We start from the raw sequence: 72,089 nt of genomic DNA, 5'->3' as shown, positions 1-72,089 counted from the left end.
GTTAGAAGCCAACCAATTGTAGAGGATCACATAGTTGGGGTCATATAGTTTCTGCAGCCAATGGGACGTCGTACATTTAGTGACGTTCATAGTGGCCATTTTGAAGGAAGGTCTTAGTTGCCCCACCTGTTGTTGACTATCCAATTATTTCTCTCTTTTACTCTATACAGATATTACACCTATGCTTAATAGTTCACTTAGAGCCAATCCCGCTTCCAGGTAGGTTTTAGAAGTTTGCCACGTAGGATGATGTTGGTAATGACGCAGGTCTACAGGTCAGTAGTGACAGATTTGGTCTATAAATAGTTTTTTCTTAAATGATTTGAGAGTTGAGTATCGAGCGATTGCTGATGTTCGTTGTACTCCCTGTTTTTCTTACTTACATTAAAACAGACAAACCTTTTGCCAAGCTATTTGTGTCATCTGAATTATTGAGGTTTGATTAAAATCTGCATCCCCATCCATCTCAAGGGTATTGCTACTCATCTTAAAGGGCTGGAAGTCTCCAGTTCAATTGCTTTTTATTATTTATTTATTATTTATTTGTATTCCTCCGCTCAGCACTTTCCACTCCTCCCCCCTCCCATACACTTTCCCTTTCCCCCTCCCATGGACTTGTGCATTCTCAATGTCACTAGGCCTAGTTAGATCATTGTTTTGTTCTCCCTTGTTCACCCCCTTGCCTCTTGCGCTCTGAAACACTTGTGTATGAGCGCGATACTAATAAAATATCCATACAAATAGCAGGGCAGATAACTGTGCTACCCCCTCAGCATTCTGCAAGAATTATTATCTAGATGGCAGTGTCCGCTCAGACGCGGCCTTCGGGCAAGCAGTCCTGAGCAACCATTTCTCTTAAGGTCATCAGCATCTTATCTCGTTTGGGCTAGAATCAGTGGTAATCGCCCATGCACTAACGTTCTCCTAGTCCATAGTCCCCATTCCTCCATACGTCCCACCATCCTCCCCCTTAAAAAATGGAACGTAGTTATGCAGTTTAATCTAGACGCCACATCAAAAGGAGACTGAGGTGTGGTGCCAGAGGGCGGAGTCAGGGGAGTGCATGCTCCTGGGGCCACGCCCCGGCCCACAGCTACATTTAAAGGGATAGGAATTTCTTTGGTGCAAAAAGTTCTGTTCCCGTCCTTATCGAGGGGCGCCCGTGCAGTATGGAGGAAAGTGGACTATGGACTAGGAGTACGTTAGTCACTACAGTGAGTACCTTGTAATATTTTGGCCTGTACTACCACTCTTATGCTGATGACAGAGTGATTTACTTAAGTGTTAATAACTTCTCTGACACGCTACAAAACATTTTGTACGGCAAGAATGATATTAAATGATGGATGATCTTTAATAGACTGCAACTTAATTAATTGAAAACCAAGATTATCCTTATTATCTGTTTTTTGGTCCATTTTGGTAATAAGTATATACCTAATGACCAATCAAAATGTCCCCTGCCACCTCGACTTTTTGGACTATCCATAAGGTTTGCCTCAAAGGGTAAGAACTTTGGCGTGTGACAATCACATCTAGGTAACGAGGCACAAGTAAGGGAGTTAGTAAAATCATCTGATTGTAGACTTCATCTTTTACAGTCTCTCCTGCCTTATGTCGCATAAAAAACTCAGTGGGGACCCTATCCCGTTTTTTCTAATCTCTGAAGACCAAACACTATTTAAAGTCTTAATGTGTAAAAACGTTTTAGCAATTACCAGTTCCAACTCCTGTTGAGGAATAGTAAAAACTCACAATTTTATTCAAATACAATTAAATACATTATAATCGATACCTTCAATGTGATCCCAATACACTAATACAATTCATGAAAAAAGCTAATTAATACACCTTCTTAAAACACCTTAACAAGACATGCACAATTGACTTATTCTGTTTTCTAGCCACCCTTGGAAAACGGATCCAGGGTATGATGGGGGGACTTTAGATTATTCTCCCTCTTCCCATGCTCAACATGTTTCAGTTCTACAACCCATGGTGGTGAACTTTCTTCAGGAGCTTTTTCTTTTATTCACTTCTGACCAAGTTATAATGACTTGTTTTCATTGGGGGCGCCTCCTCATTAGCTATAAAACAAGGGAAAAAAACAGGATATTATTAGCACTGCATGCTAATCTAGTTTTAAAGAGTGACAGGGATCTATCCCTCCACTCTCTTTGCTTCCCTCGCTGGTGTGATTACCTGTGGGAGGTCTGTGGCAAGCAGTGGTGGGTTGGAGTTCCCTTCATACCAGTGTGTCTTCGCTTAGTTCAATCTTCAATTTTTAGGCTTACTCTGTCTGTCACCCAAAACGTACCTCAATCGGTTCGACGGCTGGCAGACATACTTCAGTTTAAGTTGGTCCTTCTCATTGTCTGTCGTGGTCCTTAAGTGTATTGTGTCTCATCTTGGCTATTCCTTCAGCCGCTCATTTAAACTAGGCACAGAGGACACGTGTCAATCAAGTGGCCTTCCATTCTTACAGAGCGTACGTTATGATATCTCATGCGGGCTCGATTCCTTACCTCTTGGTGTTGTGATGTTTAATACCGCTGCTTTTTCCTCTGCCTGCCCTGCTCCGTGTTCATTATCCTTACACTCCTATATGTTTGTAGAGGTGGTTGCAACAGCCGGAACCTTTTCAAACCATGTAGATTATCTATGATCTATGGCTATTGTTGCAGCCATCTTTGTGCAGGGTGGGCAGTTACGCCCCACATTGATGAATGGTGAGTTCTTAATGTCTGACACCCACGGGGTTCTGGCGGCTTTATTCGTTGCCATCTTGGCGCGGGTGTACATTGGCATCCCACATCATACAGTACTTGATGTGGTAGTAAATGGCAACACATTGCAGTCTTCTGCATGAAATTGCCAAACATTATCTTACCCTCTACTGTTGAAACCAAGTATTTTCTGAAATCGACCAAGCCATCTTAAATGGAGTCGACCCAACTGCCCATACGGGTAATTCATTTTGAAAGATGTGCAGTTATTCTTAAACACATCCATAAGATAGGTCAGGGAGCCCTAGTAACAACTCCCATCTCGTCGACCCTCACGATGTCCTGGTGTCGGTCACTACCTTCTTCTCCACTCCTCGGGGAAGAGCTTAGATTTTGTGCCACTCAACCTCCTCATTGAGGCATCTGCTATCACTTTTAGTCCTACAAATGTGTTCTTGCTCCCTTCAGATCAGCATCTTCTCTTTTACTCTTCTGTTTCCTCCATGGATTTGTTGCAGAATGGTCCACAAAAAGTCGTCCCACTTGTGTTTTTTCATCACAAAGTGTTTAACTAGGGGGGCCACCTCGATTTAATTTTTCAGACAACTTTGATGTTCCATGATTTGTACTTTGGTTTTTCTGTTGGTCTTGCCTATGTAATGGAGTCCACAGAACAGGTGATCATATACACCACGTGGTCAGAATTGCAATTCGTCAAACCATTCTGTTTCCAAGGTTGGGTCAGTCCAATCTCCACTGTTTTGGATTTTTTCATATGTTTGCATACCCCACATTTCCCACATGGAAAGTGTCCTTTAATTGGGTCCATACCCCACATCCTTTGTAAAGTGTTTCAATTTTCTTGAGTCTCAATAGACGAAAAGCGGTCGTTGCTCTTTCATTCCCTTTTTGTCAAACACTCAACAGTGTTTATACACTCTGTTCTGTATCTTAAAACTTAAGTTGGTATGTGTGGACAAATAAATCAATGTATTCTTCTGCCTTATGTCACACCTGCTTATCACTGTGCAGTAGTTGGACAACTTGTCAACTCCAAACTAGACTATGCTCATTCAGTTCTAGTGGGCATTCCGTAGTGACAGATCTCCCATCCTCAGGCAGTGCAAAAGAAGCAGATAGGCTAATTTTTCATTTGCCTAAACATGCTCCTACTTCTCAGTTGCATAGTTTGCTGTGCTGGTTGCCAGTGAAGCAACAAATAGCATTTAAAAACATGTGTTTGTATTTAAATTCATCCTTTGCAAGTCCCCCCTCTTGCCTCACAAAATGAATTCTGGTATATCGACCTTCACGCTGTCTTTGATCATGTCATTAACATCTCCCGACTAACCTGAGGTCACGCTGTATCACTCGAGGGGATAGTTGTTTCTATGTGTTGGGACCTTGTCTCTGGAATGCACTCCCCTACAATCACTGCAAAATCGATACTCACCTTTCCTTCCACCAAACTCTCAAGACTCATCTTTCCAATCACATTTTGGAATAGGTTCTCATTGTTTTGGTCCTTTCGTTCTCTGATGATTATTAAACATCTGTGCTCGATGCAGTTTATTCTGTCAAGTTCTTTGTGCAGTATGAATACAAATACACAGACACATACTGTACATTCTTTGTCCTGGTTTTTATCTCCTGCGAGTATGGAGTAAACCACTTTGTGGGGATCCTGTTAGATCTGATGATTTAAGTTTTAATAGGAAAAGGAGTCTCCTCAGTGTTAAGAGAGTTTGTCAGTGTAAGATGTGCAGGCATCCGAGGGATCCAAAATGCTTGTCATAAATTAGCCCATGTTTCTGTTTTTAGTCGGTTGCTATTACATTTCTTTTCTTTCAAAGTGGTTGGTGAGAAAGCTAAGTCTTGGGCTTTTTCCTGAAAGTTAAATGGTTCTCCTCCAGTTGGAGAGGTTTGAATAGGGTGTTCCATGGTTTCATGGCCAGAACTGAAAAAGAGGATCCTCCTTGCCATTTCCTGTTGATGTCAGGGACCAGTTCTAGTGCAGCATTGTTGGACCTAAGTGCTCCGTGAGAAGTGTAGAGTTGAAACTGACTTCTGAAGGAGGAAGGGCTCCCTCTTTGGTATGAATGATGTGCAATGCACAAGGTTTTGAAATAAACCCTTTTGTGATGCATAGTCAATGGACAGTTCATAATACTGACGTGATATGTTCTAATAGATTAATTCTGGGATGTAGTCTTGCTGCTGCATTTTGAACTCTTTGAACTTTCCTCATTAGCTAATCTGGAAGTCTGAGATAAAGGCTGTTTACATAGTCTAGATAGTATAGTACTAGTGAAATTATGGCCATGGCACTGTGGTTGAATGTTAAGTAAGATAAGATGTGGTGTGGCATGCTCAGCTGGGAGAAACAGCTTCTGACGATGGCTTTGACGTATGGATTAAGAGTGAGGGACCATTTTTGTTCCAAGATTTCTCACTATGGTTGATGGATTTGGGCAGTGCCCCATCTCGTCAGGCCATGGGATTGTGGTGGAGTTAGAACCCATAGGATTTCAGTACTTCAGCTCTGTTTTGTTAGGGATGAGTTTTAGTCTGTTTGCTGTCATCCATGTGTCCACCTAATGTTAGAAAGTGTTTAACGTCTGGGGCATTTGGCGATGGGCAGTTCACAAATGTGTAGATTATATGCGTGCCATCCATGTATTTGTAGCAGGAGATACCAGGTGTATTGATGATGTCAAGTAAGGGTGTCATGTAGATGTTGAAAAGTAGAGGTGAGAGTGTGGATCGTTGAAGTACTATGCAGATAAGTGGGCTAGGCCGGGAATTGTAGGGGCCCAAGATTGTGGTGTCTGTTCTACCCGTGTGGAAGGAGATAACTCAGTGCAGAGCTGATTCTTTTATACCAATATCTTCCAGTTTTTTCAGGAGGATCTTGTCACAGATGGAGTCAAAAGTGAATGAAATGTCTAGTAGGATGAGTGAGCTCTCTGAGTTTTAACCTGCATTGTTTGTGAGTGTATCCCACGTGGAGCACAGAGATGATTCTGTACTGCTTGAAGGTCCAAAACCATTCTGTGCCTTATTCAGGATTTGGTTGATGATATATGCATTTTTTCAGAAGTTTCCTGATGAAATGCCATGTTTGAGATAGGGAGACAACTGGCTGGGTCAAATGGACCTGCTCTGGGTTTTTTGAGCAAAGGTCTGGTGTATGTAGATTTCAACTGAGCTGGGACTCTCACGGTGCTGATGGAATCGTTGAGGAATGGACAGGAAGATTGGCGCTTAGTCTGGCAATTTCATGATTCATTCATAAAGATTAGGGGATGTGGCTCCTCAGGAGATCCTGATGGTATACATGAGTCAACGGTAGCTTGTAGGCCCTCTGCACACAGAAGGCGGACAATAGAGAGGTGGTAATGGGAGGTGTTGGTGGGATCTCGGTGTCATGCGGATGGGAGCGTCCTTTATTGTCAAGGTGATCCTGGATGTCTAGGATCTTTTGGTGAAATATGCACCAATCTGGTCACAGAGCTCCTGTGTAGGAATAGGGGTTGCGTTACAGGCTGTTGGGTTTTTGAATTCTCTGATGATCTCATACATTTCCCTTTCACTGTGATGTGCTGAATTAATGTGTTTCAGAGCAGTGTGCTTTCTTTGCTTTGAGTACTTGATCTGTGTAAAAGCATAACTGTTGATGGTATGCGAATTTGCTAGTGTGTAGATTGTTTTCCCATCCATTTTTCTCCAGTTTCTGATTTTTCTTTTTTAATTTTATTCTGGGGGGGTTGAGAGGGACCATGTGTCTTCTATTTTGAGAGTTTTGTGAAGGGTTTCTTAGGGGCAATGTAGTCCAATGCAGAAAGAATCCAGTTGTGAATGTGGTGGAGTTTTGCATCCAATGTTGTTGTTGGTCTATCTGTGGGTACGGTAGATCTGGTTGTTTCTAGTCTTTGCAGTAGGAAGTCAAAGTGTATTTCTTTCCCCAGCCTGGTCATTGTCGATGGTTCTTTTGAAGGTACTGAGAGCCATGGTGTCTCTGCAAATATTGTGAATGGAATAGAAAAGTGATCCCCTGGGAAAGTGAACAGGGGAGCAAAGGGTGATTATGTTTTCATTACAAAAATGCCATCCAGAGTGTGTCCAGCTATAAGGGTGGGAACCTTGGCCATCTGTTTGAGGTGTAATGCAGCAAGGTTCGCTCCAAGTGACTTTGTAATAGCGCTGTCTTCTTTCTCAAACAAGATGTTGAAATCTGCAAGTATATAAACTATACTATATGGTTGTACAGCCATGTTCACCCTCATCGATCTATCCACTCATAAAATCTTATTCACTCACTCCCACGAAAAAAAGCCAGTGGCATTGAAAATGCTTGTTTAAAAAAGGGACATGCTTTTCTTTGACCCTCTCTCAAAGAAGAGCTCAGAAACAGCAGAGATAAAGCTACAGAGTTTCTCAGTGAGTTTTCACCTAGTGGCAGAATGTAATATTTTTGATATTTAATACATTTCTTATTAAGGGCAAACACCGCTCCACCCAACCGAGTACCAGAGTGCTGCCCATAAAGATAATGCAGTACAGTTGAAAACGGACTCAATTAAAGTAAAGATTATTTGAAGCTGAGCTATTAAAGCTTTCTTAGAAAACAGAACGTCAAGGGATGTGTTCAATTGTATCAGAAATGTGTTGCAAAATGGAAGCCCAACTTCTGGAGCAACCATGCTTGAAGTTCTCGACTTCCTGAACATGGAAACTTGTTGCTGAACCGGGAAGGAGCCCCATCAGTTGTTTTGACGTGCTGTAGAAACTGAGAGCCAGTGTAATGCTTTAACAAATTCTGTGCAGGATACAAAGTGAATGTGCAGGCAAAGCAGGAAACACAATACAGTGAAAGAACGCAGTGCCTTTGTTTTGTGCAATGGCCCTGCACAGAGATGCACCATATCGCAAGCTATGGAGAGGGAAGCAGCTCATACAGAGACATTCAGTGTGATCGTAGGCTTTGCAAACAGAAGGAAAACAGTTCACACTGTGCAGGGAGATTTGTACTGCTTCTTTGTTTGGGGTTCTGCTCAGTTCCTTAATGGCACCCAAAGGAGGTCAATGCCAGAGGCAGATATAACACTCAGAGAAGGAACAAATGCCCAGAGGGCCTCCCTGCTCTGTATTTCTCACCTCAAAGTCAAACAGCCCTGGCTGCACAGGGCCTCCCACTGAGATCTTATCCTTTTTACGGGCTCAGCAAGCACACAGTTCACAACATGAGGTGATTGGTGATGTTACTATCAGGGGTGGACTGGGAACCAAAATCGACCCTGGAAATAATTTTCAAAGTGGCCCCATATTACACATTTTCTGAAAACCCAAACCTTTTCCTATGAGAAAATTTGGAAATAAAATAGGTTACCACACAAAAGAGGCCCATGATGCAGAGGCATAGCCGGAAATCTCCAGAGTTCCCTATAGGCCAGTCCAACCCTAGTTACAATACATGGAACATTTCTCCCTAAAGTTCATTAATGTCACACTTGTGACAGCCATTAACTCCTCCCACCCAAAACTCCTCCTACCCAGGCCCCTCTATCAATCTTAGGTACGGGGTCCTTTGTCTTCACTCTGTCACTGGTCAACACTATTGCAGGTCGAAAGAGGCCTGCGAGATGCAGCAGCCAAGTGAACCTTTTGTTACTTTCTGTGTGCCTTATGGATCTGCTGATGACTGATGTTGGTAATCCCTGAAATCCTGTTACTCGCCGGAGTACAACACCATGGACCTCATTACATTACCTGTAACTAACAGTCCAGAAACAACGGTGCCAGTGAGCTTACCAGCACTCTTGTTTCCGGACCGACAGGGTCCTAATGAGGCCCCATGTCTGCAATGCTGCTGCCTACAGGGTGTTGGATAAGGTTGCCTCTCACTGACTACCAGCGAACATGTCTTAATATTACCCAGGGATTCCTTTACACTCCGGCACAGTGGAATTTGGAAGGCCTTTTCCTATATGAATTGGGAATATGGAACAACTTTTAGATTTCCCATGGAAGGAAACACAATCCCGTGCATTTTCTGTGGGTTTCCACTTTTTTCATTTTAGAATAGCAGAGATGTTGTTTGGTAAGGCAATAGGGTCCATTATGCTGGAAAGAAATCTAGAGGCCACCGCTGATATTTACATGATATCGTACTAATGGATTTTATGTAGTGCAGCACTGACATTTGTATGGTCTCTTGGCGCTGGGAATGAATATCTTTAATTCATTACTTATATAGGTCCATGTCTGTTGTGCCAACATTCATTACTGATGCATACTTGTCAAGGGTTTGGACCCATGTTGAATCAATAGACTGGGTATTTGTGGGGATGAGCTGTCGCTGCCCATTATTCTATCCCAGAACAAACTAAATCAATAGACTGGGTGGATGTGGGGATGAGCTATCGCCGCCCACATTCATGCCAGAATAGGAGAACTGCGCAATTGGCACGAGACCACTTCAAAGACACAACCTTCTTGTGGGGGGTTCCACATCACCACTCTACTGTAAAGATGCCATCAAAACAATGTTAAGCAAGGGCCCTATACTATCAAGCAAAAGACCACTCTATTGAAATGCAGTAATTCAAGACAACTCAAAAATGGATGCAGTACCCACAAATTCCCCAAGGTGGCGGTACCGGTCTAAACTCTGACAGGGAAACTGTATTTAGGAGTTGCAAGAGGGGCAGGGACTTCAAAGCTTGTTGGTTAATTGGAAATCTTAGCCACCTGCTGTTCCCAGAGGCCAAGAGGCTGGGAAACCTTAACACCTCAGAGATTCCTACACCAGGAGGCAGGATATCACATGACCATGTTGATTGATTGAGGAGAGACTTCCAGGCAGCCTGCTGGAGCCCACACAAAAGGCTCTTTCTGTTGAATGGGGTATGTTAATTTTGAGTGTTTCCTGTCAACAGCCCTCTGCCAGCAAGGAGAGACATGTGATCACTGACCCACCCAGACTCCTGGAGGCGGACCCAAACACTTTGGGGAGTTGAATTGCAACAAATATATATTTTATAGAAACAGTGATAATTTATTGTAACCAAATGACAGGAATGTACAACTTTGAGAGTCTTAGTATGGAAAATGCCCTCACGATTTGAGTCCAAACTCCGATTTGTACCATGTTCTGGGGCAAAACCCTGCTAATTATGATTATTGTAGACAATGTATTTAAGCTAGAGACATGGAAAGTTACTGGGATATATGTGGAAGGGAAATGTACCTTTGTATAATTTATGATGAAAATCCCATGTTGCAAAACCCACTAAAATCGAAAATAAGTTGCCATTTTTGAATGCAAGCTCCTAGAAACGCCAGAGTCGGGACAGGGACTATCTTTAGTAATATATGATGTGTGTATGTGATGTCAAACAACTGTGTACCTTGGAAATATGTATTTGGATCAGGAATAGGTTTGTGTGCACATTGAACAGGGGAGTGTCATTTCTGCAGGTCATAAAAATGATATCACTCTGACACACTATCCCTTCCCAAAATAAGGGACCAAAGAATCTATTAACCTATCAAATCAAGAGAGGGGCAGGCTCAGTTATGCCACGCACACACCCACTTCCAAAACACATAAAAAGAGACTGCTGGGACAGGTAGAGAGAGGCAATTCCATTTTCTGCGGGACGCTCTGCCGGGAGACTCCAGACTTCACATCCATCAATCTCCAAAGACCAGAACTTTACTTCAGAACTTAAAGCAAGGGCCTAAACCCACAAACTGAGAACTCTTCTCAGCAGGCCTCAGCATCCTTAAAATCATCTGCAAACTATTCCACAGCCGGGCGAGCTGTCTGAATTCTGTGCCAAGAACTTTTGCCAGTACCCAGAAAGCAGTGTTACATCCAGAATCCACTTGATCCGGACTGGAAGCAGACCAGAGATCCAGAGAACCACAGGCCGCTGTGTCCAGAGAGCTGACCCAGATCGCTGTGAAGTGCCGAGACCAGAACCGGAGTCCAGTCCAAAACCTGACCAGATCCGTGGCGAGGCCCATTCCTGCCCAAAATATATTGTGAGTACCGCCAGAACTGTGCAGAACCCAATCTCTTAGTTAAAATAATCTAATTCAAGCTATTTTAACCTAATTAGAACAGCCTCCTAGAAATTGTGTCATCTGTCATTTTTAAAGCTGCACAACTGTCACCTGTCAATTCTGCAGCTACAAGCTGTCACCTGTCATTTTGAGTTTTACTATTAAATCAGAAAATCTACCTTTATTAAATCATCCGTATCTCGGGAACCGTTTGTGCTAGGAACGAGATTTAACTTTCATCTGAAAGCTTAGAATCTAGGCTTTCCAACGAACCTAGAACCCTATACTTTTCCCGTAATCGCGAGACACGCACTTGCGAAATTTACCGCGATTTGCGATTTGGCCCGATTTCTCCATCTGTAGAAATCAGCAGCTGTTTGCTTCTCTTTGCTAAAATTCGTTTGCAATCTGCTAATCATGCATAGAGTATTGTTAAAGTGAGCCTGAACTAATATAAAGTAGCCATAACCTACCCTGAACCTCTAGAGGGAATTAAAAGCAATTTTAGCACCTTTTCACTTCCTTGCAAACCACATTAAAGTAATTCGCCTGTGTTTAAAACTCATCCCTGTTTTCTCTAAGCTTGCTGGGGGAACTGGAACTGTGTATTGCATTATAAAGTGTGATTTGTTGGGATTCTTGAAGACTGTGTGCTCTCCTTCCATTTCTTGAATTGCATAGGGGGGGATTGAATTGTCAAAAGAAAACGTGATCATATTACCTTTTGCTAAAATCATAACAAGTTATTTCTGTACTGCATTTTATTCCACCTTGCATTTCCTTGAAACCATCAAGCATTTTCAGCTACTTCATCCTCTACACTACTCCCAAGTAACCAAATCAGTGTACACCTGTAACATTATCCATTGTTGATCACGGTCATATTCTGAAGTGTGATATCAGTTATCAATTTATTTATAAAGTGTGATAGATATATATTGTTGAATTGTCCAAATAAACCTTTTAATTTGCAAAAAAAACCTACTTCTTGGCTCAGTGGGGTCAGGGGGATTCTAAGAGGGGGGTGTTATACAAGGGTTGTCATCCAGAGTACTGAACTGGATATAAAAATACATCAGTAAGGGTTTTCCTCAGCATCCCAGACTAGGCATTGACTTAGCTGTAGTGTTGATTGAATACCGCTTACAAAAGTGGGGGCTTGGAGCCGGGATATTCTGGGTTAGATTTACCACTTGTGCAGATTAATACAGTGTGCCAACTGACCAGATACACATATCCGGTTAGATCACCACACTGTTTTACACTGTGAAAGCATCCCTCAAAGGAACGCTCTAAGGAAACGGTCTGTTTTGCAAAATAAAATACAAACTTCTGTAAGTCAGGAAGGAACTCAAATTCCAGAATGACGACCTTGGTAGATATGAAAATAGCCAGAGAGCACTTCTTACATAAGCTATTCGTGAGAGGTGAGTGGACTCATCAGGACCAAACGGTCTGGTTGCAGGCAATCGCGCAACAGGTCACTGAAACAGGGTCAGATATATGGGGAGATCAGGGTCCCCTACATGTGGCCCTGAGTGAACTATATATGGCCCCTAAAGCCAAAGATGAACATAATAAGATTGCCAGGATAGCGGCATATTTGTATCTATATATGGGAGCCATGCAGGACAAATGTGCTGAAGGCCAAGATCTGGCAAATAGGCAACAGATGGCGTTAGAAAAGGCCCAATCTGACCTGGTCTCTTCTGAGCAGAGGCTGCAGAGGAGCCAGGAGTCAGAAAATGACAGTAGGCAGTATATCATTAAAATAAAAGAGGACATGGATATACTGCAACAGGAAAAGACAGACCAGGATACCAGAATTCTGGCTTTGCAGAATGAGCACCAAGACAGTTTGTACTCCTTACTGCAGAGCCAGAAAAAGCTGGAGCAACAGATCAATTTCAACAGGGCATGCTCAGAGCAGGTAGCCACCCTGCAAATCCAATTAGACAGAGAGAAAGAGGAAAGCAATACATTGACTTTGAAAGACCTGGATACCCAGGCAGAGTTTGATGAAGAACGTCAGAAAGCTCGTGCCTTTCAAAGGCAGAGGGACGACCTGGCGTCACAAATGCAGGCTCTTGGTCAGGAAAGGGATACCTTAGGCCAGGAAGTCTGCCATTTAAAAAGAAAAATTGAAGAAAATCACTTGGCCCTCCAGGGGCTGGGTGACCTCCAAAAAGAGCATCAGGGCTTTCTAGATCACACCAGGAGGGTGGAGGAGGCTCTGGCAAGAAAGGAGCAGGCCAGAAGGGATCGGACTGAGGAGGTAACCCTCCTGCAGCAGAGACTGGCCCAGTACTCCAGGACCAATCAGGAGGGACAGAGAGAGAATGACGCTCTCTGCCAGCACAATGATAGGCTCCAGCAACAGGTAGCGATGCAGGAGAGACTGATAGAGTCTAGTAAGGCCTTAACTGAGGAACTGAAAGCGCAGGCTCTTGCATTGCAACAGGAAGCAGGGGCGTATAGAGATGAGGTTCGCTGGGAAAGAGAAACTCCTGAGCATAACCTCAGGAGCCCTAATACCAGAGGCCTTCATCTCTCCCAGTCCCTGGACTCTGCCACCCCCATGTCCCCTTGCGCACATGAGCCCAGGGCCACGAGGATGGCAGATTACTATCCAGCTAGAAGTATGGGGCTCATAGGCCAGTACCTCCCAGGAATGGATGGGCTGGCATCCGGGTATGGGCACCGAAGCACAGTGAAATTTAGTGGGGAACCCCAGGAGAGTAGTCCCATTAAGGGCATCCTGAAAACCTCTGCACAGTTAGGTCAGTGGGGGGGATACCCAGCAAATCCTGGTAGCAAGGAGGGATCTGAAGACTCCTCTGAGCGTCACAGGACACAGGAGACCAGGTCCCCACATTCTGCCAGCCATTCCCAGGCTCGCAGAATCCGGGAAAACTTGGAAGATCAGACGGGCACCTCTGGGAGCAGCGCTTCTGAGTCGGAGGATGACTGGACCAGGGTTACCCGAACCAAAAAGGCCAATAAGGCAAAAAGGGCCTTGCTTAAGGACCCATTGAAACAAATAAAGGCAATAAGGAGTGTCATCACGCCTTATCATAAGAACACCAAGTATTCTGTTTGGGAACACTTGGAGCTCTATGAGCAAATGATGGAGACTTTCCATTTGAAGGACAGCTAAAGCTGTATTCAATATGTAAAGTGGACCTTCTCACCAGAATACTCCAGTTTCTTTGCGGGGCTGGAGGATCAAAACCATTCAAGTTGGTCCACATACAGGGCGGCCATCTTGAAACATTTTTCTGTGCACAGAAATCCTCAAGAGGCTCACAGACAGCCTACAATTTGCAATGTGGGGAGGATCAGGCCCCACAAGAGTTTGTGCAAGAATGAAAGCGTACTTTTGCGCAGACCACCAGAAGGGTGCGCACGGATAGCAGAGAATTTATCAATACGTTTTTCCATGCCTTACCCAAATACATAATGACACAGCTCGTGAGAGATTTTCATGAGAAAAGATCTTTAGACTGGGTCATTGAACAGGCTACCCGGATCTATGAGGTGCAGAAGCCCATCGAAAATAAAAATAATGCGCCGAAAAACCCCAAAACCAACAGCACCCCTGCTGCTGCCAAGGTGGCAGAGGTAAAGGTTGCCCCCGTTTTAGATTTGGAGATGGCAGGGCCTAAAAACCTGCCTGCACCAAATAATTCACAGCCCAGAGGCCCTCGGGCCAGTCACAGACAGGGAGTCGAGGAGGTAGTCCCACAAAAGGGGTCCCCCGCTCCCCTGACTATGTAAGTCCCTGCTATAAGGGAAACCGACCAATCCTGGGTTATGTGTGGACTCCTCCAGCCCAAGGGGGGGGATCCAGCCAAGCGCCTAACCCAGGGAACTTCCCTCCCAACTTCCCACAGGAGGGCAGAAATTCTCCAAATCCTGGGCAGAACTTTTTCCCCAGGTATCCACCCAATTTCCAGCCCCAAAATCATCCATCCTTCTTTCCCCATTTCCCTGAGCCCAGACAACCTAATCCGGGAGAGGGGAGGCCTAGGGTGGAGGGGTACCAAAATGTTCCCAACCAGTGGTACTACCAGAGAAGGGATAGCTACCCTTCCCGGGATCAGCCCAAGGGAGAAAATAGAGCCCCGTATCAGCCTGAGCGGGTTTCACAAGTTGAGCGCCAGGTCCAAAATATGGCACGTGATCTGGGTCACATACTGAGGGCCCAACAGAACCCTCAGATGAGCATGCCACCGCAGAATGCCCCAAACTCTGGACCTGGTGCTCCAGAACAATGACGGGGGCAGCACCCCGATAACCCACCGGTTCCCAGGGTGGAGGCACAACGGGAAGGGGGGTGCAAAGCCTTGGAGGAAGCTTCCTTCCCAACTTGTAAACAGCCCCTGGAAAACCAGGAACCGGAAACAAAATCTCCTGCCCCTGAAAGCCTGCCTCCCAAGGAGCAGAGGGGGGTAGGAGAAGCAAAGGACCCGAACAGACCCACTTTGTGGAGGAGGTACAGGTCTTCCAATTTGAGGGAGAGGGATCCTCAGAAGATCCTGGGAAAAGGATCTTCTCCTTCAGAGATGGGGGAACTCAAGGGATGTCTATTCAGACTGGGGAGATGTGGAGACTGAGCTACCGCCGCCCATCATCTCATCCCAGAACCGACAATACCAAAATCCCCTGGTTCAAACCCATCCTGGTGACTGCCTCCAAAAAGGGGGGGGGGGCGGCCCAGAACCGGAACCAGGTTAACCCACAATGGCTCTGATCTCCAGTTGCCAACTTTTTCTTTCAGATTCTCAAGGCTCTCCACAGAATTCTGCCCAAATATCTTCGCTAGCAATGTCCAAAACCAGAAAGTTAGCCCACCAGTTGTCCAAAAATGTGCATTATCTGTGCCCTCTTGAGGAAAAGGACGGAAGATATTATGCCCCGGTACAAGTACAGGGGCAGGGTACAATTTCGGCACTGGTGGACACTGGATCCCAAGCTACCCTTCTGTCTAAAAGGGCCTTTGATGAACTAAATGCAGGAGGGGGAGAGAATTACCGTATTCCTCTCACCTCTCTTCCTGGACAACTGCAGAACTTTGACGGGAAGGAAATTCCTGTCGAGGGGACTGCAGATTTGGACATCAAAATTGGGCGACACAAGGTGAAACACCCGGTCATAGTAGTGACTCCAGAGGGCACCCCTTGTCTACTAGGGAATGACCTCCTGAGAAGGTTGTCACCCCTAATAAATTGCGTAAACAAGGTCCTCTGGACCCAGACTAGCTGACCAATAAAACTAAAACAGAGTGTCAACCATGTTAGTTTAAACGGCACCTGCCACATGGTTGAACAAAAATCTGACCAAGTAGAATTTCACTTCCAGAACAACCAAATTCCAGACGTGACAGTAATAGCAGTAGGAAAACAGACTGGTGATGGGGGGTTCTCTCTATTTCTGAAAATCAACCTCCCTTCCAGTTTAAGGTGGTATTCCACACTGGAAGGAAACACCCTGGAATTCTTTACTAATCCACAATCAGAAAGTCCCACTCGGATAGTCCAGAAAGATGTGAAATCAGCTCAGAGCCTGGCTGATATTCAGCAAATTGGAGAGCAGTTGTCCATCCCTGTTCAGTTAAATGATGGGAAGGAATCTGTTCTCGCCCGAGTGTGTGTTAACAACGGTAAGAGCTTCATCAGCGAAGCCATGTTTCGCCAACTCCCAAAAGATCCAGCCATTCCCACATTCAAACTGATAGACAAATGGGAAATGGACCTGGAAGCACCCAATTCAAAACATCTCCTGCCAAGCAGGTGTATGCTCAAAATCTCCATTGGCAACAAGAGCATAGTCCATAATTGTTGGGTCCGTCGAGACGTCACTGCCGCCTTTTACTTAGGCAGTGACATTCTCAATCGCTTTGCCATTAGTTTGGACCTAATAAACTTCAAAGCTTGGTCCCGATTAGCGGATAATCCCATGGGCTTTGATGATCCAGAAAAAGCATTTAGGTCAGCTCAATTGCTACCTTATGCAGTTGAAATTCAGATCCAAGAGGAAGTCACCATCCCAGAAAGGACCCGACAATTCTCCCTGGAAGTGAAAGTTAAAAGAGGACAAAAATTGAAAAACCCTGATGCTTATATTCATCTAAATGCTTCTCTCCAACAACAAGGGTTAGGGGTAAACCCAACACCATTAGTCAACATAGAACATGACACCATTCCAATAGAGGTGGATAACAGCGACTTAAAGAGTATTACTCTAGCCGCAGGCACCATTATTGGAATGGCGGTTGATGACCGACATTTCTCCAATGATTTAGGAAATTAACTTTTAGGACCGATCCCCAAGGACTGTTTTGACAGTGACAGTGAGGACAATACAACACCAGACAGGATTTTCACCCGGCTTGGGGGGAACTTCCTGGTGTACACTTCTTGCCCTTATGGTAAGGAAGATGTGACTTGTGACTTCAGGAGGGATGAGGTGATTTTCCAGGTCCATGAGGGTTGCCTTTCCCACCTGAAGCCCCCAGTCCAAATCAGCACTCTGACCAGGGACTTCTCCACCCAGCTGGAGGAGGCTGCTGAGATAGCTAAACCAGAAGTCTTTCCAGGCTTCAGGCAGATGGTGGAAGAGAAAGTCAACCTAGCTGATGCCTGCGTGACTCTGGAACAGAAGCAAAAGTTGAAACAAGTTTTCTTGGATTTCCAAGATCTCTTTGCGGTAGACTCATATGACTGCGGTCGCGCCGACATCCACACCACAACAACTCCCACGGACCCTGGAATGACTCCAGTGTTTGTGAAGAAATATCGTTTGCCTCTCGCATCCATGGAGTCCCTTACTGAAATAATTAAGAACCTTGAGTCCCGGGGAATAATCCGTCCAGTACACAGCACCTTCAATAATCCGGTGCTGGGAATATTGAAGCCAAACGGCCACTGGAGACTCTGTGCCGACCTTAGGGAGCTCAACAAACGGGTCCATACTTCCCGATGGCCTCTGCCCTACATTGACCAAGGGCTGGCCCAGATTCAAGGGTCACAAGTATTCACTGCAATAGACCTGACCAATGGATACTGGACCGTGCCTGTCAGTAGGGAGGACCAATACAAACTGGCTTTTACCTTTGGGGGCCAGCAGTGCCCCTGGACCCGTACTCCCTTCGGATACCTCAACTCTGGCAATGAATTCAACATTTTCTTACATAAGGCCATGCCTGACCTGGGTGCGAGGGGTAACCTGGCTTATGTAGATGATGTCCTCATCAAAAGTTCATCTGTGGAGGAACACATAGCGGAGATCCGTTATGTTCTGACACAGTTGAGGGCCGCCGGAGCAAAACTTTCCTTTCAGAAAGCACAGTGGTGTAGAACCGTGTTAATTTCTTGGGGCATGAGATTACTCCTCAGGGTCTCTGTCCCCAGGAAAAGGAAGCACTTCAGAAACTGAAAGACCCCACAACTCTGCGGGAACTAAGGAGCCTCCTTGGACTGACTAATTACAGTAGAAAGTTCATTGAAGGCTACGCAGAGATCACTAGACCCCTGATTCATCTCTTGAAGGGGGGGTCAAGTGGGAATGGGATCCAGAACAATCCGAGGCAGTAAGACAACTCAAGAGAAGCCTCTCACAAGCGCCTTGCCTAGCTTACCCTGTCAGAAACAAGGAGTTCTTCCTGGAGACAGGGTTCTCTAATATGTGCTTGACGGCAGTATTATACCAAAAGCATGACAAGGACAATAAAGTAATCTCCTATGCGAGCAAAACTTTATCCTCTGTGGAGGAAAAATTCAACAATTGTGAGAGGCACTCCTGACAACGGTGTGGGCATTGAAGAATTACCGCCCGTTTATCCAGGGGGAACACATCATAGTGGAGACTCCACACCAGCCTCTGCAATATCTCCAAAGTGACAGAATCCGGGCCGGAAATGTGAGTAATTCCCGAATTACTTCCTGGATTCTGTCTATGCAAGGCTTTCCTGTAGAGGTCAGATATGGCCAAAACAAGAAGAGTCCTCTCGCACAAGGTCTGGCTGACTTGCATGATTGTGCCAGAGAAAACTGTCTCGAGGACGAAAGTCTAAAAATCAAGGACAACATGGAGGCATACCTCAATTCCCCACACAAAGTCTTTGAAGAAGACAAGTGTGAGGGAATGCCCACTGTCTGTGTGGATGGATGCTCTTACCATTTTGACAACAACGGGGAGAAAGAACTGGTGGCCGGCGTAGGGAATGCATGGGTGAAGGAGTTTCCAGAACCCTCCGATGGATACAAAATTGGTCCCCGAAGTAGTCAGGTGGCAGAATTGATGGCGGTGCATCAGGCCATCCTCACTGCTGTCCAACATCAACTCCACGAACTGGTCATAATCACAGATTCGGATTATGTATGGAACGGGTTCGTGGAGCACCTGGTTACCTGGAAAACCAGAGGCATGTTATGTGCTAATGACAAACCCCTGAAACATGGGAAGTTAATCCAAAATATTGATGATCTGGTCACATCGAATGGGATGACCATCTACTGGAAAAAGATCAAGGGTCATTCCAAAGTAGAGGGACCAGACAAAACTGGAAATGACTTAGCTGATCAGCTGGACAAAACCGGGGCCATCCAAGGGGATCTAATAGAAATAGAGTCCCTGTTGGGGGAAATCCAGGTCACTGCTATCACTAGGTCCCAGACCAATGTTCACAATGATCTTTCAACTGCACAATGGGGTAAGGAGACCCCTGATGCTGATTTGATTACAGCTCAGAAGGGGGATCCAATAATTGGTAAGTTTTACCAACACATTGAGGACCCTGAGAACTTTCCCCTGACGGATACCGATTACATTGGGAAAGAGGACCTAAGAGCGTTGATGAAATGTCCAAAAAGGTTCCGAATCCAAGACGGTTTGTTGGTAAGGAAATCCAAAGCTGGCCACGATCAGTGGGTGGTTCCTACCTCATTCCGAAGCCTGATGTTAAGTCACGCCCATGATGCGGCCACCGCCGGTCATAGGGGGTTTCACACAACCCTGGAAATCTTAAGAGAGGTTGCATACTGGCCACACATGGGGCAGGACCTCGACCAATACTTGAAGGGGTGTCTTGTGTGTGCACAATTTCAGCCATCATCCCTCACACACCGTGCGCCTCTCCAAAAGAGGGGGATGATACTGCCATGGTCAGATTTGCAAATCGACTTTGTAGGCCCTGTAATCCGCTCTTATAGAGGAAACAAGTACATGTTGACCGTTACATGCTTGTTTACCAAGTGGGTGGAATGTCTCCCAGCCCCAAATTGCAAGGCAGAAACAGCAGCTGCCCTGATGATTAACCACATCTTTTCCCGTTTTGGTCTACCTCAAAGGATTGAGGCAGACAGGGGTAGCCACTTCACCAGTGAAGTAATGACAAAGATGTGGGAGATAGTGGGGGTCAAAAGGAAGCTACATATTGCTTATAGGCCATCTTCTTCTGGAGCAGTGGAGAGATACAACCGAACCATTGTGAGCATATTAAAAAAGTTTGTGGCGGATTCTGGGACAAGTTGGGATATCCGATTACCTCTGGTCCTAATGGCCATCAGATCTACCCCTTCATCTTCAACTAAAATGTCACCATTTGAGTTGATGACTGGACGCAAGATGGTGCTTCCCCAGCATTTGCTCTACAGAACCCAAGAGCAAACGTTGATAAATGCCTCCACAACTTATGAGTATGTGGAGAATTTAAGGAAACACCTTCAGCATGCTTTTGCCTATGCTCAGCGGAATCTAGAAAGATCAGCCGAGAGCATGAAGACCCACTATGATGTAAAAACTACCCGAAAGGAATATAAGGTGGGTGATCGGGTCTATCTATACAATTTCCAAAGGAACCAGGCCAAACAGCGAAAATTCTTGCCTACATGGAAGGGACCGTTTGAAATTATAGACAAGATCTCCCCTGTTGCCTATAAGATCTGCATCCCCAAAGGCAGTTTGGCAGAGGGGGGAGATAAGTGGGTCCATATAAATCAGCTAAAGTGTTGCCATCCCAGGCACACTCTGCAACAACTGGAGGAGTCCTCTGCAATACCAGAGGGGACCGCTCCAGAGTAATTCAATTCCAACCCTAAAATATCCCACATATAGTCTCTAAAATAATATGATTTGGAAAAAAAATGTCTTATAATTGTATCTTGTTTTTTGTTAAAATAAGAACGCAAATGTTTTGACTATAAAATGTATATGCCACCCCACTATATCAATGGTCGGGAAGAAATGTCTACGAATAGGTATTGCCGCTTTCCTTTGTCGTCCTAGGAGAAAGAAAATCTGGAGAATGGCCAAGGAGGACGATCCGGGGACCGGGAGCAGAGACCCGAGGGGCCCGGGTACCGCCCAATATTCCCATCAGGACCGGTGAGGAGAACCGATCGATCCAACTGGGTGGAGGAAAAGATGCTGAACTGTGCCATCCACAGAATTGGAAGAAGATAATGGGGACATACCAGCGCAAGGGCTCAAAACCTCCTTTGCACCCGACTTCCCCTCGACTTGATTCAAAGCGCAGTCGGGCGGGGGGATTTGTCAAGGGTTTTGACCCATGTTGAATCAATAGACTGGGTAGATGTGGGGATGAGCTGTCCCCGCCCATTATTCTATCCCAGAACAAACTATATCAATAGACTGGGTGGATGTGGGGATGAGCTATCGCCGCCCACATTCACGCCAGAATAGGAGAACTGCGCAGTTGGCACGAGACCACTCCAAAGAGACAACCTTCTTGTGGGGGGTTCCACATCACCACTCTACTGTAAGGATGCCATCAAAACAATGTTAAGCAAGGGCCCTATACTATCAAGCAAAAGACCACTCTATTGAAATGCAGTAATTTAAGACAACTCAAAAATGGATGCAGTACAGACAAATTCCCCAAGGTGGCGCTAGCGGTCTAAACTCTGACAGGGAAACTGTATTTAGGAGTTGCAAGAGGGGCAGGGACTTCAAAGCTTGTTGGTTAATTGGAAATCTTAGCCACCTGCTGTTCCCAGAGGCCAAGAGGCTGGGAAACCTTAAGACCTCAGAGATTCCCACACCAGGAGGCAGGATATCACATGACCCTGTTGATTGAGGAGAGACTTCCAGGCAGCCTGCTGGAGCCCACACAAAAGGCTCTTTCTGTTGAATGGGGTATGTTAATTTTGAGTGTTTCCTGTCAACAGCCCTCTGCCAGCAAGGAGAGACATGTGATCACTGACCCACCCAGACTCCTGGAGACGGACCCAAACACTTTGGGGAGTTGAATTGCAACACATATATATTTTATAGAAACAGTGATAATTGTAACCAAATGACAGGAATGTACAACTTTGAGAGTCTTAGTATGGAAAATGCCCTCACGATTTGAGTCCAAACTCCGATTTGTACCATGTTCTGGGGCAAAACCCTGCTAATTATAATTATTGTAGACAATGTATTTAAGCTAGAGACATGGAAAGTTACTGGGATATATGTGGAAGGGAAATGTACCTTTGTATAATTTTTGATGAAAATCCCATGTTGCAAAACCCACTAAAATCGAAAATAAGTTGCCATTTTTGAATGCAAGCTCCTAGAAACGCCAGAGTCGGGACAGGGACTATCTTTAGTAATATATGATGTGTGTATGTGATGTCAAACAACTATATACCTGGGAAATATGTATTTGGATCAGTAATAGGTTTGTGTGCACATTGACCGGGGGAGTGTCATTTCTGCAGGTCATAAAAATGACATCACTCTGACACACTATCCCTTCCCAAATCAGGTTCCAAAGAATCTATTGACCTATCAAATCAAGAGAGGGGCAGGCTCAGTTATGCCACGCACACACCCACTTCCAAAACACATAAAAAGAGACTGCTGGGACAGGTAGAGAGAGGCAATTCCATTTTCTGCGGGACGCTCTGCCGGGAGACTCCAGACTTCACATCCATCAATCTCCAAAGACCAGAACTTTACTTCAGAACTTAAAGCAAGGGCCTAAACCCACAAACTGAGAACTCTTCTCAGCAGGCCTCAGCATCCTTAAAATCATCTGCAAACTATTCCACAGCCGGGCAAGCTGTCTGAATTCTGTGCCAAGAACTTTTGCCAGTACCCAGAAAGCAGTGTTACATCCAGAATCCACTTGATCCAGACTGGAAGCAGACCAGAGATCCAGAGAACCACAGGCCGCTGTGTCCAGAGAGCTGACCCAGATCGCTGTGAAGTGCCGAGACCAGAACCGGAGTCCAGTCCAAAACCTGACCAGATCCGTGGCGAGGCCCATTCAAGCCCAAAATATATTGTGAGTACCGCCAGAACTGTGCAGAACCCAATCTCTTAGTTAAAATAATCTAAATCAAGCTATTTTAACCTAATTAGAACAGCCTCCTAGAAATCTTGTCATCTGTCATTTTTAAAGCTGCACAACTATCACCTGTCAATTCTGCAGCTGCAAGCTGTCACCTGTCATTTTGAGTTTTACTATTAAATCAGAAAATCTACCTTTATTAAATCATCCGTATCTCCGGAACCGTTTGTGCTAGGAACGAGATTTAACTTTCATCTGAAAGCTTAGAATCTAGGCTTTCCAACGGACCTAGAACCCTATACTTTTCCCGTAATCGCGAGACACGCACTCGCGAAATTTACCGCAATTTGTGATTTGGCCCGATTTCTTAATCTGTAGAAATCAGCAGCTTTTTGCTTCTCTTTGCTAAAATTCGTTTGCAATCTGCTAATCATGCATAGAGTATTGTTAAAGTGAGCCTGAACTAATATAAAGTAGCCATCACCTACCCTGAACCTCTAGAGGGAATTAAAAGCAATTTTAGCACCTTTTCACTTCCTTGCAAACCACATTAAAGTAATTCCCCTGTGTTTAAAACTCATCCCTGTTTTCTCTAAGCTTGCTGGGGGAACTGGAACTGTGTATTGCATTATAAAGTGTGATTTGTTGGGATTCTTGAAGACTGTGTGCTCTCCTTCCATTTCTTGTATTGCATAGGGGGGGAGTGAATTGTCAAAAGAAAAAGTGATCATATTACCTTTTGCTAAAATCATAACAAGTTATTTCTGTACTGCATTTTATTCCACCTTGCATTTCCTTGAAACCATCAAGCATTTTCAGCTACCTCATCCTCTACGCTGCTCCTAAGTAACCAAATCAGTGTACTCTTGTAACATTATCCATTGTTGATCACGGTCATATTCTGAAGTGTGATATCAGTTATCAATTTATTTATAAAGTGTGATAGATATATACTGTTGAATTGTCCAAATAAACCTTTTAATTTGCAAAACAAACCTACTTCTTGGCTCAGTGGGGTCAGGGGGATTCTAAGAGGGGGGTGTTATACAAGGGTTGTCATCCAGAGTACTGAACTGGATGTAAAAATACATCAATGAGGGGTTTCCTCAGCATCCCAGACTAGGCATTGACTTAGCTGTAGTGTTGATTGAATACCGCTTACATATTACCATAAACCCCTGTAAACGCCAAGAGGAATTTATAATTTTACTATACGTCTTTGCAGTTGAACCTATACAAAACAAATTGGGTGAATCTCTATGGTGCTGTAGAAATGCCATTGCGCTTCCAAACCCAGATAATAACACTGACGTCACTTTCACACGTTAGCAATCTGGTCTGGCGCCGTATGAAATCGTGGTAGTCAATCGAAGCCATAAAAATGATTCTGGGATCTCAACCAAGACGCTGCACTTGGCGCGGGATCTCTGGAGTCCCCAGCGTGGATTCTGGATCCCTGGAACAGGGCCATTTTAAGCATTTTTGGGGCCCTGGGCATGGACATCTTTGGGGCCCCCTCCACCAAACCAAAGGAGTTAAGTGATCAAGAATATCTGGTGGCACCCCTCCCCCCATGCCCCCTACTGTGAGCATAAGCCATAGGTTAATATGCCACCTCGCAGCATTCAAAATAAGCATTTTTACTGCCTTTAATTCCCCTTAACCTCTTCATTGTTGCTCTAATCAGAATGATAAACAAGTAGCATTTGAAGGCCAACATTAGCAATCTACGAAGAGGTTACTTCTCTTCTAGTAAAGAAACAGAGTCCTTATTATCAATAGCATCCGGGAAGGTATGCAGCCTGTAGTATTAATGCAGGACTCTGTGTATAAGGTAAATGTAACCCGGAATAGGCAGATAACTCACATTAGCTGCCTCAGAAAATGCAAAAGTGCTCAAGCATAGATAGAGTAGACCAATTGTAAGGCAGGAGAAAGCTACACATAACATAGCATGGATAGTGTATGCAGATTAGAAGCTACCAGGAAGGTGTCTCTATCCAGACAGACTGAGATTAGAAGTGGGACATGGTTTTCAAATAGTGTTACCATTAGTGATCAATGGAACAAGTGCCTGTGGTGTGCAGTATATCAATGCTCACTATTATAGTGGAAGCAACCCTATAGCCAGTGAAACCGTGATTGAGGCTTTTATGAAGATCATACCCTTTGAAGGAAATCACTCTGAAGGGCTGCCAATTTTGAAAGGTTTAGCCAGGCAATTCTGAGAGGTTAGGCAATACACGATTAAATGAGATGCCCAGGATCACACATTGCTTAAGGGGTGAAGCTGGGATTTGTGCCAACTCTGCAATTTCTGTATTTTAACACTTTCTTTTCCAGCTCTTACCATGTACTAAAACAATCTCATTTTATAAAACTGACTTGCAAAGTACATAAAAGCCATTTGCAAACCTGACAATTTTTAAAACCAAAATATACAGGAGGATGTTACGCAAAATGGGAAGGATTCTAGCTTCATTCTCTCCATCATCAAGGGAATTATGCAAGTACCAACTTACCAATCGATGTGATTTAACAGATTTAATCTAGGTATGTCTTTTGTACTTTTAAACTTTAAATACTTCCAAAACAATGGTTTGTGGAATTGTCATTCATAAACATGCAGAAAATCCTTTGACTTGTATACAAAAAGCAAAACGTTTTTTGTGTCAAACAAGCAGACCTTAAAATAGGCATGTCCAAGGCCTAAAACATCTGGTCCGCTCTCTCCTGTCTACCACCCCTTCCACTCAAATGGCCTACATAAGAAGAAATATCAAGAAATTAGCTAAACAATGCCACCAGCATGCAAGAAGGCTAACCTAACAGAAGATAGCACACTAAGGCAAGAGATATTATATGATTTGTCCAGGATCACTGTATCATCTGCTGGCAAAGCCAGGATACACGCACGAACACTTTGGTTCCACAGCCTTTTATTCACCTCTTGGACTAATAGTTTATGCTCATCTTTGGAGGGGAGTGCCTAAGTTTTAGAACGCCCCATCTGAACAAACCAATTTCTAGACCATCATCATACGAATGACATGTTCGTTTTTATAGCAACCCCTATCTGGTCCAGGAACATTGCTGATAATAGCACCTCTTATGCCCAAAACCAAGTACATATGCAGGTAGGTTTATAAACTGTAGACAAGGGAAAGGTTCAGCCAGCCTTGCTGGAATGTGCTCTTCTAATCTTTCATATGTACACATATCTCTGCAATGAGTGCTTAACACACTGAGCTAACTTCTGAACAGCTGTGGCACTCAATGTATCAATATGGATTTCAACTTTGGCTATTGCACATGATCAACATAATTCCCACAGGAAGGAAAGAATGCTACAGAAGTTGTGCCGGAACACACAAACTATGTATACCACAGTGCACCCCAAAGCATTACATGAGTAATTGATCAAGGCAGAATTTACTTGTCAAAACAGACAGGCAATAGGATTAGAGCCTCAGCAGCATGCCATAAAATCTTCTGGTGTGTGCTCTTTAAGTCTGGTGAACAACGGATCTTACTTTAGATCAGGCAGCCTTGTGGGGGCCCCCCCTCCAAGGTGGGGCCCTGGGCAAGTGCCCCTTTTGCCCTCCCATACAACGTCTCTGCCCTGGAACCTCGGGAGACAGGAAAGAACTTTGGTGGAGATGCATTGTGCCTCCACGGGTCTATTCTTGAATCACGCTATCTGACTCCTACTCCAAAGGACCCTAATCCTAGCTCACCTGCTGAAATATTAGAACAAAAGCCTTTTGCATTTACCCTTCTACCAAGTAACCAGGAGATGGCAGCATAACATCGATATTTGAGAACTGCTGCTGTTGTAGGTTGGAACAGCCTGCTTGCTTCCCTGGGCTTGGAAGAACAGCAGAGGAGGCTGTGCAGTTGAGCGAGGTGTAATGCTCCTTCATCTTCTGCTCAGGGCGCCAGCTGGAAATTGAATGCAAATCCTCTGGGATCCTGCTATCGGAATGAGGTGTTGGGGTACGGTGCAATGAAGTGTTGGGTGCGGTCCCAAAGATAAACTGTGACGACTGCTCAACATTTCAAGTGGTGGAGTGTCTGTGACTAATTGACTTGAAGTTCTGCCCTCCAACGAGTACAAGAATGAGTAGAGGCTAATATGCCTACTCAGCCCTTACACTTCTACCAAACCAAGAGTGAACCCAATCAAAAAAGTTAAACAGGAATAGTTAAGAAATTTATAAGGGAGTATCCAGCATAACCGTGAAAAAAGTCCCGCTACTTTTCCCCTCAAATGCAGTGCGCACAATTTTATACGGTCCCATTCGTGCCACCAAACTGCCCCAACCTGCCCCAATCTACTAACATTAGTGGCAGATGGCATTTTAACACATGACAAAAAAATAAAACGGCAGGGTCATTACAGATGCAGGAAACTCATCTAGTAGAGCCCTGTCCGGGCTTTATGGGGCAAACTACATTCAAATCTCCTAATTTGCAAATGGATTGCCCCAACAGAAATAACTTTACAGAAAAGGACATTGCAAGGAGCATAATCAGTCTTTGATACTTGGAGGCGCCATGGACGTGACTTTACAATAAGTTGCCATAAGTAAGCCAAGTGGCAGATAACTTGGTGGTGCAAAATACCTAAATTGCACTATTATTATATATGGAGCAACTCTATAGTCATTAGGCTTTTTTAAATAATAGCATGATATATTAACATAGGTTATGAAGTGAATCAGAATCACTTACGGAGCCGCAGATAAAACACAGTGCGATTAAATGATCGCACACTTTGGTTAAATGGTCAACTGAGCACATCTGTCCACGTTTAGTTGATATAGATATTTTTTAAGGATTTGCTTTGCATTTCATGTGCTTAAATAATATTTTATTTATAGAAATGCATTGGAAACAAAGCACATTGCATAATAAACTAGCCTTTCATAGTAAAGTAATGACATACTATACACGTCGTCATAGAAATATGTTGAGCAATAAGAGTATGGCGTTCGTTGTATTCGAACCACCATGCATGCAAAATCCCAATAGCATCATGCAGATTAATGTGAGCCTAACAAATCCCTCTTGGGTGTTAAAACCATAGTCATTATTTCATAAAGCATTCAACATTATGCACCCTTCTCACTTCTGATCACTCTCTCTCATTCTAAAGGGACAAAACACCCTGCTAATGGTCCCCTCTTCCTCCCATCAGTGCCTAATGGCTCACATTGTAGTGTTATGTTGACATAGAGCAACACAAGAGCCCCTCTTCTGCCCGCAACTCCTTGGGACATTGTCCTGGCAGAGGGACACCTCTCCCGTTCGGAAAGGTTAAGGCGTCCTGCTGCCAGGACAATGAGCGTGCTGAGCAGGAATTGCTTGGCACACATTGCCCTGCCAGTAGGACCCCTTTCCCATTGGGCACCCTCATTGAGGTGCCGAACGGGAAAGGTATCCTAGTGACAGATTTCCCAGTTTGGCTTTTAAAAGAGCCACAGAGGGGGGAATCTTGCCCCCCCTGCCATCCCGCTCGGTACGCCACTGGAAATATACCCTCTTCACCTTTAGTGGTGGCGTGGGCTGAGGCAAGGCTACACTCTCAAGGGGGGTGTGAATGTGAAACAGTAGCAACCCAAATAGCGAACTATAGCAGTCCAAAATAAAGTAATGTCTAATCTAGGTTCTACACAAATATATATCCTTTAATTAAACACATTCTATGCAATAATAACTAAATAGTGAGCCCTACAAAAAACCCACCCCTGACGGAAGGACACAGAATATGCTCTGGATATAGCACTCTGGATAATGGGGAGAAAAGGCAATACAAACCACAGTGCTCAAAAAGGATTTGTTCTGCAGTTGCAAAAATGTGATTAATGTGACCTAGCAAGTCTATAGTGCCCAAATTAGACCAGGGGGCAGTTATCACGTGATAATACTGTTGCAGTTTCTTGGTGGTTCGACAATGACCCTTCTCGGTGCTGTTCAGCAGTTCAATTCTGTTTGAAATCCAGCAATCGCAGTAGTCCAGCAGCAAGCAGATGTTGAGGAGAGGTTGGACTGAAGAAGCCTACAGCCTGAAGGGATGTTCGAGTGATGCAGATTGTGGGTGTAATGCAGATAGGTTTGATGGCCGAGGTTCAACAGCATACGTGCTGATGACAGGAAGTGCAGGCAAATTGGTTAGATGCAGGGCGCAAAATATGCAGTTCCGAGAGAACACCATGGTAGGTTTGATCGTCGATTGGATGAAGAGACAGGTGTTTCGAACAGTGGTTAGAGCAATGCAAGTGCAGCAGTGCTTCTTTGTTCAATCCAAAGCAACATTGCGCTTCAGCTTTGTGTCTGATAACTGTTTCAAATGGGCAAACATGTGGTTTGAAAGTCGGTGAGTGCCAAAGGCAGCTCCAAAGGGATATGTTGGTTTTAAACAGTAACAAATGAGCTTGAACCACAAAATGCAGTGGTTTGACAGTGAAAGAGCAGGAATCTCACACCAGATTTGGAGGAGCAAGAGTAGTCATTATCTCATGCTCTCAAGCACAGGGCAGGCTGGCACAAACCTTCAGGGGTCCTTCAGTGCAATGAGGTCCTGGGCAGCAGTGTGGCTAGCAGAGGTACAGGTCTTCCTCCATCAGTAGATCACCCCAATCAGCCCTTTGGATGGCTAGGAGAGAGCGTGCCTCTTACTTGGATTACATACATGTATTCACCTCACAACTGGAAGACTTTGGAAAGGACTGCTTCGCTGAAAGGACCCAGCAAAACTGTTTTGAAGTTTTGAAGTCCAGAGGTGATTAAAAGGAGTAGGAGATCCCTTCTTTTAAAGGCAAATGTATACAGGTGATTGGACAAAAGCAAGCATGCTTTACAGGTCCATTCCCTGTTCTTGAAACAAGTGAACTATGCCTTGTGTTAAAGGAAGTGGAGGGGACAGGAATGAAGAGAGGTAAAGAGAGAAAACAAGATGCAGAACCTGCCCCCAGCTAACCTGAGCTCCCTCTGCCTACACTAACCCACCCCTTCCTTTGTCAATAGCCCTTTTGGTATGCAGCACCCTGCAAGACTAGTCCTTTTGTGAAGGGTGTGCCATTTGATTTGTGTTCTCAGGATAGCCTCATGTGGAATGGCTGTCTCTCTGGGGAGGGTGTCACCTGCCCTCGCAAAGAACCAAAGAGAAGCAATCTCCACGGATGCAGTCATGCTGGGAGCAACCCAGGCAACCTGGCTGGGAGGAATACACATAGCTCTTTCACATGGTTGACACAGGTGTGACATCAATTTGATGTGGCTTAGATAACTATGAGAAATTCCAGCTGTCATATTTCAAATTCAGGTATGGCTTATCTTTACAGTTTAATGTGCCACTGGGATAGCATTCACATGGTTATCTAGTTTTTGGAACAGAGCGTTAGTGTTGGGGTTAGACTTTGCCCCTCCGTGGTGGTAATTTCCCACTGCTCCCTGTATACCAGTCGGGCAATGGAAGACAGCACCAAACAAGTTGACCATTGATATGTCAATGTTATGGTTTTGAGCACAGTGTGGTAAAAACTCCAGCACAAGGACATCACTGGCAAATACATTTCAAAAGTAGTACGTTTTTTGGATAACGTATGGGTAAGGTTAGCCAGCACAGAGTAGTGGAATCTACAATTTGAGAGACTCACAAGGTATTTCAAGAAAATGATGGTGACATTCTGAAGTTAAGCCAACAATTTGGCATTTCATTGGGGGGTGCTTCCAGTTAAGTGTTCAGAGCAAAACCAGTGGCCAGAGCGGCCAATGAAGCAGAGCTGTGGGGGGTTTTGATGTGGGGTGCGAGGGTCCCCCCCGCATTAAAAAACTAAAAAAGTGCAAAAAAACTAAGAAAACATTTTCGAAATTAGAAACAAAACCATTGCTTTGGGCCACATTGTTTTTTTTCTCCCATATTTCAACGTAGATCCATTTTGGAACCTAGACACCTACATAGAAACAATGGTTCTCATTATAACAGTGGCGGTCACGGTATGAACGGTGCCGGTAAGGCACTGGCACCATTCATACCGGACCGCCGAATTAAGAGTTCTTCTCACGGGCTCCTGACAGCCCGCCAGGTCTAACCTGGCAGGCTGTGCGGCAGACACAAGCAGAACTCATAATGCCGCTGGTACCATTATTAACGGTGCCGGCGCAGTCTTGCTCCCCACACCCATTCTGCCCTATTGAGCAGAATGAGGATCGGAAGCCTGGCATTACCATCCTCCCGCAAATGGGAAATTACCGGCCCACTCATCTCGTAATGGGCTGGTTATTGCCCAATCGCGGGAGGCGGTGCCGGTAGTGAGCATGGCAGTAGCCATGCCTGCCATACAGGCACGGCTACCGCCATGCTCGTAATGAGGCCCAATGATTCCTGTCAGTTTTAGGAACTTGCGTCTACAACTTAACTTAAGTTGGATTTTCATCAGCTCACGGCATGGTGATCTTCTTTCCACTGCATTTGGGATGTAGGGTCTCCAATAGGTTGCATAGACAATTACGTTTTTAATTTAAAGGAGGCCATGCTTTTTATTTGCTCTTTTTTGTATAAATAGAGCCTGATTATGAGTTTGGCTGCTGGACCAGAAATGGTGGTAATGCAGTAATAAGTTACCACTGCATTACCGCGGCATTACTGCACCACCGAACTATGGACTTCATTATGAGTTCGGCAGTGTGGCCAAAAATTGTTGTAATGCAGTGGTAAAGTAGTAACCACTGCATTACTGCTGCATTACTGCACTGCCAAACTATGGGTTTGGAGGTAAGGCGGAGGAAAAATCTAGCAAAATGCTAAAGGTAATTCCACCACCTTACCACCAAAAAACATCCATTATGGTGGAATTCCATCATAATGGTCATTCCACCAAATGGCAAATGGCTACAGACTCCATAAATGGGGACTAACACTGCAATACCGCCCCTTGTAATCCGGCGGTAATTCCGCCAGTTCAAGTCACAGTAACAGCAAATCCATTTGGTGGTATCCACCGAGATACCACCAAATTGTAACGAAGACCAATGGGTTTGGAGGTAAGGTGGAAGAAAAACCTCCAGCAAAATGCTTGAGGTAATTCCACCAAATTCCACTTTAACACCAAAACACGCCAAATTCCACTTTAACACCAAAACACGGCAATTTCTGCCAGTAGGAAGTCTGCCGAAATCCCCACAGAGTACAGTAAATGGGGACTAACATTGCCATACTGCACTGATCAGGTGGCAGTAACCGTAAATCCATGTGGCGGTATCTCGGCAGATTTACCACTGAGATACCACCAAACTCATAATGAGTCCCATCATGTTTTTATTCAAGTATTGGATTGATGCTTATTATTTGCGTTGTGTTGATTTTTCTGTTTCAATTGTTGCAATGGCTGCACCAGTGATAACATAATTTGACTGCTCGATACCCTAATGGTATTGATGCCATTTTAAATACAAAATCTGAAACCAGACTTGCTCACCAGCAAACATTACTGAAACACATTTACATAAAACTGCCCTGCATTCAGTAGCGGCTATGAGAACATGGGGCCATTTATGGCTAAACCACAGGGGCAAGGGGTGATGGACGCAAATGCTTTAATGCCCATATTGTCAGGCACATTAACCAATGCAACATGTATTGCATGCGTCCTTAAAACAGAAGTCAACACTCGAACAGTCATCACAAATACAACATTAATTGACCACATTAGGCAACATCACATTCAAGTTAGCATGCTTCAAAAATATAGAGCTGAGAGAACATTTTTCATTAAACCCTATTTTCGGTGACAAGTAAATACATCCCAAAACAAGACCACTGATGTATTTAAGATCTTCAAGGATGCCGGCACAAACCGTCAGTAGATCTAATACTGTGCCCTTTAAACTTAAGGCGCTGTTTAAACATGATTGGTTGTTCTAATTTGGAGATGGTTTGCACTGGTGTGTGGTGTCTGCAGGAAAGGAGGTGGCTACAAAGTTCATCCGCCATGAGCCACATTGCCACAGTGACACGGCTGCTGCTGAATCTTTAAAATGTATTTACCACACCTGCTGCATAAATCTGACAAGCCATGGGCTGTTTAAACTTAGGTTGCCTATTTGGCTGGAGAGACGGTTTGGAGAGGCGGTTGGTGTCTGGAGAAGAGTGTGTACTGGCGGGGCCTGCGGGGCTACCTTCCCTTTCAGCCGCATTGAGAAGGCTGTCATGAGAGGGGAGCACTCACTTTGTAGGCCCTTTTTTCTGATGTTTTGGTGGCCATTCAGCAGGACCTCTTAGCATCCACACAGGGCTCCACATTTGCCAGGATGCCTGGAGCTGCTCATACTTTCTTCATGCTGCCTCCCATTCTTCTTTTTGTTCATTTCAACGCTGCAGGCCCCCCAGATAGGCCACTCCCTCCTAGTGAACATCGGACTGGTGAGCCAGGCACAATTCATTAGAGTGAAGCTGCAAGTGTTAACAGAACTGCCTGCAGACTTATAACCTTGGACCTCAAGCTTTTGCATGAGTGGTCTCCTTTCCTTCTCACATGTCTTCTCCTCTTGCTAATAAGAGCAGGCAGTGCTAGTTTCTGTGTATCTGCCCCAACACTCTGGAACTTGACACCCACTCACATCAGAAACGAGCGCTCTTTCTCCACTTTCTAAAAACTAGTTAAGACCTGGTTGTTTGATAAATACGAATACTGACATACCTCGGTTTGCACACCCTGGCTGATCTCTGTACTCTGTCTGCTCTCCTACCTATTTACTGTACAATGCTGTGATACCCTTGGGTCTGGGTGTTTTTATAAATGTAATAAGTAAATAAAATAAATAAATATGCAAAATTATGGTTTCATCAAGCTTTTCACATTTTCAAGTGTTAATTCACAGAGATTTTACTTCCTTGCATTTGACATTCGATTTTTTAGATTAGCACAGATGACTGGTAATGTTTTAATCTATCTTTTTTTCTGCATTGCCTTTGGGTGGTTTTTATTCTGTGGTGTGCTAATTTCTCTTGTAAAGTGAACCATGCTTCTTTTGCCAAATATATTTCTGCAACCTCTTACATCTTGTCAGGTTTGGACTTCCATCTTGTCAGGTTCGGAAAAGTCAACCTATGATAGGCTATAACGTTATTGGGTGTGGAGATTATCGGTGGGGGGGGGGGGGGTGGGGGCTGGCCAGTCAAGGGTATGGCAATCTTTTCTTACCAGTCCACAAAAAATATTTGGGTGGGATTCCAAGTACGTTTCTTGACATGACAATTCCGCTCCTCTCTATGTGCCTCTGTTCACTGAAAAATTAAAATTGGGACTGCATAAAACAGTACCCACCTTAAAAAGAGCTATACGAAAACTAAACTATGTCAACCAATTGGTCTCAGAGTATAGATTGGAAACACCTACAACCTAAATAAATATAGCTCCAGTGGGGTCGACAGCAGCACCATCAAAAGCATGTTTAGCAAAACTTCTAGGTGCAATAAGTCTTGACTACGGAGAGCATACAGTCCGTTTTTATCTCTCTAATCAGGTGTTACCTGAAGAGAGGCTTATACTGGGATATGATCGAATTTTCTTGCCTTAAACACCAAACTGGCAATAGCATAAACAAACGTTTTCAATGGTGCCAGAGTAGATTGAGGAAGGCCAATAAGAATAGAAAATCAATCTGTGATAAAATAAAATGCCTGGAAGGGCACGTGGAGTCTTGGGAGCGCTTCCATCCCTCAGAATGCTCTGCTCTTCAGGAAACGCTACTGCACAGTGCCATGCCCCCCCACACCCGGGACTAAAGGCTCTCTCCAGCACCCTTGCGGCATACCCTACACAGAGAAGGGGCATGTGGAGTCTGGGAGGCTCTGTGGAGTACCAATCACTAAGGATCAGGCAAGCTGGAAAAGGGGAGTGGTGTGATTCTTATCACCTCTACCTCACAGACCCTTTGCTATAACCCAAGGGGAGTGTGCTAGACCCCCTAGTAGGGAGTAGGGCGAAGAGAGGGTCCCTGGAATGCCCCTTCTCACCCCCATGAACATGGCGGACGAAGAGTCAAAAATGCACAAAGCCACTCACTATTCGGACAGCCCCTGCGAGGGTCCGTGACAACCACGTATGTGGAAAGATATTCTCTTAGACAGCTATTCAAACCTTATCCAATCAATTTCTTTATGGATACAGGTTCTTCAACATTAGACATGGACTCAAATGCCTCAATGGATGACGTTGACTAATGCTGAGAAACCACTGTGCTGATGCAATTAGTGACACCACGACATAGCAACGTTAGTCACGAAGCACACTTACAGCCATGCATGAAGTTACACAAACATATACTTGAACACACAAAGAATATGCCTACACAGTTCTGTAGATAGAGGTCATATACTTATACATACTGTCAAAAGCTTTTCTTATTTTTCTCATTAGCTAAGTGCAGAAACGCTGAACGCAAGGCAAGGGAGAGATGCAGAGAAAGCTTGCAGATGCTTATGGCAACTAACTCTTTGGAACTACAGGATCACATAAGGAGCCTGGAAGGACCAAATAAACAAACCTATGGGAAACATAGCACGGTGTAGTTACGCAGGAGTCATAGTACAAATATAATGAGGATTACATGAGGCCACACGCCACAGGATGAGAGATGAGGGAAAAGCAGAACCAGGCTGCACTAAACAGCAGGCCAGGACTCGCAGCCAAGGTCAGAGACAAGTACCACAGTCCAACCCTAAAACGACAAGGGGCATCTGCAGAAAAACGGAATAAATCCCCATAAATTGCAGACCAGAAGAGATTGATTTCGTGGTGCTCAACCGTGTGATGCAGCCGAGCTAGACAATTGTCATTCACCCGCGGTGGGAAGACGAACGGTTATCACCAACACAGCCATGAAGTGAAACATGGTCTTGTTAACAACTTTGCGGGTGCTCTCACAGGCAAAAGTGGTATTGCTAACAGTTACATTGGGAACACAGTCATTCTCATCACCTTGAAGATGTGCACAGAGCACTGAGAACAGAGCTGGGTCCCAGGCCTGGGGAGAACACTTCCAGCCAATCAGGGGCCAGAAATCCAGGGGTGGATGGTAGGGGGCAAGGGCCAATGGTAATCCTGCAACCCTGCAACAATGTAATAGATAGTTTCTTGGGGAAGGGGCAGGCCAGCCACCTGACATGCAAGGGCCAATCAACTAAGATCTATACGGGTTATCCATAAGAGATACCACTCCGATCGCCCAACTAAAACGACTGATAGCTGTTTGTGGAAGGTCCCATGTTGTGACGCAAGGGGACAACAAAATGGCACGACATGGGCTTAGGAGAAGTGATTCTGGGAATTATCAAATGTCCTGTATGATCCCTGTCAGTTTTTGTAATAAACAACAGTTCTAACTTGCCCTTGGCTGAGTTCTCTGTTTGTTACTGAGGGAGGGTTGTTGGGGCCTGGGAGCTGAATGGTTACACTCATAGTAACCCCCAGAACTCTGGCATACCTAAGCCAACAAATGGTTGCGGTAGGAATAGAGGTAGAGAAACGCATATACCTGTCACTATGCATCAAACGAGAGAGTAGGCAATAAACCCCTGCAGTGGGTTAGCCATGCTCTCTCATCCACACATGACTGATTTACTAATGTCATATAATTTATTGAGGGTCTACTTTTAAACCTTCTCCTTACCCCTTCCTTATGAAAAACATGCACCATATACAGAAGGACAAAATACAATACTTTAAATTGTGACTACACATAACATTCTCAGTAGGCAAAAGGTTGTTTGTGAAAATACAGTTATTATTTTCGACTCTATGTCTAAAATGAGTAAACCATCTCAAAAACATAATAGATCATTACAAGCTATTGAATGCTCATAAATTCCCACTAAACAACCTCATAAGATGAACTGTCCTCACAATTCCTCATCAATCCTCAATTAACAGCCTCATAAAATGAACTGCCATCTCAATACCTCTCATCTTTCCCAATGCAATATTAAAAATGGGTAAAACTGACTCATACTCACTACAGTCTTCTGATAGTACAGAGAACAAAGCTGAAGCCTGGAAGCTGAAGACTACCTATCAAAACCATCATGGTCTCTAAGCAAAAAGCTGAAAAAGGTAAAGTTGCCTTAAAAAGATTTTGTGTCAACTGGAATTGATCATAATGCAAACATAAGCCAAATCTGAATAAAATAGTTCCATGGGTAGTGAGCTGGTTGCCATAGGTTTCCCTATGCAACGGGTCACTTTCTGTTGAAGGTGTTCCGTAAAGTCTTGCCCTTCTTACCCAATCACTTGCGCCCGGCAGTAATAGCCTTGCTAGTTGCTAGCCACTTGGATTACTGCAATGCTATGTTCTTGCCCCAGCCTATTGGCTGGATTCATCGGTTGCAGTTGCTACAGAACCTTGCTGCCCAGGTGGCTACCTCTCCTCCCTATGGCTCTCATATTAGTCTGGTATTACGATCCCTCAACTGGCACCCGGTGGCTAAAAGGATTGTGTTTAAATCTCTCTGCCTGGTCCATCAGGCATACTATGACCTAGGGGCTGACTTCCTTCAGGATAAGTTCCTACCCAAATTTCCAGGGTGGTCTCTCTGCTCTGGTCATGCCTGCTTGGTAGTCATCCCCAAATTCTGCCTCTACAGGGCTTGGGGGACAGGCCTTTTCGGTGGCCGTCAATAAATTGTGGAACAACCTCCTGGTACCCCTTAGTCATACTGAAAATCACTTACAGTTTCGGCATTCTCTTAAAATGCTGCTATTCGTTCTCTGGTTGGTCCAGCCTACCAGTTTGTAATCCTCATGCCAAGATGCCCTATTGGTGAATGTGCACAGTATAACTTTAAATAACATAACATAACATATGCATCACAAACAAAAATAGTAGTTCTCTCAAAAAGAAAAAAGAAAATCTTTCTGAGTCTCTGGAACCCAAACATTCAATTACAAGTTCTTCAAAATCCAAGCACCAAAAAGGGGTGATCACCCCCTCCTCTCTCCACAGGCCATAATAAAGGTATTCTATCTTGAGAGCGTTTTTCCAGGATTCATGAACAGCACTGCCTTACCCCTCCCAGAAATTGGCCTTTTATAGCTTTCAGCACAGTTGTTTACCAGAAGCCTAATGCTTTTTTAATCGACACCGTTTTTTAAAAATATCTCCAATGTCTGCAGGATTATTTATCGCCAAGCCCATCAGTCAACAATGTCCCTCACATCCGACCTAGCCCAGAATCCTTGTAGTCCATTGAAGTTTTCTAGGACTTAGTTATTGTTTACTAGAGCGTAGGGTACAATTTACATGAACAAAACAAACTATTGGAACACATCTCAGCACATTGTATTGCAGCCCAGAAGCTATATGTTACGCTCACCTGGTCACCGCGGGCGCGTTGGGGCACGGTTGGAGCCTTCCCTTAACTTGACTCCTCAGAATCGTCTCCCCCTCCAGGTTGCTGCTGGGCCTGCTGCTCGAGGTACTGGTGTTGCCCCTGAGTGAAGAAGAGAGGCAATCAAAATGGAGTGGGGATATCGTGATTACCCCAACCCTTTTGTGCCAAAATACAGTGTGCAAGCGCCTTCCCATATGTGCTCACCTGTTGTTCTGTAATGTTGAGCTATCTGTCCTGCTTATCCTAGCAGGGGCGCGTAGAACGGACCGGGTTGCTTCACTGGTCTGTGGAAGTGTTGATCCAGACCAGCTGCGACCAATCCACTTAGAAGGTAAGTCTTTTAGTTATGACTATTGTTCGATTAGACTGTCTGTATTTTGTCTATAATAATTCTTGCAATGTCTCATTTCATCCCCATAGGTACGAAGAAGTAATCAGAGCCGAGGAGGGTCCGGGAAGTCCCTAGAGACTGATGGAGTTTCAACAGTGACAGGTGAGTTGGCCTTTATAAGGAAACTCTAGTCTCTTGTATGGCGCGGCCAAGCGTTCGTTATTCGTATGAGTTCTAACGGTTGCAGGATGAAGATACCATGGAGAAAATGAAGAGAAGAGAAGCTCCGGGTAACTGGGCGCCCGGATTAGGTAAAATGAAGACTCCGGCTCTGGCAGTGAAGGAATGCAGGTAAGATGCACGCACAGCGATGTACCGGCTGGCAGCAGGGAAGGAGCGCCCTCAGCGATGGAGTAGCTGGATTCAGGTAAGAGGCGGGCACAGCGATATAGCGGCTGGCAGCAGGTAAGGAGCGCCCTCAGCGATGGAGTAGCTGGATCAGGTAAGAGGCGCACACATCGATGTAGTGGCTGGCAGCAGGTAAGGAGGGTCCTCAGAGATGTCTTCAGGAATGGAGCTGCAGGAATCCAGTGATGCACAGGTAAGCACATCAGAGAGCGTTACACTGCTGAAAGCAGAATAACGCAAAGTGAAGGCATGTGGATGGGTTGGCCTTATTTAGGCTGGCACAGGCCCCTCCTTTAGCCCCGCGTACTGACTCCACCTTGCCCTTCCCAAGGACTCTGGCACGTGCCTTCCAATGCTGTTCTATGGCCACGCCTGGCCCAGCTGCACCTGTCATTGGCACAGAGTGTGCAAGGCACACTTTTACATGAGCCTGGCGCCAATTGGACCCTGAGGATGAGGAAGGACTGGCCCCTTGTCCAGTGGCCATGACAGCACTCCCCCGCAAGGCCCCTCTCATAGGCGATCCTCTCCCTGGTCCAGGCTTGGTGGGATTGTTACGATGAAACCGCCTGATTAGTCGAGGTGCATGGACAAATTCCACAGGCTCCCAAGTCCGATCTTGAGGTCCATAACCCTTCCAGTCGATTAAGTAGTACAGTTTTGACCGTACCATTTTAGAATCTAAGATGTACTTAACCTCGTACTCGGGGTCTCCTTCGATAATTTCAGGTTCCAGTGGTTTTTTGATAGTAGTCTCAGGCTTCACAGGCTTTAAGAGGGAAAAGTGAAACCAAGATGAATTTGTACATTGTCAGGTAGATATAGCTTTACTGTGGCTGGTTTGATGTTGGCTTTGATGGGATAGGGCCCAAGATAGCTAGAGCGGAAGACCCGAGGCCCTTTTAGTGGTATATTTCTGGCAGCCAACCATACTTTATCTCTGATTTGCTAATGTGGAGCTTCCTTCTATGCCTGTCAGCAAACTTTTTTTGCTGTTATTTGGCTTTAGTTAAGCTCTTAGTTGCTTCCTTGAGGTGTTGGGTAATAGTCTTATGTAGGTAGGTGATTGCCGGCATTTCTAGCTCATCAAGCAGGTCAAAGGATGATGTCCGAGGGTGCCGACCATTCATGATATAGAATGGGGTCTGTCCTGTGCTAGTGTGGATAGAGTTATTGTAAGCAAATTCAGTTAACCAAAGAACATCCTTCCAGGATCCTTCAGTCTGCTGCAGCATGCATCTCGGGTACTGCTCTAGCGTCTGATTAGTCCTTTCAGTTAGACCATCGGTCTGGGGGTGGTGACTGGTAGAGGGGCAAAGATCAATTTGCGCTATCTTGCAACAACTCCTCCAGAAGGCTGAGATGAATTGTGTCCCCCGATCAGAGATCCGGACTGAAGGGAAGCCATTTAATTTGACTATTTGCTTACGAATACGGTGGCCAGGGTTCCAGCAGTAGGAAGTCCTTTTAGTGGAATAAAGGGTGCCATTTTAGAGAATAAATCCACCACCACTAAGATTGTGTTGAAGCCGTCACAGGGAGGCAAGTCTGTAATGAAGTCCATGGATAATGTATGCCAAGGGCTGGTGGTATGCTTAGGGGATGTTATAATCCTGCGGGGCTGGCCTTTTGGGATTTCTGCTGTGCGCAAACTCCGCAGGTCGCAATAACTTGGGCCACATCCTTTCTCCAAGTTGACCACCAAATATTCTTCCTGATCTTGGCCCGTGTTTTAGTAATCCCGGGGTGTCCCTCCACTAATGATTCGTGGTAGTTGGCTATAATCTTGTCTTGAGTTTCTTTATCCCTAAAATATAGTCTCCCCCGAAAATATGGTAAGTTGTCCATGATGGAGTATTGTTCTCCCTTATTTAACCATTCTTGTTGAGTGGTTTGATCCATTTGAGATTGGAGGTCGACCTTCAATTCTTCCCAACAGGCGGTTACTGCGATCTGGTTCTGACTTCGTTCCTCCGGAATAATGGGTACTGGTTCTGATGGTATAAATGCGTCTTTGTTATCGCCCATTCGTGACAGAGAGTCAGCTTTTCCGTTCCGCACTCCTGGTCGGTACATGATTATGAAATCATACTCTGCGAAAAAGAGAGCCCAGCGAAGCTGATGAGAAGATTGGGCTTTGGCTGTTTTTCAATACTGCAAATTGTGATGATCTGTGATAACAGTGACAGTGTGCCTCGCCCCCCGGAGATAGTGTCTCCAGTTTTTAAGGGCTCCTTTGATCGCCAACAGTTCTTTGTCGGTTATGGCATAGTTCGTTTCTGGTGCTGTAAACTTACGGGACCAAAATGCTATTGGATGTAACTGTCCGATGTCGGGGTCTTTCTGTGATAACACTGCCCCCATAGTCACGCTGGAGGCGTCGGTCTCAATCACGTAAGGTAGGTCGGGTCATGGATGCCGGAGAACAGGGGCTGAAGTGAAAGCCGATTGCAATTCCTGGAAGGCCTTTTCAGCATTGGGGGTCCAAGAAAACTTTTTATTCTTTTTTAGCAAAGAGGTGATAGGGTGGACTATTTGAGAAAATCCTGGGATTAATCGCCGGTAGAAATTGGCAAATCCGAGTACACTCTGTACTCCTTTGGTTGATGCTGGGGATGGCCATTGAAGAATAGCTTCCACTTTACGAGTGTCCATGTGTACCCCTCGTGGGGCAAGCATAAAGCCAAGAACTCGACTTCTGTAACGTGGAATTTTTTTTCTTCCTGTTTGGGGTATAACCGGTTCTTACTGAGTTTTTCCTAAACGGCTCTTACATGGCCCACGTGCTCCTCCTCCTTGGATGCCGAATAGATGAGGATATCGTCGATATAAACAAGGACACAGACGTCCAGCAGTTCGTGGAGTACCTTGTTCATAAAGAACTGGAATGCGGCTGGTGCGTTGCATAGCCCAAAGGGCATGACCTGATTCTCGAAAAGCCTGTATTTGTTTCAGAATGCTGTCTTCCATTTGTCTCCTTTTTTCACTCTGACCAGATGGTAAGCCCCTCGCCGATTTAACTTTGTATAGATTTGAGCATTCTTTACTTGGTCGAGTAGTTCAGCTATTTTTCACGGTAATCTGGTTTAACGCCCTATAATCTATAAAGGTTCTGAGGTCCCCTTCTTTCTTTGGCACGAAGAAGAGAGCTGAGGAGGCTGGAGACTTGGATGGGCGGATGAACCCATTAGCTAGGTATTGATCGAGATATGTTCATACATGCTGATTTTCTTGCTCAGTCAGAACATAGATTCTGCTGCAGGGAACTTGTGCTCCAGGGACTAGATCGATTTGGCAACCGTAAATTCTGTGTGGTGGCAGGGCGTTGGCTTGTTCCTTTTGGAACACATCCACAAAGTATTGATATTCGGAAGGCAATGAACCCGACATTCCCAGGATGGGCTTCTACTTGTGTTGCAGTTTCCTCACATCCTTAAGGGAGCAGCTCTTGCCACATTCTTGAGGGAAGGTCAGCGTTCTTGTGCGCCAGTCGATCCTTGGGTTATGGGTTTCAAGCCATGGCATTCCTAGGATCATTTGGAACTGGGTGGCCCCTATGAGATCAAACAAAATGCTTTCCCGATGACCATCTTCACATGTCAGCATTACCTCATCGGTGTGTTGAGTTACTGGCCCAGAAGACAGCTGAGAGCCATCCATAGCAGTGACATTTTCCGAGTGTGGTTTTTGCTGAAGTCGAAGGCCTATCCGTGCAGCCGACCCCTGATCGATTTAATTTCCCACTGCACCACTATCAATGTAGGCTTCTAGAGCATGTACTCTTAATGGTTGTTGGTGATGGGCTATTAATACCGGAATGTCCCGGTGTGAGGTTGTTACAACTTTCTGAATTCCACTCGACAAGTGGACCTCTACACTTGCTGGGCATCCGAGTTTTTTTCGGCTTCTGTTCCTTGTCTTCGTTGTCATTGTCCGTGGCACCTACCACCTTCTTGGAGGGTTTAGTAGGGTATCTCGTAAGAAATTTCCAGCCTTTCTGCAATATAAACAAAATCGTTGTTCCTTCCTTTTTTCTCTTTCAGCCTTAGAAATGGGAGCGTTTAACCCCCCTAATTGCATAGGTTCAGGGGTTTCATGACCTCTTGCTTGAGTGTACCGAGGCCTTATGTAGACTGATTTCCCTTCCGCCCTCGTGCGATCCATTTTTCGGTCTTGTAATCGGTGGTCCAATTGCACAGTTAGATTGATATAGTCTGCACAGCATTCGGGTGGATTAACAACTTGAGCTAGTACGTCCTTTAACTCACCTCAAAGCCCCCTGTAAAAAAGTGTGGTCCGTTTCTCCTCCGGCCATTGGCCTGTGTTACGAGGCGGTTGAAGGTGGCAATATAAATCTATAAGTCGTGCTTTCCTTGTCTCAGGGATAGTAGTTTGTTGTCTAATGCATGTCCTGGGGTGTGCCTTGCGAACAGTTTTTGCAATTCCTATTGGAATTCTGCAAAGTTCTGGAGTACTGGATCATCCTGGGCCACTAATGGTATAGACCAATCAGATGCACAGCCTCTGAAATAAGAAAGCATAAAGGCCACCCTTGCACTGTAGATAGGGAAGGCTCCTGGTCGGCACAAAAAGTGGAGGCAGCACTGGTTCATGAACAAAGCGTATTTGTTTGGGTCGCCAAAGAAGCGTTCGGGTGGAGCAAGTGGAACTGCCCCTGGAAGTACCACCAGCACTGGTGGTGCGGGCTGCGGCAAAGGAGTTGGTGTAATCCCGGGTAACGGGATTTGTCCTGCGTGTGCCTGGATCATTTGTATTGCCAGATCATCTGTTCATTCTCTGGCTATAATAAAGTCTCTCCTCAGGGAATTAGTCTCTTGTCTTGAGGCATGCACCTTGGCCCTTAACTCCCCCAATAGTTGGGCTAGCTGGTCGGTTTCGGAAGTTTCCACAACGCCCAAGCAGAGATTTGGAGAAGCTTTGCATTCCATTATGCTCACCTGGTCTCCGCGGTGGCATTGGGGCACGGTTGGAGCCCTCCCTTAACTCGACTCCTCGGAAACGTCTCCCCATCCAGGTTGCTGCTGGGCCTGCTGCTTGAGGTACTGGTGTTGCCCCTGAGTGAAGACGAGAGGCAATGAAAATGGAGTGGGGATATTGTGACTTCCCCCAACCCTTTTGTGCCAAAATACAGTGTGCAAGCACCTTCTCTTACGCCTTCCCTTACGAGCTCACCTGTTGTTTTGTAATGTTGAGCTATCCATCCTGCTTATCCTAGCACGGGCACGTAGAATGGACCGAGTTGCTTCACTGGTCCGTGGAAGTGTTAATCCAGACCAGCTGCGACCAATCCACTTAGAAGGTAAGTCTTTTAGTTATGACTATTGTTCGATTAGACTGTCTGTATTGTGTCTATAATAATTCTTGCAATGTCTCATTCCATCCCCATAGGTACGAAGAAGTAATCAGAGCCGAGGAGGGTCCGGGAAGTCCCTAGAGACTGATGGAGTCTCAACAGTGACAGGTGAGTTGGTCTTTATAAGGAAACTCTAGTCTCTTGTATGGCGCGGCCAAGCGTCCGTTATTCATATGATTCTAACCTGTTGTGTTCTTTCTTCCCTCGCCCGTGCAGGCCGACGGCAAAGAATGGCATCCGGAGGCTCGATGAGGATACGTGGTTGCAGGATGAAGATACCCCGGAGAAAATGGAGAGAAGAGGAGCTCCGGGTGACTGGATGCCCAGATTAGGTAAAATAAAGACGCGGCTCTGGCAGTGATGGAATGCAGGTGAGATGCGCGCACAGTGATGTAACGGCTGGCAGCAGGTAAGGAGCGCCCTCAGTGATGGAGTAGCTGGATTCAGGTAAGTGGCACGCACAGCGATGTAGCGGCTGGCAGCAGGTAAGGAGCGCCTTCAGCGATGGAGTAGCCGGATCTGGTAAGAGGCGCACACAGAATGTAGTGGCTGGCAGCAGGTAAGGAGGGTCCTCAGAGATGTCTTTAGGAATGGAGCTGCAGGAATCCAGTGATGCACAGGTAAGCACAGTGGAGAGCGTTACGCTGCTGAAAGCAGAATAACGCGAAGCAAAGGCACGTGGATGGGTTGGCCTTATATCAGCTGGCTCAGGCCTCTCCCCTTAGCACCGCCAACTAACTCCACCTTGCCCTTCGCAGGGACTCTGGCACATGCCTTCCAATGCTGTTCTACGGCCATGCCCGGCCCAGCTGCACCTGCCATTGGCACAGAGTGTGCTTTTACATTATTTGGACCATGAGGATGAGGTAGGACTGGCCCCTTGTCCAGTGGCCATGACACTATGCTAGCTACAGTGTACCTAGGTGGTCCAAAACAACTGATTAGCCTGGCACGAAGCCCAGACTTGCACACTAAATTGTAAAGTCCGTTCATACTTGTTGATATGCACTCAATGCATGAATACATTTCAATGCATTTTACTACCAACATTCTCAATCTAATGCATGGCTAGAGTACACAAGAGCAGATCCTTTTCTATTATAAACTGAATAGCTTCAGCAGAGGATCACCGACTGGAGGAGCCTTTCCAAGCTACTTGCCTTCTTTGGAGTAAGGCACTTTTTACTAAAAGTAATCTATTGCCAAATAAACCAGCTTTTACCTCCCTTTCACTGTCCAGTGACTGGTTATATCACAGTACATATTATATATACAAGTACTGTGTTTTGACCTATAGCTGCAGTAAAAGGGGGAGACGGACTACAGCCAATTGGGAGTGCTTCTACCCAGGTATATCGTTATATTGTGGACTTGATCACAGACACTGGCTCCAATAAGTGTGATTTTTAAACTGGAATTAATAGATGTCTAAACAAGAGTGTCTTTTATTGGAAAACACCAAAGCATACATTCCTATTAAGAACACTTACAGGTTACGAGACCTGATGCTCTCTCTGCATCTGCCATTATTTGGAGCACCAAATCCTGCTTGCAATTATTACTTCAGAAATCTTAGCATGCGAGGTGGGGAGATGACTGGATAAAACCTCAAGCCAATCAAGTGTGCCTCGGTAAAAGTTATTTTTCCTGTGTGTCAGTAGTATAAGTACATATATTTTAAATATTTATTTAGCTCTTTTTCATTTTATTGATGCTATAGTAATTGTTTTATCCGCACATGCACTTTATTGTTCCCATATCAAAATGTTCAAAAGAAAAGTGTTTTTCAAGAGAAATCCAACTCAGCCAAAAAGAAGGGTAATCTACACCCTACAACCAATAACTGCAGCCAATGTGCTCATTGTTGAAATTGAGATACCCCTAAAGGACCTACTTATAGCTCATCCACCAAAAACTGCAATATTAATCAAGAACCCGTCTGTGTGTTCTAAATTTATTTCAGATCTCGGTTTAGACCAAAACTGTGGGTAAATCCATGTCAAATTCTGTGAGGTCTCATTCCTTCCTGATACTCAACTGCTGACAAAATCTTCACCATATCCCCTATCTAATCACATAACAAAGGAGAAATGAGCTCCAGACATGAAAGAAATTCAAGTGGAATAGGCTAACAGGAATGTCAAAACTTTGATGTTTTAAAACCACAGTCCTTCCTTCCATCGAATATAGGAGCTATGCTTCCTGGGAGGATAAGAAAATCACTGACGTTTTGCCCATGACCCTTTCTATTACAGAATTAGATCAGGCCTACCTAGATAAGTACTTGTAGATGGATAAATGTCACATTTCTTTCTAGGAAAACTAATATTGTTATTATGCAAAACAAGGGAGGTTCCGGGAGTCACTCTACCGGCACAAACACATCACATTGACCTGTTTTTGGGTGCATGGCCCCCGGGAGGGTCTCACCAGTTCTTTAGCTCACTGTCATTTTCACAGAGGAGAAATATCCCTGCATATCAGTCTGTGTCCTTCCCAGGGGCAGTCCGGCACTGAAATGCTAGTCAATCCTCTTGTGAACAAGAGTACCAACAGCAAACCCAGACAGTGGTTTCGGCCTTGTTGGGCCTCATCAGTGAGGTCGAGCTGTGCCCCCCTAAGAACAGTGAGCAAGGGGTCCATGTCTGGTTTCACCTGGCAACTTAGGATGAAACACAAGTTACTATGCAAAACATGGGGGGTTCTGGAAGCTGGACTACCTGCGGGTGGGACAAAGACTGATATGTGTATGGAAATGTCTCCTCTGTGAAAAGCATAGTGAGCGAAAGCATTGTTGAGACCCTCCCAGGGGCCATCCACCCAAGGACAGGTCAATGAGCCGTGTTTTTACCGGTAGAGGATTTCCCAGACCTCTTTATGCATTTCTGGGTTCTTTGGGTTCTCATTCTGAGTTACCAGGGGAATCCAGACATGGACCCCTTGCTCACTGTGCTTAGAGAGGCACACTCCATCTCACTGATGATGCCCAACTAGTCTGAAACACGTGTCTGGGGTTGCTGTTGGTACTCTTGTTCAGAGGAGAATTGCCTACCATTTTGGTGTTGGACTACCTCTGTGTGGGACAAAGACTGATATGTGTATGGACATTTCTCCTCTGTGAAAAACATAGTGAATTAAAGCATGGTTGAGACACTCCAGGGGGCCATCCACCCAACAACACATCAATGAGCCATGTTTGTACCAGTAGAGGGTTTCCCAGACCTCTTTATGCTAATATTGTTATTAGTTACAGTGAACAAACCAACACTTTTAGTGACATGGAGTCCATTTACAAAGTAGTTGTAAACAGTGTGAGATTCTAGGACAATACCTAAATAATCTTAAATTTGATGTTGTCTTTATGATCGATCAGCTCAAAAAAATCTTCGAGCTATTACATAACTTACAATCAGAATCAGGAAATATAAATAGAAGCAGCTGTCCAATGAAAACACATCAACTGAAGTTAGGTGATAATTTGAATGCACTCATAGCACAAATTAAGAAAAAGCAGGTAGCCAAAAAAAGTATTGGCAACCAGAGGAATTGAAGCCAATGTTTCACGATAGTACAACCTGCATGAATAACTGCTCCATGGGACAATGGGCACCTACCGCAGTGCCAGTTAATTCTAAGAAGGGATTTATTCAGCCCACAACACCTGACATGAGTGTAAATATACATTCCTTTGCTGCTACATCTAAACCTAGCAATCAGATTTCTCAACCATGGAGGTCTAATTTCACATTTCTAAAGCCTCTAATCGTTAAATCATCAATAAACATGACTGGGATACCAAAGTTAAATAGGGACTATGACAAAGCCCCTGATTCTATGATTAACAAATGCACCCATTGGATGCATCATAGGAAGGATTGCCTGACCATTATCTGACCAGACATCAAAGAAGTCAAGAGGCATCCAGGTTCAATCAATTCGCAATTTGACTTTATACATTTGTGGCTTCACCATGAATCTTTAGCTGAGGGGCTCTTCTCTTTTGAATATCATACGGCCCCTTTTACTAACACAAACATCCAACTGTGACAATTCCCTCCTTCTAGATCTTCACAGAATCCACTTGCTGGGGGTTTATGATCTCAGCTAATTTAATTGATTTAATGGTCCTGTCTCTTTAACTCTGCTCCAGCCTTTGCCCCTACCAAAGTAGTATTCCTCTCCACTTCTGCTCCAGTCCTTGTCCCCTGCAAACTAGTATTCCAGTTTTATCAGCTTTAAGCTGAGACAATGTCCCCCACCCCCATTTGGAACCTAATAATTAGCATACCAATGTTTCTGAGGTTTATTGTAAAAAACATTAAAAATATTCAGGGCCATTTTTAAACATCTGTGGCCTAGACAATAAAATCCAGGACCAAGATTGGCATGAATGTTTCAGTGGCTCCAGCATAATCTGTTTACAAGAAACCCCTTACCATACATTCCATCAACCTGTTACAAATGTGGGTTGATGCAAACCTCAAAGTCAACTGTGAGACACTGACAATAGACTCATGTGACCTCCTTGGTGGTTCCCTTGTTTTTAAAGGGGGGAGAGGGTCCAGTGTTGACAATTATGAACAGCTACCTCAGACCCAACCATGGACAAATAATACTTTTGTTCAAGCTGTTGGTTACATGTTCAATTAGGATGGGGGCAAGAAACAAGTACGAGTTCCAGTACTGGATGATCTCACTGCACAATTTTAAACTAAATCATCTTGCTCAGAGGACATTGCATTAGAGGTTGAGATCGGGGTATTGTAAAAAAAAAAACACATGCAACTACATATATTTGACTGTGATCTACCCACTCTGACATTCCGAGCGCTTGTAATGGACAGTTCAAAGAGGATTTCCTGGGGCACCCTGCCTATGGAAATATAGCTAAGCAAAGCGTAATTGATTATATTTTAATGCATTTGGAATCATGGAATATCATCCAGTCATTTATAATTATGGAATGTTTACAGAGTGACCATGAACCCTTAGTAGCTATTTTTTTAACTTACAAATGAAAACAGGAAGGATATTACTGGTTACCAACATATCACCAATCTAAATGATGATAGGAATCTTAGGGCGGTCAGCTGACCCATTATTAACAAACCAGAGACTCTAGCACTAATGTATCTGAGTCCCTTACTGCTATTGGAAAGACGTGCAGTGGATGATTCTAATATCTGCCCTACTAACATCTATATGGAAGTGGTATTTCTGGCGCACCTGTTTGTGTACAACATAAACATGTGGCCAAAAAATGGAGGGTGGTTTGATAGAGAATACAAGAAGGTTAATTAAGGTGTATTTAATGAGTTAGCAGCCCATAAGGAAATGGACACTAGCTCCATTTCTGATGAAAGAAGTACATATAAGGACCTTTTTGCCAAGAAAAAGGCATACTTTTCCTTGCCATTATGGTTATCCCTCAATATAGCAGTTAAGGAGAAAAATATTCGCTATTTTTGGCTTATTGTGTGAAGAAGCAGGAACACATTTAGGGAGCTTGTGGCTAATAACATTTCTAACCAGGCATGGTCTGACCACTTCCGGGCACTGTATTCTTTGCATAAAGGTGGGGATCTAGAAAAAGGTGATCTAAAACTGGATATTTTGTCGTTATCCCAAGAACTACCCCAGTCTGCCAATAAAACGTTGGAGTTCTCTCATGAGAAGGTTTGGAAAGAAGCAGGACCTGATTATATCCCAGTAGATCTATTGAAAAATGATATTGTCACCTGGGTCATTTTCCTGACCAAAATGTTAACCTACTTAATAGAACATATATTCTAGCAAGTAGTTGGAGAGGACCTATAATTGTTTCTATAAACAAGAAGGGAGACCATTAAATGCCAATAAACTATTATCCCACATTGCCTTTGGACATCCTGTGTAAGGTATACTCCAAGGCTGTCCTAAACAGACTGGAAAAATAGATGAGTGAGCAGAATTTAATTATTTGCACAATCTGGCTAAGGCGTTACCTAAGAGAATGGAAGAACCTCAACAGTTAATCAGAGACATTCATAGAGCGATCCAGAGTAACAACCATGCTTGGGCTGATACGAAACAGCCTATGAGGGACATTATGCCTTCGGGGGTTAGACAGAGATTAACACGGCAAGTCAATTGGCCTAGGGCTGATCTAGGTGCTGGTGTGATCCCAGAACAAACCAGAAATAGATTGATCACTGCTATCCATGATGTGTGCCCCGGAAAGGCAGATAGAGACAAGCTAATGAATTGTAAGCAAATTAAGGGTGAATCATCAGCAGGTTCTTTGGACAGGCTAAAGATAACGGTCACTCAGTTTTCAGGCATCGGCATACCTGATGAGATGCAAAAAACGATCTCTAATAATTCTTTTTGTGGCCTTCAACCCAAAGTACGAGCACAACTTCAAACAATTTGCATAGGGTGGCAACATACACCCTTATCAGAATTGGTGGTCATGGTGAACAATTGTCTAGTGTGCCCGGAACAAAAGAAAGAAAATATAGAAAATAAGTTCATGACACTGCAGTTGTAGAAATAAAAGTACAATAGTGTATCCCTCTTGGGGAAGAGGCGATATCTGGGGAGACATTTGGGGTTGGGGGCGGGAAGAGGCAGAGGAGCCCCAAAGGTAGGTCAACAGGAACATCTGGGAAAGCAGGGACAGAATGTAGATCCTTTGTCTTGTAACTATTTCATGCAAATGTGGCACTTGAAAAGGTAATGCCCTTATAGACCACAGCAAAAATAAATTCCTATTCAAAGGAGAAAGACCCCCTCCCAAAATCCAATATTAGTATACCAGGTTCTGTCCCAAATCCAAATGCTAATGTGACAAGCCCCTTCTTGAACCCCAATGAAAGGAAGTTCTAATACACAATTACAAACCTCAGATTGACCAAGATTCATTCTGATTCATCTTGTGAGATAACTTCACTATCAGCCCCCCTGATACTGGTAGACCAAGAGGGACAATATATTCAATGTGCGGTTCATGAAGAATCCATTCCCTGTTAGTAGATAGGTGTGTTAGTAAATCTGAAATCCGACTACAGTATGTAGCATTCCAGTAGTACTTCAAGTCATGGAGAATCTCACAGTTACTTTAGGTCCCATTACTGATACACATATCTTTCTTCTCAGAACCTCAGCTCTGGTCAATATTCTTGGAAGAGATTGGTTATGCATGCTAAATTGCATTATTTATTTTACACCCAAATGTGTATTTCTTTGTGTTCCCAGTAAGAATGATGAGGCTGTAAACTTGACTGGACAAGCTGATGCCACTTGGAGCGGGGGATTGGTTGCCTGACTTGCAAGAGCTAATCAATTTAGTGCCAGAATGCTTGTGAACTATCCATGATAATGACAATGAGGTAGGGTATATTCGTATTGCAGAGTCAGTGAAAATGAAGTTTGATTCTTCTAGTGGACAATCCCATACCTCTTAAAAACTAGAAGCTGATGAAGGAAGAACTCCTGTGATAGAATCAATTCTAATATAAGGCATAATTGTCCCAACCTCTAGTCCCTGCAACATTCCGATAGTGCCTTTTAAGAAGCCACGGAGGAACATTTTTAGATTCGCCCAAAATCTCAGAGCAGTAAATTATGTTGTTATCCCATAATTTCATGTGGTGCCAAATCCAGCTACAATCCTGTCCTGCACACCACCATCAGTTACATACTTCACAGTAATGGACCTACAATCCAGTCCTGCACCCCACTGTTAACTACACACTTCTACAATCCAGTCCTGCATGCCGCCATAAACTACACACTTCACAGTAGTGGACCTACAATCCAGTCCTGCATGCCACCATAAACTACACACTTCCCAGTAGTGGATCTGTTTTCTGCTCTATTCTATATGCCCATACATAAAGACAGTCAATTTCTATTTCCGTTTCCCCCTAGAAGAATTTAATACAGGTGGAATAAGATACCAAGGGGGTACACCAAATCCCCCTTTCTGTTTTCTCAACAGTTTAATAAGAATGTAGATGATGTTACGTTCCCAAGGAAGTCAGCACTGGTGCAATATATTGATAATTTGTTGTTAGTGTCTCCTTATGAGGCATGCAAATCGTGGAAACACTTGATGTTAATCCCATTAGCTGACAAAGGTCATGAAGCTTCTATGCAGACACTTCTGCTGTGCAAAGTATGTGTGCCTTATTTAGAGCACAATATTGTAATTGAGTACAGAGTCATGGCCTCTGACAGAAAGGATGTTGTATACAAAATTCCAAAACCTCAGACAGTTACACAGATGAGAGCATTCACATACACCTAGGAAATTAACCTGTCAAAAAGTGAAATGTGCCTATGTTGTTCAATTTGCTTTTCCTAGCAGAATAAAGTACACAAGACAAATGAGTATTGGCCTTTCAAAACAATTCACCATCATCCAAAAAAAAAACAGAGAGGGGAGATTTTCCTATAATGTGCTGGCAGAATATAAAAGGTGTGCACCTTTTAAGCCCAATGATCTATGTTGAAACTCTCTCTGCAAAGCAAAATCCCAGTGTAGATAATGGTGGCCCAACACTTGAGAAAACAACCTTTTGCCCTACAAAACAAACAAAAGGGATACCCCCTGCCCTTTGAATAAAGTAGGCAGACGCTGACCATCTATGTGTGCACTCTAATTGTGCGTTGAAAATCAGCACACGGCCAGGACCGGAGAGAACAACCTCTGCAGCCTACAGGCTAGAAACCTCTCTTCCCACATGCATGTATGTCCCTGTCCCTGCAAATCATCATGGCTCATTTGCCCTCTCCTTCTATTCCCTCCTCACCCCCATGATTGGCTTTGAACAATACTCTATTTTATTAAAATAACTTGAAAAGTACAGACATGACAATAAAGTACTCGTACAAATATATAAATCATCATAGAAATATTTTAAGCAATATGAGTACGATTGTGGAGTTATCTTGAATAGAAGACTGCAAATACCACAAGGTAATTCAGCAGCAGGGTAAAAAAGGGTATGTGGGTTTAGTAAATGCACTAGTATGACTTAAAGACTCATGATAAAAGATTTCACTGAAAAGACACCGTGTGTTTTTTAATTGTTTTACAAAGGCATGCTTCATATATGATATGAGGCAAATGTGACACTGCAACAATACATGCGGGCTTTTTTTGTGGGTGAAATGCACACACATAAACATAAGGAAGATAATTTGAAACTCTTTTTTATTGTGACATATTTATAGTCTTGAATTAAGGAGTAGATTTGTGAACCTAACTGGTGCTTTGTGCTTTCACAATAAAATGCCTCTTTTGCAGTTCTCACCGAAATTTTTATTTATTCAAAACAACAGTAACTTAAATGAACTAACAATAATAAATAGCTACACAACTTCTTCTTCAGCAGATTGGTGACTTCTACTCATTTTGTAAAAATTGTTTGTACAATTAAAATAGCTTCCACTTCAAATATTATGCAGACACGAAGAGAGTCCCACAGTGTCTGATAAACCCATGTGGAGGTGGGGGCCTTTGTCTCAAGAGAGTCACAGGGGGATGGGAGGTTACAGCACAGCCTTACAGAGACAGGCAGAAAAAGGTGCCTCATGTTTGGAAGCACAGCTGCCTCGCTCACCTCCAACCTGTATTACTTGGTATACTCATACAGGTGGTGTCTGCAGGGCCCCATGACCGCCGGACCCTAGGCAACCGCACAGACTGACCATGCCTTGGACCAGTCCTGCCTTTCAATGCTCGGATTACTTTTAAGGCTTTAACCTTGCCATGCAAAACTCTTTATGGCCTTGTGCCAGCCTGCCTTCCAGTTTATATGAAGTGATACTACCTAGAAAAAATCACTGCTACAAAAATAAATGCTTGATCCATGCCCATCACTTTAACAAATGCATTCCCTGCCAGGGGAGCAACCACCATTGACATTTTGGGCAGGACCAATATTACCAGATGTACATTTAGGATTGTGACCTTGGAGCAGTTCAGCATAACTCCTTCGACCAAATATCTCTGTAGTCTCAGTTGCAAAGAAACATAGCTGTATACAGTGACAATATGGTTGAAACCTGCAGGAAGTAACAAAGGACCTATGACCTCTAGGAAGGATTGATTTTGTGAGGACTGTCTTTCACTTAAAAAGGGTGAAGTTTTGAGATAAGAGTTTACCTGTGGAAATATGAGCTAAGGGGATTATTCACCAAGCCCCATAGTCTGCCACCCCAAAGCTTTATGGTCTCTAGGAGATTTCCTATGGATAGCAAATTGTCACTTGTATCTGATGGAGTCTTGAGATTTGCTCATGAACAAACTCCCTTTCACCCATAGGGGCAGATGGATTCTGGGCATTGTCACCAGTAAAACACACTAGATAGGACCTCTATGTATTAGACTCTACCCATTGCCACAGGGACATAATGTTTCACTTCACCTGTCCTCACTCATAGGAAGGATGGGCAACACATATTTATATGTTGAAATAATGGGTTCAGAGAAAATGCACGGTCCCAGGAACAAAACATGTCTCATTAACTGAACAATGGATGGTTCTATGGATTGATAGCGGATAGAGTAGCAGGAAGTACTGCACACAATCATTCTTTTTAAGCTAGTGGCAGAGAACCTGTCAAACAATATAGACCTCTAGAATTAGCGCATAGGTAGAGAGCTTTGCATCTCTCAAACTGAAAGGTCCAAAAGACGGTCACATGGATACAAAGGCTCCAACTTCAAGACAGGATGAGATTAAGTAGTTATCCCAGGGATGCAGAGCCATTCACATGAAGTCCAGGATGAGCTCAGTGGATCTGAACAGGCATACAAAGTTGTTATCCTTACATAGTGGATAGGAGTAGCAAGACTGGAAAGGGGCAAAGGATTTGACTAAGAAACAGAACCTTCTATCTCTCAGACTTAATGGATTCAGAGCTGTCCCCATGAACATGTGGCTTAGGAAACTGGCAAAGGGATTGACACCCAAATCAACACCACTGTTAATTTAGAGTGGATGCACTGATTGGAATGGCATGGGATGCGTACCTACATCCCACCAATTGAACGGTTCAAAACAGGTATTGACCAGTCATGTGCTTCTTGGTCTCTTTCTAGAGGCCTTGGGCTGAGGGTGTCGAATTTACCTGATCATCTGTTTTTTAGCCTCTCTCTAAAGGCATGAAATCTTGAAGTGATTTTGGATGCTAGGCCAATGTAGTACTTGGCCTATTACTTAAACACTCCTCTCGAAATGTGGCTTTCTGTATTCATGCCCATCAGGCCTTGATCCCTCTCTGGAGAGATCTCCAAAGGTGATGTGCACACTCAATTTCCACATATATCCTCTTGCATTCCTAACAGCGGGTCACCTCCCTCAATTTTCTTTACCCATTCCAGCGTTTTGCCTGCTTTTCATTCTGCCCACACCTTCCCATGATCCCCTTCTATAATCCATCGGCATCACTATCCATGTGCATACCCGCTCCTAATCTGGTTTAGTGGAGCACTTTATCCTAATCAGTCTTGCTTTATGAGCTCCGCTCTTACTATGGCTGTGGGCAGTGTATGAGACATGGGGGTAGGGAGACATTGGGTGAAGGTGAACAACGAGGAAATAATATTCCCGAGAAGAACATGGGGCCTCATTACGAGGTTGGAGGTAACCATGGCGCTATTAGCACCATGGCTGCCTCCAAAACCTTACCGACTCCACCCTGGTGAATGGAGCAATTACCGGTCCATTCCAAGGTTGGCGGGACCGGTAATTCCCCATTCACCAGGGCCCTTCCCCATTCCCATTTGAGCCCCGATAGGGCTCAATGGGAATGGGGAAGGCGCTAATAACGGTACCGCAAATTGCGGTACCATTATTAGCTCTAAAGTCCCTTTGCGGGTCCTGTCCTTAACGCCTGGAAAAACCAGGCGTTAAGGGAGGACCCGCAAAGGGAACTCTTAGTAGGGTGGTAAGGGATTACCGGTGCCCTTACCGGTGCCGGTAATCCCTTACCGCCCACCTTGTAATGAGGCCCATGGTCTCATGCCCCAATCATTCATCCCATTGTTTGCCTGCATACTTACCAAGTGGTCGAGATGCTCGGATCATGCAGTGCATATTAGAGATTGGAATTTTATATGACTTTCTTTCGATTTGAGGAAGAATTGATGAAGACTGGGCTGTGGCGGTGTATGGCCCGGCTCTCTTGTGCCTTAATCTAGTGTCTGACATTGCTTCTCTCTCTGGCTTAGTGGCCTGACGCTAGGGTGCAGGCACACTCGGCATGGCTAGCAGCTCACACCTTTATGATAGGAGACAGTGATGCATGAGCCTGCCCAACACAGAAACATTTGTATCCATTTTTTCCTAGGCCAGGCTGGTGCCAGGGCAGCCCCTGAGTAGAAGGATGTATGTTAAATAAAATAATAGTCAGCGGCTGCAGATGAGGCTCAAGACATAAAACAGTCATCATAAGTGCAATATAGGCAAGCTCATCATAAAAGCAAGATGTGAAGATTTGGACAATCTAATCACATGACTGCGTTATCTCCAGGCCAAGGTAATGTCTGTCAGAGGCACAAAATGAGGGGGCCACCTTATGAGTCCTCCTGAGATGCTCCCCAAAGAAGCGCACACCACCCTACAGACTGCCAGGCAAACCTGGGCCATCACGCTACCTCGGGGCATGCCGCACACTGCTCTAGGCGAAAGATGTACGTATATTTTTAATCAAGCCTTACGTCTTTACTTTGCATAGAAGCAGATGTGGAGGTTCCTTACTCCTGGAACCCAAACGTAATAGCCGCTATTGTGCATGGTTAATAACATTACTATATGTATGTCAGTGTCAGAGGCAGCATTTTGCTTTTGGTGGTGTGGGGTGTGGTTCATGATGGGCAGTGGAATTGTTAATCATTCAATTTCGCAGGCCGGAGGTGAATAGCTTTTCGTGTAGGGGCATTAACAATCTCACAAATGAGTGAAAGCGAGTGAGCGTTGTGAGATAGTCTTAAGAAAGCCTTATGAATTGTGTAAAAGGCAGTACAAGTCCCAATTGCTTCTCTAGGGCACTACACACAAATCCAGTAAATGCAAAATGTAACGGGGGGTACTTACAAAGGGGGATGGCAAAAGAGTAATGAGCGTTGCTAAGAGAAAGGGCGGTGATTGCCCCAAACAATACATAGTGAAACCTACATTGTAATTAAATCTCTCCATGTCAGTTTGAAAATAAATCACTGGCGTTAAATAAAATGTTCTCTCTCTCAGTATATAAACAATTTAATCAGACATGCTAATTTTGTTCAAAGTGGTAACTGCAAGCAGGCGACCATCAACATTAACACTTATGTGCTGGTGGGTTGCACTTTTACAAAATGGAGAGCAAAAGGAAAGAGTAAATACAGAAGACATCACATTTACTCCTTCATTGTACTTTCCATTTTGTAAACACTGTCAAAGCTGCCAGGAAAATACATCATTCACAATGAATTCCAATGTAATCCATCTGCTTTCAGCATGTGCTAAATGCAAGCAGATTCAGCATGGATCGATTATTTTTATGTCTGCATGAAAACCTTATGAAGCTACTGCAACACCTGTCTGCTTTGCATAAATCAAAGAGCCCTTTGGGTAATAACAATGGCAAGAGGTTGTTATATTTAACACATGTATCTGTGATAGTGATTTAAACTGAAACCCTTCAGAGCAAATAATGCACACTGGGCTTGATACACGTTTCATTTATCACAATACTCATCCTAACAATGAAATGTCTTAAAATCATGGGACATATATACCCATTTCTACATCGTGGCTTTTAGTTGCATCACTTGGCCTATCCTGCTTGAGCAATCTTGTTACAACACTTAGAAGTTAAATGAAACAAGGTCACAAATCATTTTTTTCAATATTATTACTACGTTTATTGTTATTTATTATTAACTCCAGTCTTCAGTCTTCAAAACTGAACATAATTTAATCAACATCTGTAAGACAGAGAGTGCATGACCCTTGGCTGTGAACTGTGTGCATCACTCAGATAACCTAGAAATAATGCCTTTTTGTAATACTTCTTTTCTCTAATTGTCTGAGGGGTTTGTGCTAAATTGCATAATTACTCCAAATTGCATTAGAAAAACTATGAATTCTGAGAGAAGGGGAAAACTAATTCACACAAAAGCACAATCTCTTTCACCTCTGTGACATGCTCTGGTACACTCTGGTGACCATATATTTCGTATTTACGTCATTGCAAAATTCACAGATTCACACATCCAGCACGGTGGATAGTGAAAAATATTGGCAGACAGTCTTAACTAAATGGAGGTTGGTTTTGAGCCTGGGTGCATCACATTTGCTGTCGTTACTTGGGCTTCTGTTGCTTTACAACATAAGCTGCTTCATGACAAGTTTGATGTTTCAAAAAGTGAACCTATATTTCTTTCATTCCATGACGCATTCCGTCAGGACTAAGAATAATTTCACTGTAGATAAATCAGAACAACAACAGTCAGCCATGAGATATGGGTTTTTAGAAAGCTAAGTGTTCCTTGAATGTGATGATGGGTGTTGCCTTGTTTCCCATGCACATGGGCTTCTCTCTGGTTCACCTCTTGAAGCGTCTTCATTTTGGTTAAATACAAATCTTTAGGTATATAGTGATATTTTCGAATGACATATTTTTGAATGCCATTATGTCGACGCAATTTTGTCGAGTTTTTATTTTTTTATGTTTTTTATTTTTTATTTTATGTTTAAAATGGGGGGGGGGGGTTCCCCCAAACCCCTGTTTTTTTATAACACATTTTTTACTTGCCAAACAAAAAAAAACATAAAATAAAAATATATATTGGAAAAAAAAAATTGGCAACATTTTTTCGACATAATGGTGTTTTGAAAATATGTATTCGAAAATATGACCGGATACCAAACCTTTACACATACAAACAAACGTATATAAGATGTTTCAGTAATTTATAACATTCATAAATATTAAAATGGTTGCAATTCATAAACCAAGATAAAATAACCTATCACAATTAATTACTGATCAAAATACAAATTACAGTCTATACATTAGAAACAATTATTTTTAAATTCTTTCCGACTAAAATACGCTGAAGAGGTCATGACAGGAGATTCACCCGAGAATAGGGTGCTCCAGAATTGGTCCATCTGGATGAAAAACACACCATTTACAAATGTTGAATATGTTTTGTATATCTGTCATTGAGAGGAGGACAATAGGTGAGTATATGCCTCGTTCCTGTTGCCGGGCACCACATAGTTAAATGAGTTGCCCCCACCGTTGTGGGGGCGTGGTCAGTGACGCTAGGGCGTCAGGAAAGGGGATTGTGGGAAAGGGCGTGGAGCAAGGGATTCGAGATTGTTGGTCCGTGAAATAAAGTTGTCTCGAGCTTCCCTCCGTGTGAGTGTCGTCCTTCAAGGCCTACGGCCTGTTTAACAGTTCCAACTTCAGAATTACAAAGCCTACATGTTCTATTAATGAAAGGAACGTTCGCCCAGGCACCAAGAACCTCATTGGTATGCAATACATTACATCGTAGTCTCATGATAACATTCCTGAAAGCAGGGCATTGAGATTTAATAATATAAGAGAACGGGTGAGGAAAAGGAAAACTGTGCCCTTTTAAGGCGAGTTCATCAATTAACATTCCTCTGTCCCACAACAGAGCGCTATCTTTCATTTGCTTAATGCCGACTCCCAAGTTGAAAGGCAAATCCTAAAGCCAATAGCATTGTGAAAACTTTGAACATCCACCACATACAGCTGAGTGCTGGGCACATCATTGATTTTTAGGTATATAGTGCTCCTGGATATCCTCCAAAGAGTAACCAAGGACGTAAGTCCGAGTTAGTAACAGATAGCTTCATTTGGTACGCATTGTGGGAACCCCAAGTTTCCTCTCCAGATGTTTCCCTCTAGTTGCATAAGCCATTCAACATCCTTATAACAAAAGGCCTCCAGGCCACAAAGAATACAAGGGACCAGACTCGACTTGTATAGTGCTATGAGGCCCTCAACGGAAACCCCCCTCTGGTGGAAATAAAATACTTTGGGCCTCATCACGAGTTGGCTGGCATCCCCGATACCGCCCAACTCTATTTGTGTTACTGCCCACCCGTCTGGCGGTATTACGTGTTGAGCCGTAAACATAATTCCCGGGGAATTTTTGGTGCAATTACCACCATCGGTATTACCACGCGGTAAATGCACCAAAAATCTGCATTTTTTCAGCGTGTTTGTAAACAAGCCATACTCATGTTTAGGCAGACCCTTAAATGCGGCGGAAATAGTGTTACCCCTGCATTCAAGGGCTACTGCCCAACTCGTGATGAGGCACTTTGTAAACTGCATTTTCTTAAGCATTTTGGGAACAATACATTTCCTAATACTCAGCTGACAGAGGCAGGCATTGACTAACACTCCCAAGTAAATATATTCGTTCACAACTTCAACTACAGTACCCTCTATTTTTCAAATAAAATGAGGCTTATACCTGCTGGGATTACTGACAGTCTGGATCTTGGTCTTAGAGGGATTACGTTTCAGCCCATTTTCTTTGGAATTTATTCATCTATCTGTAATGCGCTGACAGCACGCAGGCATCAGGGTGCAGATAAAAACACATTAGACATAACAAAAAGTGAGAAGACAGTTTATCCTAAGAGAAAGCAGGTGCTAGGCACTTAATTCACTTAAAGAGTACAGTTTTCAGTGATTTCCTGAAGGATTTTGCATTGGATGTTAATTTAAGTTCTGGTGGTAATGTGTTCCAGAAAGATGCTGCTTTTGCAGAGAACAATCTCCCTAGGCCATTTATGCGTTTGATACTAGGTCTCTGTACTTGACCTTGTTTGGTTTGGAGGAGCGAAGGTTTCTTGAAGGAAGATAGGGAGGGACCAGTGGTTTGAGGTACTCAGGGGCTCTGCCAAAGAGGCAGCGATGGACTATAGTGCCCATTTCTAGAGGTATGCGCCCCTGTATCAGCAACCAATGGAGGTCTCTTTTGTGGTCTGAAATGTGGGTTCTTCTAAAGATGTTTTTGACGGCATGGTTTTGAATGATCTGACACTTCTTAAGGGTAAAAAGTGAGGCTCCACTTAATAAGGAGTTACAGTCGTCGAGTCTGGTCAATACAGTTGCTCAAGCAATGGTGGCGCAGTTCCTCTCTGTAATGTGGAGACAGATGCTCCTGAGTAGGCGTAGGTGGTAATTCCAGGTTTGACTTACACAATGTATGTATGCATCTGCATTTAGGGAGTCTTCCAATTGGTTTTCAGTGTTTTAACCTTCTGTTGGACTTGGATTTCATTGTTGTTTATTTGTAAACATGTATAGTCTGCACTAGGTTTGATCCGGGCTTGCCGTGAGCGCGAAGATCAGGAGCTCAGTTTTGCTGCCATTTAGACATAGTCAGTTTTCGGAAGTCCAGTTTTCGATTTGATCCTAGATGTTTTTTAAGGTTGTTGAGTCTTTGGAATGGTCACCACTAATTTCCATGACTAGTTTGGTGTTGTCCGCATAGTTTCTAAAAAAAGCAGCCAGGTTGTCTAAGAGTGTGAGCAGCGATATGATATAGATATTGAAAAGCACGGGTGAGAGGCATGCACCAAGGGGCACCCCACACGTGATGTGCCTTGATGGAGAGAAGACAGATCCCGCCTGAATTCTAGGTTCTTGATTTGACAGAAAAGACCGGAACCAGCTAACAGCCCCTTCCGAGCATTTGCCAATATCGCTCAGAGCGTGCAGAAGACATTCATGATCTATTAAAGGGAAAGCTGCAGACAAATCCCACAGGATCAGCATCCCAGCTTTCCCTTCATCCATGATTTTTAGCATATGGGACTGGAGGTCCAAAAGGGCCATCTCAGTGCTAAAGGATGGACGGAAACCCGATTGTCAGAGTAGTCGCTGGTGTCCAATAGGAGTTCTATCAAGGAGGATAGTGTCATCAGCGCAAGAAAGCCAGGGAAGTGATCTGGTAACGATTTATCGGGGAACGTTTCTGCACTTTTCCAGGTGAACACCCATATCAGCAACGTTTAGATTGGAAAGCAGCAGGGTCAGAACACATCCCTGCTTAACGCTGCAATTTGTAGCACCATCTGATACCAATCTACCCTCCATTTCAAGCCTGATAGAACCAGTCGTGCCAAGGTGCATTCACTTAATAATATGCAGCATCGAAGGATTACAACCCCAAGTTTCTAATTTGTTCCACAAATTAACAGATATAAAGGCAGAGGCCTTTCGTACAAATCGTGGAGCAGATCAAATAAAGCAAGCACCTAATATTGAACATAGTCCGGCAACCTGTGTGGAATCCCGTTTGTTGGCAGGAAAGGAGATACCTCTCAGCAATCCATTTATCATTTAATTTAACAAGAATATGAGAAGAATAGATTTTGGAGATAGAATCTGTGAGTGTCAGCAGACAGCAGTTGTTGGGAATCCCTCTATTACCTTTTTTGAACACAGTGATCAAATTAGATTTTTTCCAACTCAGGGGAATTATGCCTGAGTGAGAAATGATCACAAAAAGGTGATGCTGTTAGGTAGAAAAATAATTTACAGCCGCTTTTATAACCACATTAGCAAGTCCGTCTGGACCTGGTTCTCGAAAAGGCTTCAATGTAAGTATAATTTCCACAATGTCCTCAACTGAAAAAGAGAACCAATCCCTGTTAACCTCTTCAATACTGGACCCTGGAGAATTAAATTGGCTCAGGGTGACATCTCAGCAAGGGGCTCATGATAGAGTAACTGAATATAATCGATCCATTCCTCTTAGGGCACAATGTTAACCGCGGTGGTCTTCATGTGTTTATTGACATAATGCCAAAATGTTCGACCGTCCTATCTTTAAGGGAATTGAAAACTATATTCTAATTGGCATTATACATATATAATTTGTGCGCTCATACCCAGTTTTTGTACTTAGTTCTAGCATTCTTAATGTGTTAAAGCTTAAGTATGTAATCAAAAAGACTTATTTTAATTAATCTAACCTCTGAGTGTTATATCCTTTTCCGATCAGCAATGGCAGCAACAAAGGGCTAGCCAAATGTAACCTTGCGGTAAACAACTTTATTATTATATTTTACCCTTTGTAGGATAGCCCTGTCAATAATTGCCAAAACTGCTTCAGGCAGTGAGTATCTCTCCCCATTATCCCATCCCACGACAAGCCCTCCATAGGGAGGAAAGACTGAAGCAAGTTGTTAACCACCTCAACATTTCTGGCTGACCAGCACAGCCTATTTCCCTTATTAATGCATTCAACCAAACATAGCATTTTCTGCTCAATATTTCTATTTCTAAGATTTAAATGAAATTTCAATGCAACATGATCACTAACTGGAGACAGAATGGGATAATAACCAGAAACCATCTGCTTAAAAGACTCAGAGATGAATACATTATCAATTCTGGAATGAAGGAAGCCATGCTGCCAAGTAAAGGTGCGATCATCATGCTTCAAACACTCCAATATATTCAAACCATAAACAAGTAGAAAGTTGATCAACACGCTTCTCCAATAGCAAGCAGGGGAGTGCTAAACCTGCACAATCTCCCCCTTGGAGTAACATAGCATGTTAAACAACCATGCAAGGACCACCAAGTGTGCCATCCAGCCAGGAGGAGCGAATAATATCAATATATCTTTCAACAGATCGTGATAAACCACCCCCAGGAGGAACATATATATTGATGAGGCGAAATGCCAACCTAGGCTCATAAGAAGGGGCTCGATAACAACAGGTAAAGCATTGTAGATAGCATGGTGGGGCATGCATTCGTAAGTGACTTATTAGATCTCACACCAATTGCCAAGATGCCCTAAGGCCTCCCAAGCTTTTTCCTTTCAGCACATTTCTGTAAGATGTTGAAACCATCTAAATGATCAAGACAGGAACGACAGCCCTGTGTGTTTCAACGCATACAGGTCAAACCCCTGCAGCAGAAAGAAGGCTCAACTAAAACCCCAGTTGAGATTCAATCCTTTCTCCTCCATAGCACAGATGAGAACTGTGCCCCATTGTAATCTTCATTAGGCAATTTAAATTGGTCCAGACATAAAGACAATTGTTGAATAGCATGTTGAACACATTGCTGATTGAGATGATCCTTAGTACCAGCCAAGACTTGCCAACCACCACAGGGGCAGCTTCAGGGGCATGCTCAGGATGGGCTGGAATGGGATAAGGTTGTTGCTTATGCTTGTGAATCCATTTTCCATAGGGCCATAAACAGTTGAGTCACTGGGAAGTCTACCAGTACCTGAAGACTGCACCTGGTTGTAGCATCCAGTATCTTGAATATGAGCGGCATTTGGAGACAGGCTAGTTCTTTGAATACCACACATTTTTACAGTGTGGAGGGAATCAAGCTCAGATGAATGGAAAGAGATTACTTAACTTGCTATCGCAGATTCTTATGTCAACCCTCTTTTGCCCATTATTGCGATTATGTCTACCTTTAGACTCTTCCAACCACTCTCCTGCTCGACGTCCAAGTTACCCAGGCATGGGTCATTGGAGGTATTTGCAGGGCTAACTCCAGTAACCACAGAACCCCCTTCACTGGCCATCAACCCCGTTTCAGATGGACTGGTGGGCTCAGTTGGATTCACAGTTTGAACTACAGTGTTCACAAGGGCAGGATTGGCACTCCCTTCCATACCACTATTTGCCAAGATCACATGAATAAGATCTTTCTGTTACCGGGCCATGTTGGAGCACAGCATAAAAAGTGTTTTGCCAATGATAGATAGATTAACTGCCTCAGAACAAGGGGACAAAGACATAGAGCTGAAGGTAGAATCTGCCTCCTCAGCATCACTATATACGCTTTCTGCAATCTTCTCACGGTCAGTGGATTTAGATACATTAAAACCAATCACATTGCTGCACTCTATGGACATTCCCACGGGGATGTTAACATCTTTCGTACAAAGGGAATTTCACTGAAGCGAGTAACACAGGTTGATTAGGGAGTTATTATTATCAATATTACCCAGATGGAATAGATTCATGTCCTTCAGAAAAGTCTGGAGAAGAGGAACAAGCGTCAAGGAGGAAAGATGGACTAGAAATACCTCGATAGGGCAGATTTTCTGTATGGAAGAAAGCAGTAATTTCCCCAGCATTGATTGTAGAATTACCTTTACCATTGACTTCAATAATATCAGTCTGGGTGGCAGCCGCCACAAGGGTATCAGCGCGTTTAGCAGAATGTCTGTGGCATGCCTTCAAAGTAGACTTCGGTAACTTGGAGCAAGCAGCACTATGGAGTTGATAATTTCTGGTTTTAGCTGGCATGATAAAATGCAAAACAAAAAACATCTCCAGAAAAAGGAGGCAAACACAAATGCCTAGACACATAAAAACTTCAGGCGCTGACTGCCTCCTCACTCAATGCTCACTCCACACAGAGACAGGGTGACACAAGAATATACAATACCTTGCAATATACTTAGCACCCAATGCAATTGCGTGTCAAACCGCACCACTATCTAGTGGCCGCTTCTGTCAAATTCATATGCAATATATGTATCTGAAATAGATGGTTAAAGAGAACAGTAGCCCAAGGTGGGGCCGGCCGTTAACATGATAGTCTATACAGGCTTCCATCACAGGCCCCCAGACCACTCAAATGTGTGTCTGAGTCTGGGCCCAATGTGCTGCTGGATGTGGACTCTGATCACGCCACACTTACCAGTTCTCACATGACCTCCTTAAAAAATGCCAGGTGTTGACCCGAAAAATGGCCAGGCTAAGGCTGGGAGACCCACTCTGCTTAGCCTTGCTCCTCATACTGCACCGTGCTGCTTCAACAAGTCCCAAAAACAAGAAACTAAAGAGACTAGAGGAAGGGACTCTCTAGTTAATGGTCCTCCCTTTGTGGTACCTGTTAAAGTGGCAGGTCTCCCTTGAAGCTGCAGTGAGACCGGAACCTCTCATTCTCGTACCTAATGAATGGGGTCTCCATAGCTGGGTGGCCTACTGTAAACAACAGACGTAGACATGACAGTTCACTACCATCGATACTGAGAGGCGCGAGCTTGCTTACGATTGACACAATTTTATATGAAAGGTTGTTAGGATTCCTGCCTACTTTGTTATCTTCTGCAGCCAGGCCCCATGTGGGTCTGTTTCAAGTACCCCCGTTGGTATGATAAATGCTGCCACCAGCTGCAGAGCCTAACAGAAGAGCAGGGCAGATCCATGGAGCCTTTGCCAGTTAATTAGGCTGACAATGGCAGGGGGAAGGTTTGGTCTCCCTCTTTCTTGGGTTGACATCATGCCCTCCTCAGTTGTCACATTGCAACTAAATATAAGAGGAACAGACGGTGCCAGTAGGCAGTGTCTATCCCAGAGTGCAAAGGTCTATGCTTTTTTCCTGGTGTGAGCATGGGAATATGTGTGTGGAATAGCCCGAGGTCTGACTCCCTTCATTCCATTTAACCAAAAATGTTAAAAAAAGCACAGCTATTTATTTATTTATTTTATTTATTTATTTGTACCGCGCTGTAAACCCACAGGCTTGTGGGTGCCACTTGAACACAAAAGATGAAACAAAAAGAACAGGACATATTAATATCAGTATAGGTCAAGAGGCTGCATCATCCCTGACTTTGAGTCAGCAGATTATTTGAAGAGAAAAGTTTTCAGCGAGGCCATACATGTTTTCACATTTCTGTCCGACCGGAGAGTGCTAGGGAGAGAGTTCCATATTAGTGTAGCCTGGTTGGGGAAGGCCCTCCCTAAGCCACCCTCCCTTTTAAATCTATCTTTTTTAATTGTTTACAAGATGGTGGAATGGAGAGCGCAAGTGGGTAGGTATTGAGTTATGCAGGTCTTCAAATAAGCTGGTGCCTTTCCGTATAGATCCTTTTGCACTAACATTGCAACTTTGAAGGGGATGCAGGCCGAAATGGGGAGCTAGTGTAATGATTTCATCCCAGATGAGATGTGATCACGCTTGGGAATGCCCCTGATGATACGGACTGCATCATTTGGGACGATTTCGGAGCCGGTGCACATGTTTTTTACTGTCCCCTATTAACAGTGAGTTTCAGTAGTTGAGGCAAGAGAGAATGATAGCTCAACCAATTGAAGCATAATTATCTCCTGAAATAAAGGGCTTGATATTTCTAAGAAGTCTTAGATAGTAGTTGCAGTTTTTTTAAATGTAACTGGTCTGGGTCTCAGAACCCAGAGTAGAATTTTGAAATACCCCCAGAGTCTTAACCTTTTCTGTCACTGCTATAGAGTAGTCCTTGATGCTCAGGTGCGAGTATTCTTTCCCCAGCTTAGCTCTGGCCCCAGGGCTGCCAAACAGTAGTAGTTCGGTTTTTGCTCCATTCAGACAGAGCTAATTCTCCCTTATCCACTGTTATATGACTCTGTAGATGGAATTCAGAATATTGGTGTCCTTTTCATAGTCCCTACTAATTTCCAGAATCAGCTGGCTGTTGTCAGCGTAATTCATAAAAGAGACCCCGTAGTTTTCGAACAAGTAGCAGGGTGGTCTGATGCATAGATTAAAAAGTGTGGGTGAAATGCAGGCACCTTGGGGGACTTGGCAGGAGATGGGGGCCGGTTTAGAGGAGGCATTTTCCGACATACAGATGATTGTCTACCCACCAAGAATGATTTAACCCAACTAGAGCCGTGTGGGGAACAGTTCCCTATGCCTGAGAGGGTGTGAATCAAACGGTCATGATCAAGCAGATCGAAAGCCGTGGACAAGTCAAGAAGGACCAGAAGCCCGGTTTTCCCCTCGTCGACCAAGTCTCTGAAACCCGAAACTATTTACTTTGGAAGATAGAGGATGATTCAAAATGAGCTTGAAGTTGGTTAGTGGCCACTTTGTCCAGAACCTTCAGCAGGAAATTGCTGTTAGTAATTGGTCTAAAATATTTTGCATCTTTTGGGTCCAGGCCTGCCTTCTTCAACAATGGTGTAACAGTGACAGCTTTAATGGCTTATGGAATTAGACTGTAATCAAAAGACGCGTTCACTAGTCTAGAGAAAAAAGTGAGAAAATCCTTTTGTTGTCTACTGTTAATTTTACCAGGATAATGTTCTCTCGGCAAGAGGTGGGGTGCAAGGAAGACAAGATGGAATCTATCTCTGAGGTTGATCTTTGTGCTGTTTGCGTATAAGCACAGTCAGGCTTTGATTTATTAGGCCATTTTCAAAGTCTTTCTGAATTTTATCACAAGCTGATTTTATTTGCAAATGCTTGGTGAAAGTTATCGCAATGTTGGTCTGTTGGATGGACCAAAGCTTCTTTGAGTTGTTCCTTCATTGAAGAAATTCTTCTTGGCAGAAATGATTTTAAATGTATATGCTATATAGTTCCAACCTCTTCCTACACTTTTATTTTAAAACGGAATGGTTTCTTTTTAAAATAAAAGTATAGGAACAGTAAAACTTAATTAAAAGAAGTAGAGGAGCACCGCTCACGACCGCTCCCGCCCACTTCGACCACTGCTTTCGAGAGACTTCCAGTTGTCTTTATTAAGGGTTGAAGGGTGCTTTAGCCAAGTTTGTTCAGCACTTCTTTTAAGTTTCTTTAAGCTTGTGAGGTCAGGTGTAAACCATTGTTTATGTTTGGAGCGCTCTAGTACTGATTTCTTGGTCATGGGGGCAACTTCATCCAGCATGCTAGTCAGGGCGTGGGTGTGTGTTCCCACTTGTCATTCAGGGAAGTCTAAAGTGTTGGGGGAGGACATCATGTATGTAAGACAATTCTGAAGATGATGGGGTTTCACTTTTTGAAAGTTGCGGTTGTGCACAACTATGGATGAATTGGGTACTTTTCTTAGGACACCTTGTAGACATAGGGTAAAATCAATTATTCAGTGATCAGACCAAATACATGGGGAAGTGTCTTTTATAACATTGTTCAGATTTCTTGAGATCACCCAATCAAGGATATTTCCCAACGTTGCTGTTGGTTCTTTATTCTCTATTTTGAAATCAATTTCAAGGAGAGCTGTTTCTAGGGAGGCTGCTTCTTTGTCGCTCAGGTTGTAAGAGCCATCTATTAAGGCCACCCACCACCAACGCAGGGGTGTTGCTAGGTTTGGAAAAGTACCAGGGCTAAGCCAATGTTGGGACTGTTGGGACTCGGGGCTAGCTGGCCTTTTGGCTGTAGCCCATGAGGTTATATCTGGGGCTACAATCGAAAGACCCGGGGATATAGCCCCCACAGCCACCCCCTAGCAACGCCTCTGCACCAAGGTAGAGCAGTTTGGACCAGACATGTTTTTTAAGGTCTGCAGCAGGTCCTCATTAAAGTTCGCCATTTCATGCAGTTGAAGGCACATCACCATAAGTTTGGAACTGCTACAATGGGTGGGTGTACGTTTTAGATTCAGAATTTCACAATTGTCGTGGCATATACAGGGGCTTTCAAAGAATGGAAATCGTTTTTTTGCAATGACTGCCACCCCCCTCTAGTTGTGGAGTCATTTGCCGTTGGGGAGACTGAGACTGAGAGGAATATAGCAATCGGGCGTCCATGGTAGGGTATGTCTCCATCAGAGTGTTAGTTGCTGCAGAGGAGGCCAAATCCCTTTTATTCATAAGTTATTTTGTGACCTTTGCAAGTCTTGTTGGTTTTTGTTCCGCCAAGAACAGGCTCGGGCCCATCGTGTAACCCATCCTTTAGCTTTGGGACAGGGCAGGACAAAGAGCTTCAGTGAATGACTGATGACCCTGGCCTGTAAGGCAAAGCGCAGTTCAGACCTGCTGTCTGCAATTCAGTAGTCGTATTGAATGATCAGCAATGTGTGCAGGTCCCCTGGGGTGTCCCCTGTGGATTAATAATAACAGCAAAGATACCTGCGTAGCCTTACTCCAACTGTAGGGCCTGTGTCCTGCGACCCGTAGATGCCGGACGATGACCGGCAAAGACCGGGCTTGACTCAAGTGTGCCGGCGCTATTGCGCTTGGTCACTTAAAATAGAGTGCTGGGGCAGCTGGGAGATGTAGTTTCCCTGCCTAGCGTAACATGACTACTGCTGGATTAGAAAAATTACGTTTCCAGCCACTCGCATGCAGCAAGTAATGACAGATAATGCAGTCAAAAACAAGCGTTTCAAACAAAGAAGAAAAAGCAAAAATGCTTGAATGCACTGAGTAAGTTCACAGAAGATTTCCGTAATGACACATGCACTGTTTTATTTCCTCTGCACAGTGACAACAATACTTTAAAACCCACTTCCCTTCTACAGTCTAATTTAGCTGTCCATTAATAATGGCAGCTTTACACAGCATTTTTAACGGCGAAGACCGGGCTTGACTCAGGTGCGCCGGCGCTGGTGCGCCTGGTCACCTGATTGGTAGAGCGCTAGGGCAGCTGGGAGATGTAATTTCACTGCCTAGAGGCAGAAGGTCCCATATTAGGTGGTGACATAAGTAAAGAAACCCAGCTTCTTACTCTTCCCTCTCTGCTTCCTCTTCAAAATGAGGACACCCCTGATTCACTAACCTTCTAAGCAGCCTCTAAAACTCAGTAAAAAGCTGGCATTGCGTATCCTGACGACGTCAAGGTCTCCTCTGGTCCATGTGTGAAAACATGCCATTACTGATGTCATGAAGTCCCAGGTATTCGCCACTGAACCCTCTGCCATGTGAAAATTGTCTTAAATTGTATGGGTTGAACACTATCTCAACTCCCTATACTTGTTCACCAGTGTTACATTGAGACTCGTACTACTGATGCTTTGACACTGGAAGCTGTGTTTTCTTATCCAGAAATAAACTTTGTCCTGGATTCAGCATGCTCTATGCTGCCACTACTCTCTTCATGATATTCCTGATTGAGAAGAACTCAACCATTGTTCTGCTCCATATACCAAAAAAAGACCATGATTTGAAAACAGATTCTGCTAGTTGTCTCACTTCTTCTGGCCATTGGTAACATTATTGTACAATTAGCTGTGAGGTAGCCTTCACTCCCCTGCCCACATATGGCATAAATGATCACTTGCGTGCCACTCCAGCGACCCACAGGTGGCATTGTTGCGGTTGTGTTCATTTTCCAATCTGCTTTTGATCAGTTAACAGTATTGAGAAATTGGAGTTCATTCATTCTCTCTATATGTAAGCCAACAAGGAAAGCCACATCCACCATCAGAGTAGAATATTAGCTGGTGGGGCGGATCAGGCCTGTTGGGACCCAGATCCTCTCGGTGCAATCACTATCTTGGCATAAAATCCATGACAGGTATACACAAGTCATGCATTTTGACCAAGAGAAGAAGACAGTGTCTGTACATAAACAAGAAGATGGGATAAATATGTTTTGACTTAGTAAATATGATACACTTTACCGTAGCAAACTGCCAATAAAGGTGACTCTGACTACAAATGAACTGCAAGCAAATCTTTGAAAGGCTCTAGGTTTCATTTCAGTTGGTACTGCCACCAGAAGGTTCAGCAATGCGAAATCCTGCAGGGCTTGAG

Source organism: Ambystoma mexicanum, chromosome 1q (assembly GCF_040938575.1).
Source record: "Ambystoma mexicanum isolate Mex_15411 chromosome 1q, UKY_AmexF1_1, whole genome shotgun sequence".
NCBI lineage: Eukaryota > Metazoa > Chordata > Amphibia > Caudata > Ambystomatidae > Ambystoma > Ambystoma mexicanum.
This window is presented reverse-complemented; position numbering follows the sequence as displayed.